Source organism: Scomber scombrus, chromosome 22 (assembly GCF_963691925.1).
Source record: "Scomber scombrus chromosome 22, fScoSco1.1, whole genome shotgun sequence".
In the NCBI taxonomy this organism is placed as follows: domain Eukaryota; kingdom Metazoa; phylum Chordata; class Actinopteri; order Scombriformes; family Scombridae; genus Scomber; species Scomber scombrus.
Window position 1 is genome coordinate 19,160,089 of NC_084991.1, and position 67,160 is coordinate 19,227,248.

General features: G+C 40.4%; 2 protein-coding genes across 3 annotated transcripts in view; one reads left to right on the plus strand and one right to left on the minus strand.

Moving 5' to 3' along the window:
- Nucleotides 1-1,080: 1,080 nt before the first annotated feature.
- LOC134004610 (ninjurin-2-like) lies at nt 1,081-32,005 on the minus strand. Of its 2 annotated transcripts, XM_062443946.1 has the most exons (5): nt 31,904-32,005; nt 16,195-16,210; nt 2,344-2,494; nt 2,127-2,206; nt 1,081-1,250 (listed from the first exon to the last, which is right to left on the minus strand). In XM_062443946.1, the coding sequence occupies exons 1-5, from the start codon at nt 32,003-32,005 to the stop codon at nt 1,081-1,083; spliced, it is 519 nt and encodes a 172-aa protein (XP_062299930.1). The 2 variants fall into 2 exon arrangements, 1 of the variants encoding a protein (XP_062299930.1); XR_009927845.1 differs by lacking the exons at nt 1,081-1,250; nt 2,344-2,494; nt 16,195-16,210; nt 31,904-32,005 and adding an exon at nt 1,725-1,789 and having other exon boundaries at nt 2,127-2,209.
- Nucleotides 32,006-50,847: 18,842 nt separating this feature from the next.
- Nucleotides 50,848-67,160, plus strand: part of wnk1b (WNK lysine deficient protein kinase 1b) — an 82,233-nt gene continuing 65,920 nt past the window's right edge. The window contains exon 1 of the mRNA XM_062444151.1: nt 50,848-52,134. Within this exon, the coding sequence (XP_062300135.1) occupies nt 51,190-52,134 (945 nt within the window). The 5' untranslated portion in view covers nt 50,848-51,189. The remainder of the gene's footprint in view (nt 52,135-67,160) is intronic.

Below are 67,160 nucleotides of genomic sequence, written 5' to 3' on the forward strand. Positions count from 1 at the left end.
CAATCACACAAACACATTTGATGCATTGCATACACACTCACATGCATATGCACATATGTATTTGTAACACTAAACACGTAATGGATCCATACAGTTCAGTCACACTCCCTCAAGCCTCTGTCTTGTTAATGAGACATTTTGACTGTACTTTTACTAACAAATTTGCTCTTACATTTGTATTAAAAATTCCACTTGAACCCCTTCCCTCAAATCAAGTATTTGGTGAAAGGATTCAGCAATAATTTGATAATAATTAAATTAAATTAGCACAGTTTGGATAGTGGACATGTCTCTTTTGTGTTTTTCTGAAGTCACATTTTCAACTTTTTTTTTTTTTTTTCCCAATTCTGTCTGAAAAAAAGCCCCCCAACAACTAGTGGCAACTACCATGGCTTGAGACTAAAGCCAATGCTAAAGTGCTCTGTGACCACTGGCTGCTAGATGGTGGCCTCAGCATAATATATACAATAATAAAATAACAACATTGTCTGTGTTTAGACTGGTTCCCTAAAAGCCTCATTTTAAATATGCAGTTCTGTGTGCCATAGGGTAAGATCCCTAAGAAAGTGCATCAACCATTGCACAACCAAAAAACCGAATTGGATAGTGCTTTTGCTCAACTTGAGCCAAAAATTGTTTGAAAGAGTCCATTTGTTGGAAAAAAGTCAATTTAGCAACTGGGATTGCTCAATACAGCTGAGGTTTTTTTTAATGAAGCTGACATCTAGTGGCCAATAGAAGATCAGCATCTTAAGGAGCTTCATATTGAACATAAAGACTTCATATTGAACACTGGGAGTTTGCCTCTACGTTTTAACTTTGAGGCTGAATGTTGAAGCAAAGTGTTTCATGCTACAGGTGATTGCATGGATGAAATAAGATTAAAGCTGCCTTTGTGTATGATTTCAAATGTCTGTGTTTTGGTGCCATCTGGTGGTAGTATCAAGAATTACATTGTAGCAAAGAGCCACATGTTTTCCCATAAAAGTTTTTAAAAATGTAAACATGCATGTTTATGCTCAGTTTGTGTATATGAATGTACGTACTGTACACTATGTGCGAGTGTCAGCTATGTGTGATTCACAAAATGAAGCGCTGAAACATCCATCGAAGGAAGCAGCTGCGTTGTGTGCCGAATGCGGCTTTGATGATGTTGACGATGAGGGTGAGGAAGAAAATGCCAGTGACCAGATTGTTCAGAAAGTTTAACAACCGCTGCCAAGAGGGGAGGCGGGTCAGCTCTAAACGAGCTGCACACACACATGTGGATAGTGCATATGTACATTACACCATTACACACAGACAACAGAAACACAAGCAGAAACAAACACACACACACACACACACACACACAAACACACACACACACACACACACACACATAGTTGGTCTCTTCCCAGTCCATTCATACCGAATCAAATCAAGATATCAGAGTATGGTAATACTGTCACTGATTAGTACTGTAAGTAGAACAGTAAGTCACACTCTTTTTGTTTGTGTGTGTGTGTGTGTGTGTGTGTGTGTGTTTGTGTGTGTGTGTGTGTGTGTGTGTGTGTGTGTGTGTGTGTGTGTGTGTGTGTGTGTGTGGGTGTGTGTGCGTTTCCTGCGTCAGAATCATTCCCTACGTCAGAAAGTCAGAAATGCATCCTGGCAAAGAGGCCGGTGCGCTCCATCCCGAAGACAGAGATAAAGATGTTGGACACGAACACAAGGAAGATGATGACGGTTATGATGTTGTTCAGGCTGTCCATGCGTTTCTGGTTGGCCTCTTCGTTGATGTCTCGCCGTGCTGCAATAAGCACAAAGGTACACACACACACACCAAAAATAACAAACTACACAACAGATGCAAAAAGGTTTTCCAAGATTTCATTTAAAATGCATGTGTGTTTTTTGTGTTGCGCAGAGAATGTATTTGATGGTGCAGATGTTTTATATCTCCAAACTATTTTCTGCAGAAAACACGCAAGAAAGTGGTTGGAATAAGAACTGCATTGCCCATATTTTTGCAATAAATCAATGTGTCAGTGTATTAGTGTGTTAATATGAGTGGTTAAAACATGGAGGATGGATTTCTGTATGGTGCAGGCTCTGGACAGACTAATGCTGTGATGAGATTGGCTTACCGATAACGATGATCAGGACTCCAGCCACTATCTGAAGTGCCAGGGAGAAGGAGATGAGGGTCAGGACAGCAATGTAGTACCTGAGGAAGTGAGAAAAAAGTTAAAAGCCCAGAGAATAAAGTGGCAGAGAATGTTTGTGCATTCATTTACATTTTGAAGAAGAAATATCCTGTGATCCCTGTTTTCCTCTCAAACACACATCATACTGATACAGTACCTGTATCCAGCTCCCTGTTCGATGACAGTTTTCATGTGCGTGATGTTAGCCAGGAACAGAGCGATGTCCAGCATGCCCTCAGCTGCTGTCTTCTTGGTGGCATACAGGTTCATGTTCAGATTAGAGGTCGAACCCCCCTGAGAAAAAGATACTGATATTAGACTTGAGATCACACTTATCCTTTTCATACCCTCAATAATGCATTATAGATTCAATATGTCCAAGCCATGGCATGTTTATCAAATGTATATAGGAAGTTATTGTGGCAAAATTCAACCAACAAAGTTTGGTCAAAGCTGTTTTCAGTTAAGACAGCCCCTAACCCTAACCCACAGTATCAGAGAGTGCACTATTTTTAAATATTTTAAATCCAGTTTGAAAACATGACTACTCAGACCTGCAGTCGCTTGAGATGGTGATAATCTGCTTTACAGATTTCTATGAGAATCCAACAGAGTGATACACTTTTTCAAATGCTTCATCTTCCCTTGAAAAATAGCTTACCCAGTGCTCAACTGTGTTAAAAAAATGCACAAAATGGTGACTTTCACCAAAATGTTACATCGATGGCATCCAAATTCAGAGAAAGGAGTTACGTAAATGCACAAATCATCAGTGCTGTGGAAAAAATCCAAACTAAGCCAAGATCTGAACTGTTTTACAGACAAAGACAAAATGTTAATCATTCTGTTTTTAGTTGACAAAATGATCCAGATGTGCAAAAACACTTTTTTGAACTTCCTTTAGTTGTTTTTTCTGGTTTCTCTAATCTCAAAGATAAATCAGTTAGCTCTGGTTTGGTTCCACATATTGATTCCTCGGCTCCTCCTCCTCAGTGTCTATTAGTTCCAGTACCATATGGCCATTACAGATGTAATGCATGCACTAAATGCAATAGCATCCTGGATCTCTGGACAAAAAAATAGATTCATTGATCCATCACATGTTCTTAAAATTCAGTGATATACTTTATCTTCCTTTGAAACACTGCAGCGTTATGAGGCCCAAAATTGTAATGTATCCAGTAGCTGCACCTGTCATTGAAGCTATCATCCTACTTTCTCTCTTCAATAATTAAGAATTGAGGTTAATCTGCCTCAATATGGTGGAGGTTTGGGTTACAGGCTTCCTGAATCTACGGATTAAAGACCACGGCCCTTTCAGCCTCAATGTAGAGACTGTTTTTGTGACATTTTTGCTTCTTTGTAGGTCTTCTTTTTTTTGCATAGATATACATTATTCTTGTAAATCTGTAATCTGATTTAAATGTAGGAGTGTTTTAGACTTTCTTTTCTACATGTTGTTTTGTTTTGTACTGTTTGGTCTTTGATTTATGTGCACTTGCTTGGCCTTGGGCCTCCTTAAAGTCTGTTGATTAGATTGATTGCCTTGATTGGTAACACATGTCACAGCTGATATGAAAGCCAGTTGGGTGACTGCTGTATTTTATCCTGAAGAAAGCTGTCTTCTGAGATCTTGAGCTTTATCTGTTAACTAAAGTCATTGTAGTTATGAGTGTGCGGCTACGTCATCTTGTTTGATGTCTAACTGCAAGCAAACCAGCCCCCTGGACATCTGACCACCACTGTAGTTCCTTAATGAGCCCTCATCTACACTTCCTTCATAACAGACTGAAAACAGATGGAAAGAGAGAGTGAGAGCAATGTGAGAAGGACAGTAAGGAAAGATACAGGGGCAAGGTAAAATGTGGGAGGGTGAAAGTGTGAGAGAAGAGAAACAGAGTTGGAGAGGAGGGAGTCAGAAGAAATGTAGCGAGACAAATGAAAATAAAATGACTAAATACAGATACTGAAGAGCTATTGTTTGGATATTTTCCAGAGTCTTATAAACCACTGTGCAATATGTTCATATCATTTATCTATTTTGAAGAAAAAAAAGAAAGTGCACTGTCTATCTTTAAGTTACTTTGCTCAAGTCATATGAAACTAACCAGGAGAGGGCAGCATTGACTGTACATACTAATGTGGGACACTGCCAGAAAAAGCATGATCTAGGTGAAGAGATGACATCTGTTAATTGGTTTATCTATTTTTATTTGCAGATTTTGTTCTTGCAACTAAATCCAAACCAGAAATGTGAGTCACAGTCAACGTCAATGAGATTGCTGTTTTCATATGACATCATTTTTTGTGATCTACCAAAACGATAAATCCAACCTTTATCATTGCCAGAAGAAATGAATACTACATATATCATGGTATCAGGAGTCTCACCACAGTATTCCAGATGACCTGGGATGAGATAAGTGTTTCTCTAATCATGTTGATTCAGAAACAGAAAATTCCTTTTTTTTTTTTTACATGCTTCATTAATCATGAGAGCTCTAACTGCTGCTAATTTTCCAGTGGTTGGAAAGTAGTTGTGTTTAGATCAAGAGTTGCACTTTGTTGCACACTAGGGAATACGAAAATTGACGGTTAGTGTGTGTGTGTGTGTGTGTGTGTGCTTGCATATGTGTATTAGGGTTAGTCATTTAAATTAGACAAGCAGGAAAAAGGAGGTGAGGAGAAGAGTGTGTGTATGAGTTTTGCCAAGGAAAGAAGTGATGTGTGTGTTTGTGCATGGAGAAGACAGAGAGAAAGAAAAACATTAAACATAATTCAGGCCTCAACAATGACTCATAGCACATGCCAGAGATGAACATTTACTAGATCTAATTATTGTCCTGCTATAGCGCATGCACTACTGACACACATATTGGATTACTTAACACAAAGCTATAGATTAAAGTGTTCTGTCCACAAATGGATCCTTTTACTCGAGGCTGTGTCAGTGTAGCTGGAATCAGTGCAGTCTGTTTTTCTTTAGGCTGCACAGAAACAGAGATGTGTTTAAGGAAGACATATATATATAAAGTCAATCATGTGCACACAAGAGACACATTGTACTTCATGACCTCACTGTGCTGTAATGTGTTCTGCTGCTCCAAAATAAACACAGCGTCCACACTGTACATGTGCAGTAATTGTTCAGCGCTGTTGTTTCTTTCCACGTACTGCCTCTGTTTTTATGTGGCGCTGTGTAATGTTTTGTTTTTCTTGCTGCAGTGCGGCTACACAGTTGTTCCATACACAATAAAAGGAAATTAATAACCTGAAACTATAACAAATAGTCGCAACAACAAGTGAGCTTTGCCACTTTTTGGATTTTAAAGGGAAACTTAAGTATTTTTCAACCTGGACCCTGTTTTCACATCTTTTTTTGTGTTAAAGTGATTAATGGGGACAACTATTTCTGAAATTGGCCCAGCATTGAGCCAGAGCCCTTCAGCTGGCAGCTGCGGAGCGAGCTTTAATGTAATCTTTTGGGGCAATGATGCCTGTCAGTCCACTAAAAGTGCTTGTTTTTGCCACTGATAGGCAACATTTGGAAAGAACAACATTATGGAAAGGACCACAAAGATAAATAAAACATTTTTCTTTACCTTTCACTTGATCCAAGTCTCGCTCATGTCAAAGTCTTGTTCTGACATATTTTGAGAGTTAAGTTGTTTTTAAAGTCTGCTAAAAAAATTCAGCCATGACAGAGTTGAAAAGAGGATTGCTAGAAGAGGTGTGTTGTGTTGGTGCACAGAACACGTAACTTAGTTTTATCTGAAAGATTTCTAAAGTCATGGCTGAATATTTTAACTGATTTTCGACAAACAACTCAACTCTCGTGAGATTTCAGAAAATCGGGAAAAAAGGAGAAGTCTCCTTGAATGATATAGGGGTCTGGGTTGAAAAATACCAAAGTTTGCCTTTAATTCAGTTTTTGGATGTCTTGCTGAAAATCAAATAACAGTGTGCATGATCATAAAGATGGATGAGTAACTGTATGGAGTAACAATCCAATTTAGTTATTCACAGTTACTGTCACTATTTACAACAGGTGTAATCGCTGTTTGGTCGACACGTGTTACAACGTGTTACTGAACACTTAACTGTCATCACTGCACCATGTTTTCAATGCACACAAAGAACAGCTCAAGTGCTTGTGACACTGTGGTGGATATAAACACAGCGTTCTTGTGGGCTGAGATCATGTGTCTTGGTGTCTTCCTTATGGCTTGACAATGCTAGCTAGCTCACCAAGTATACATCCACTTCCTTTGTACTCATGAGCAAAGCTGGCACACTTCCTTCTTCATGCAGGCTACAAGTTGGCCGGTGCACTTTGGTAACACATAGTTTTTTCAATGAAAACATTCATGTGATGTCTGTGGATTCTCTTAACTTTGCCATGATATCTAGGAACAAGATGTTGACATTTTCAAATATAGGTTTTGGACTTTTTTAAGTGCCACAAACCAAACCAAAACAAACTGCCTCTCTGAGTAAGAGGAAAAGTATGCTTTATGGGGTATTTTGAATAATCTGCACCTTGCAGTTTATCCAAATGTTTACATATCACAAAATGTAATTTAGTATCTTTCTGTGAGTAACAATTTATATGTCATGATGCAACGAACCTCATGAATCTGATACACATTGTGCTGGAAACCTTGATTCTATCCCCCATACAGCCTGGGTTAGAGTACAGTTTGATCCACACTGGGTTAATCTCCAAGAAAGTATGAAGCAATTCCTAGAACTGTAAGGCTGTCAGAACACCCTGAACACATGTACCGTGTACCATGGGCTTTGGTATGTTTTTGTGGAGAAACAGAGAGAGAGAAAACTGCGTAGGAAAAAGAGAGAAAGTATGAAAAGTGGGAGGAAGACAGAGAGGAAAGTGAGGAAGTGATATAAAAAAGACAGCAGGAGATATAGAGAGACTGGGAGAAAGTGAGAGAAGAAGTATGCACAGTATATATATACTGGCCTGTTTCCATCCTTTCTCCTTTGGGGACTCGTGGTCACACTTTATCAACATCAGCCTTGGGCAGGCAGCCAAAGCACACACACACATACACAAATACACACATATACACACACACACACACACACCACAACCAAAACATTTCAATGGCCTACATACAGTTTTACGGCCCATGTGTGTTCACTTAGTGTAATGTCTTACTAAATGCACTGACTGTGTGTTTATCATGCTTAATCTGCACTTATCTTGATTTATTTTAATATATGTTCATAAATTACTATTTTAACCTTTGTTTTGCCGGACAGGTAGGAGAGAGATAGCTCCTTATTTACAGCAGCAGTCTGGAGAAGTGGTTACTGGGAGGTCACTAGGGGTTACATACATTTAACCTCTCAGAAGCAGTGAATTACAACCAGTTCACTGCCTGATTCAGCAGCACCTCCACATTTGATTTTGAGGTAATGAGAAAAACTCCTCTTTGAAGAAACATCAGTCAAAAAAATTCAATAATTAACCCTCCTGTTGTTCTCCCGGGTCAAATTGACCCCATCTCTTTTGACTGTTCCTTCTTTCCTCCCTCTTTCTTTAATTGTTCCTTCGTTCTCCCCCTCCTTCCCTCTTTCTTTGCTCCCTCCTCCTTCCTTCCTTCATTCCTTCCACCATTCCTTCTCTCCTTACTTCCTTCCTCTTTTCCTCCTTCCTTCCTTACTCCTTTCTTTCCTTTTTTCTTTCCTTTCTTCCTTCCTTCCTCTTTTCCTCATCCCTCCTTACTCCTTTATTTCCATCCTTCCTTCCTTCCTTCCTTTCTTCCTTCCTTCTCTCCTTCCTCCCTCCCTCCTTACTCCTTTCCTTCCTTCCTTCTCTCCTTCCTCCCTTCCTCTTTTCCTCCCTCCCTCCTTACTCCTTTCCTTCCTTCCTTCTCTCCTTCCTCCCTTCCTCTTTTCCTCCCTCCCTCCTTACTCCTTTCCTTCCTTCCTTCTCTCCTTCCTCTTTTCCTCCACCCCTCCTTACTCCTTTCCTTTCTTCCTTCCTTCCTTCCTCCCTTCTCTCCTTCCTCCCTTCCTCTTTTCCTCCCTCCCTCCTTACTCCTTTCCTTCCTTCCTTCTCTCCTTCCTCCCTTCCTCTTTTCCTCCCTCCCTCCTTACTCCTTTACTTCCTTCCTTCTCTCCTTCCTCCCTTCCTCTTTTCCTCCATCCCTCCTTACTCCTTTCCTTTCTTCCTTCCTTCCTTCCTTCCTTCCTTCCTTCCTTCCTCCTTTCCTCCTGTCCTTTCTTAAACAGTATATTAGAGTCTCAATATTCTGGGTTTACTGGATATTGTCATGGTTTCAAGTAGATGTGAAGGTTTCTCTTTGAGGACTCATACTTCACAGCAGTCAATAAAAACTAATTTTCACTTCTCATTCCTCAAAAAGAATTCAGCTGCATTGTTTTATATCTTCACACAAATACATAGTGTAATGTTTCTGAAAGATGAAAAAAATACCATAACTGCACAAAATCGATCATGTCCATACAGATGAATAAAAGCAGTGTGTAAGTATTTTGTTGAGGTTTTTTTTTCTGCCCAGAATCTGAAATCAATTTATGGATTATCATTGCCAATTCCAAGACTGCCCTCATGGATATTATACCCACTGTATTTGAATTGACCTCAGCCTCAAAGTTGGAATCTACGATTGAAGATATTCATCATGAAAATATCAGGCAACATCTTGAAAGACATTTATCATATCACAGACTCCCTGCTGGAAAACATATGAAAAAAGGAATTCACATCAAGAATGGACAGAGTTATCGGTTCACATGGTGATATCTGTAGCTGAGCACAGCCAGCTATTGTATGACTTGAAAACGGAGCAATAATCTGATAGAGTGGCAATCCAAGAAAAGCAATACAAACTATATATATGTATATAAACAACTGTTCTTTATCTTTTTCACACAGTCACACAGGACTAAATTTACACTTGGGTTTCCTGGAGGAATATAAACATAAGGAAACTTTTTTCTCAGTCATCACTCATCCACAGATTTTGCACAAATTTGATATTATGGAAATATATAAAATGCTTAATATTGTATTGCCAATACAATATATTAATATTGTACTGGCCTTCATATTGCACATACAGTATCACACAGTTGGCAATAGTTTATTGACTTGATTGTGGTCATTGTAGCAAGTTTAATTCCTGCCTCAACATGTACAGAAGACACTGGTTTTGTAATTCAGGACTAAACATAAGGTACATTTGAGCAAGTTTTTTCTTTTTTTATGGTTTTTCATATAAAAAAACTTTTCTTAGAAATCCAGAATCCTTGTGAAACTCTCCCCTCTTGAAATGCACTGATCCACAAACATGGGCTCAGGTCCATATCGCATAATGTACACACCCACACCCAAACACCGCAGCCCTATGCACACACACACACATACAAAAAAGAAGAAGAAAGAAAAACAATGTATGCGTGACGTTTACCTTTCTAGTATGAGGCACATATGAGTATGTGTTGTTCCACATGTATGGGTATATATATTATATGTATATTAACAAAACATGCCCACTTTTACCTCTCAAACTGCAAAAGTGCACACAAACACACACAAATATACACTAGGCCACATGGGAGGCCCCCCCTCGACCTCACAGGAAGTGCTCCTCCCCTGGACCCTTATTGGTTTCTACAACAGCCAATAGGAGGGGAAACCCAACTAGGAGTGGAGCTCTGGTTTTCTTTTAGCAACTTATTTTTACTGTCTGTCTGTCTTTCCATCACTCTGTCTGTCTGCCTGCCTGTCTGTCTGTATTCTGGCCTATATGACTGTTTTTTTTCTCCTTTCTTCTTCATTTTTCCGAAAGCTTTCTCTGCTTAAAGGCATCATCTTTCTGTTTGGTTTTTATGCAACTGCCATTTAGGGTGAGCGAGTAAGAAGAAAAGCAAAAAAAGCAGATGAAGAGAAACAGATAGCGACACAAAGAAGAAGAGTCAGCCTGAAAGGCGACGGGAGAGGCAGTGACAAAGAGACGAATTGTGTGTGTTCGTTTGCTGACTTTCTGGCAACAGTACAGTGGCTGTAGTTACTACTCGAATGATTTTGGCTGTAAACATGACATTCTCTGAGTTTTTGCATGTTTTTAATCCCAGATGTAAAACTAGGGGAGATATCATCAATATTTTAGTCTCATGGTGTCTATAGGACTTTTCAAAGGACAAATCAAAGGTCAGTTTGTTAGTCTCTCTGTATAAAGTTAATGTTAATTAACGTCAAAATCTGTGTTTTATACCATTTATGTCCTGCATTTATCAGCAATAGCCATTCAATGTATCATATACTTATGTAGTATACATTGTAAGGGGCATCAATACAGTCCATTTCAAAATGCACATTTTAATTTTTATACAAAACCAAGTTGTCGCCAGTAATTATCCGTTTCTATGGTTACCACCCTTATCTCAGTGACTTAGTGAATGACAATGCATTAAAACAAAAAAATGTTCAGGCTTGGGTAACGTTAGCTTGTTAGCTAGTCAGCACTGTTGATTATTTAACACTGAGTAAAGAAATCTCCTTGACTCTTTGTAGAAAGTTCTTTGTAGGATGCATTTTAGCGCTGCAAATTTGTTTTGATAAAAGAAATAATTTAGCTACTAGTAATGGCAGACAGCAGCAAGCTAATGCTATTGTTAATTATTGTTAAAACGCTGATGCTAAAGTCACTTTAAATAAGGAAATTCGGAAGCTTGAAGTAATTTACAGATGAATTCAAGCCTGTTTTTTGGTATGAGCTGAGATTTGTTATTTATACATCACACCGCGGTTAACTGCAGTCCTTCAATAAAGCACATTTTGTAGGTTATGGTTATTAAGGTACATTAAAATCACTTATTGAAAAAAAAAAAGAATTAATTTAACAATTTCCGAAAGCAATCTAATCTCAGTCTCATGATGTTGAATGGGAACGACGCTTCTGTTCAATGTTAATGGCAGAGTCCAGAGGGCACAACTGATTCACAGAAATGGATGCATGTGCTGGATATAATTCGGGGGGGGGGCAACAGCTGGTGCCATGTTATGGCATTATTATGGAATCAGTGCGTCATAACAACTCCATGGTTTGTTTGGTTGTGGTGTAAACAGATGCATGTATTATATTTCCTATGTAGCTTTTAGCAAACAAAAGAAAATAGTACATTTGTTGGGGGATATTTTCAGTCACAGATTTGGGGCTCTTATGTGTATTTACAGCAACAGGACATTGTATGTCGGATTAACTCACAATAAACTATTTATTATAATGAAGGAACCTCATCTAACTGCAACGGTGTGGCTCATTGATGTATTTTTTTGTGGTTTTGATCTTTTCATGGGATTCAATGACAATAATACAAATATACAATATTATCAGAACTATCCTTTAAAAATCATCTACCATTACCATCAGTGACCACAGGTGGCGCCAAATCAACCAGGTCTGAAATTTGAAGGTTTATCACTTTAAATTAAATTATTAACAAGCAATTTTTTCACACGGCATAACATTTTTTTTTTCCCACGCTTGTCACTTCCATTGAAAAACCACTCTGCTTGGATTCAGTAGACCACTGAGTGCCTCCTAAAATCACCTCTTGACATTTTCTGTGTTTATTTGTTTTGGAGGAACAAGGGTCAGCGAGTGAAATGCTGCATTTCAGGTTATATGTTTGCATGTATATATGAGTTGATGATGTGCTGGGGCTGTTGGCATGTCAGTAAATAGACTTATTATGTTTAGAGACAAACAAACTGTGATTAAACTCAGCATACACACACAAACTAAGTCAAAAACACTCGGTAAACTTTGACATGGAAAAAAACAGGGAGGAGGCTGCTATCTACACACACATTGTTGACCTCTTACTTGCTCACACACATGCATCAGGTTTGTATCTCAAGAGCAAATGACCATTGTTCTTTGCGCCATGGCCAACTACCCCCCTGCTGGCCGGCCTATAATTAGCAAAGCTGGCATGAGAAAACTTAAATTGGTGTGTGTATATTTATGAATTAATGCCCATGATTCATTCATATTCTGAGGACAATGCTGGTCTTCACATCATAGTTGGAAATGTGTTTCCTTGGTTACGTGGCTAGTAATCTGTGAATAAACAGAGTCCAAAATCAGTGGCGTTATTGTGAATCTCCCCCAAAAAACCCTGTCCCCTGCTGTGTCCTTTATGTCACAACTGAGTGAACCCACATGTCAGGTTAATACACCTCCTCGTGCTTTTTGATCCTTCTCTTCTCGCTGTTTTCTCCCTTTTTACTATCCTGTTTACTATCACATAAATCATCTTTCATCTTCAGTCCACTTACTGCCTTTTTGCTTTGATACTGCAAATTCACAGGATATAATCACATTAAAACCGAGGGATTAAAGTGTAATTCAAAATTAATAGTACTTTCAACACTGACCTGATTTTAATGGAACAATATTGAATCAATCAAGATCTTATTTACTCCTCTATTGCCAAAATATCCCCTAAATAAGGACTTTTTAATCATTTCCAGATTGTATCTTTAACCCTCCTGTTGTCCTCGAATCAAGGAAGGAAGGATGGAAGGGATGAGGAAGGGAGGAAAGAAGGAAGGAAGGAAGGAAGGAAAGGAGTAAGGAGGGAGGGGGGGGGAGGAAGGAAGGAAGGAAGGAAGGAAGGAAGGAAGGAAGGAAGGAAGGAAGGAAGGAAGGAAAGGAGTAAGGAGGGAGGAAAGGAGGAAGGAAGGGAGTAAGGAGGGAGGGAGGTAGGGAGGAAGGAAGGAAGGAAGGAAGGAAAGGAGTAAGGAGGGAGGGCAGGAGGAAGGAAGGAAAGGAGTAAGGAGGGAGGAAAGGAGGAAGGAAGGAAGGAAGGAAGGGAGTAAGGAGGGAGGGAGGAAAGGAGGAAGGAAGGAAGGAAGGAAGGAAGGAAGGAAGGAAGGAAGGAAGGAAGGAAGGAAGGAAGGAAGGAAGGAAGGAAGGAAGGAAGGAAGGAAGGAAGGAAGGAAGGAAGGAGCAAAGAAAGAAGGAAAAATCAAAGAAAGAGGGTCAATGGTCAATTTGACCCGGAAGGACGACAGCAGGGTTAATAGACAACTATTTATGTCAAATTCATGCTGGGATTTAGGGGTGCATGATAAAAATAATTCATCCAGCATTCAATTGATTCTGATTCCTATCTTTAACTACTTCTCATTTCCTTTTACTATAGTCTATCCTGTGTTTACTTCTTTCATCTGTTTGCAGCTTCTCTCGCCTTTTCCTGCCTCTCTCTGTGATGATCAAAGTGTCCACCTATTATCCTATGGAGTGCTGGCTGTTACGCAACAGGATGCCTCTGTAATTGCCGGGCACATAGAAATGTGTGTGTGTGTGTGTGTGTGTGTGTGTGTGTGTGTGTGTGTGTGTGTGTGTGTGTGTGTGTGTAGTTAGCGACCAATTTTACTTTTAGGCCTTTTGAGAGTGAGAAACATTTTTAGCAGTGAGGAGATGTCCCCTCCTCACTCCTTTCAAAGGTGTGGTTTTCAAGAATAATTGAAGGAATGTGGTTTGCATGTGGTCATGAAGGTTTGAGTTAGGGCCTCGAGAATGCGTTATATCAATCATGGTCACAAGTATAGAGGTATAAACACATGAGTCTCAGCCAATCCATCACGTTAATATATGAGTCATTTAGGTTTTTGAAGGAAAATCAAGTTGTTGTTTTTGTTCTGTGGAACAGTCATCAGGGTAGATATAAGGACTTACAAAGTGCAGGAGACCATGTGGTTAGAATTACGCAACAAAAGCACTTGATTTAGAGAAAGATTGTGGTTTTCATTAAGTGTTAATATTTTAACGCCTCACGTCTTGTGCTACAAGTCTGAGCTTTTTCATTGCTTAACAAAATTAAAAAATCTTTCTCTAACCTGACTCAAGTACCTCAACACAACTTTTTTTTTTTAACCTTCGTGTCGTCTTCCCGGGTCAAATTGACCCCGTCTGTTTTGACTGTTCCTTCTTTCCTCCCTTCCTTCCTTCCTTCCTTCTGTCTGTCCTTCCTCCCTCTCTCCTTCTCTTTCTTTCCTTCCTCTGTCTTTCCTCCCTTCCTTCTTTCCTTCCTCCATCCCCCTTTCTTTCTTCCCTCCTTCTTTCCTTCCTTCCTTTCCTCTGTCCTTCTTTCCTCCCTTCCTCCCTTCCTCTTTTCCTTTCTCCCTCACTCCTACCTTTCTTCCTTCTTTCCTCTGTCCTTCTTTCCTTCCTTCCTCCCTTCCTCTTTTCCATTCTCCCTCCTTCCTTCCTTTTTTCCTCCATCCCTCCATCCTACCTTCCTTCCTTCTTTCCTCCATCCTTCCCTCCTTCCTTTTTTCCTCCCTCCCTCCCTCCCTCCCTCCCTCCCTCCCTCCTACCTTCCTTCCTTCTTTCCTCAGTCCTTCCTTCTTTCCTTCCTTCCTTCCCTCCTCCCTTCCTCCTTTCCTTCCTTCTTCCTCCCTTCCTCCCTCCCTCCCTTCCTTCCTCCCTCCCTTTCTCCTTTCCTTCCTTCTTCCTCCCTTCCTCCCTCCCTTCCTTCCTTCTCCCTTCCTTCCTTAACTCGAAGACAACAGGATGGTTAAATCATGTTTTAGTTGCTATGGATACTGGAGGGAAAACCACTAGAATACATTGACAGATATGTTTAGTATCAGTAGTTTATAACTTTCCAAATAAGTTACCTGACATATCCTTATTATATTGATTTTAAAAATCTTCTTTCCTTTTAAAATGTTGTTGCAAATTAATTTATAGCAGACATGGTCGGTCCATTTCAGCCTAAAATGTAATTCAATTTAATATCCAAATTCACATTCATGTTTTGTGGCATGTTTGATTGTAACAAGGAATAGAAGCAAAGTTTATATTAGATATTTGGCTGCTCTTTCATGCAAAAAAAAACAACAACAACAAAAAAACCCTCTCACTCACTCACACATATTCACATGCACACAGCATGCTTCAGAGCAGTAGTATGTCTAGAGAACCAACCCAATGTTTAAAATCTTTCATTTTTGGTAACCTATTAACAAAAACATAAAATATAAATTCAATAAAAATATTTTGACAACAGTAATGTTATGTGTGTGAGAGAGATAGCACACACACACATAACCTCAGTGACCTATGACCTTTGATCTTTGAACCTTGGTGATGAGAGATGCTGTTGACATGAACACTGGCCCTCACACGAACTCTTCAATGACACCCACCAGCAAATAAAATGTTAAAGATTTAAAGCACGATTTAAGATGATGTGAGTATGTGCATGTAGCAGGAGACAAACACAGGAAAGCACATGGAAGACTCCCTAGCAACCACAGCACTGTAATCTAAGTGCTCAGCTATGCAGGACGACTTTGTGTGTATTCGTGTACTCGTGTATGTGTGTGTGTGTACCCACATTTGGATCTCAATCTGCCATCTGGGAGTAGGAAGAGTGGCAGTCATCTAATATCAGTTGACTCTCTGCATTCCTCACGATAACCACATGGTGTTGCAGAGTTTCCCATATCAATGACTCAGCCAGCTGCTCCCTCCAGCTCTGCAGAGGCATCCTACGGAAACGTTACAAAGGCTCTGATTTCCAAACTGATGGATCTTTTTAATAAAGATTATTATTATTATATAATGAATCTTTTGCCGATTGAATGGTCAAATAAGAAAAACTTTTACTTTTTCTTTATAGCCGACAGGAATTTTGGAAAAATCATGTTTTTTTCAGTTATTTAGAGAATAATTTACGTTTTATTACTATCCGGTTCATGTATTTGTGATTTTGTCCATCATTACAAACATTAACAATAAGATTGTAATCACTGAGATTATTGCTGAGATTTATAGGACCACAGCCATATCAATTAAAAGTCTGAAGTTGGGCAGTGATGGCCTAAAGGTTAGAGAAGCGAACTTGTGACTAGAGAGTCATTGGTTTAATCCCCAGAACGGCAGGTTAAATCTGGATGTGGAAAGTGAAGAAGTAGCACTTGCTCCTCCCTTATTACTATCAGTGAGGGGCCCCTGAGCAAGGCCCTTAACCCTAACTGCTCCAGTAGAGCTGCTTAGTGGCCGGCAGATCAGACTGTGGTTGTACACACTTCCAAGTGTAAATGAGTAAGTGGAGGCCTTCCTGAAAATGACAGCATTGCTCTCAAAGAAACACTTTGAGAAACAACATGTTTTACCTCCAATACAGTGATTTAAGATCATGTGACTAAACTGATGGCTTGTTTCTTGTCCAATCAGGCATGTTCCCATGTTCCCAAATCTCAGCAATTACACTAACTTGGTGAGTGCAGTACAGTGAGAAAATTATGGTCAAAACTATGAAAATGAAAAAAGTTGTAAAAAAATATATAGTATTAATGCAAGATAGATTTGGCAGAGTCTATAGGTGGATTTTTACAATGGCTACAGGTGGTGTTATGTGTGTGTTTCCAGAAGTAGAAACCCATAAACACCTGGTTCTCATCGGACGTCAGCCATGCTGTGAGGGTCTCTTGCATAAGTAAGTGACGTGTGTTGCTTATTGTTATAGCATTTTCTGGCATGCTAAATACCCTTGAAATGTGTGCCAGATGTGTATGTGTGTGCGTGTGTGCGTGTGTGTCTGTCAGCAATGCGTGTGGATGCTAGGTGTGTGTGTGTGTGTGTGTGTGTGTGATGCCAGTTGTGCATTCACTATCAAAGACACTATGTGCTGCCAAGGCAACATTGCAAACACACGCATGGCCAGAAATGTTCTGACTGCCTCTGAACTGCTCCCTCTGACGTGGTGACTTTAGTTCACTTCAGTGTTGACAAGCAGGAATGACAAGTATGTACAGCCAGAGTCACCTCACTGCTACATAACAAGCTTAAATCTCTTGAATCTTTAGCTCAGTGCGACTAGAGTAAAGGCATTTTAATAACAGAAGATTTGCACTGATTACTTAAATGTAATGCTCTGGTATGCTGCACTGTAGCTTTTTTCTTCATACTTGAATTCCTTGAATGTCACTTGCAGATTTTTATAATGCTACAAGTTTCAGCACTTTAGCAGAATTTACACTCTAGCCCAGGTTAGTAATCATCCAGCAACTGCTGTCAAGGTTCCTTATAATAGAGTATCACATTCCCTCATATTCTGTATTTGCTCAACTTCATAGAATAACATGAACCAGTATTGAGAGTTAAATTATGTATGAAAGAGGTCCATGAAAGACGCACACGTTGACATATTTACAGTATTTTTCAAACACGCCTGGAGCTGATCCGATTTTCACACACATAAACACACAGTTCACACACACAGAGTTATGATCTCGTGTTCAAAAGGTCAAACACCCTTCTCTGACCTATCCAGAGAGTAAGAACAAAACACCCCAGACCACACGTCACATGTACTCCAATTACTAGAGGAAACACACATGTACTTTTACACAATGGCACATAAAAAGACCATGTCCCCTCCGGCAAGATCTGTGTAGTTGTGAAGATATACTACTTATTGTTGAATGTTTGCTTGAAGCTTTTTATTACAGGTAAAGCATGTTTGGAAAGTGAATAGACTGATGTCAAAGAGTCTTTGTGAGGACATAGATGGCGGCAATAGCTGGAATTCCTTTTGTTACTTTGTTTTGCTTAACCTGTCATAAAAGTATCTTCAGACAGAAATCTGTGGATCAGGACTTTACAAATACTGGAAAATGTCGTTTTTAGACATGGATACTGTATGTCAATCTAGAGGAAACTTGTGATTTCTTTAACTATACAAATATGCCTTAAGATACTCAGATTATCTTGTGTTGTGTTGCAGTTGTCAAATTGGCACGGTCCTTTTTTTTTTGCTTCCCACCATCTTTCAGGAGGTCAGAGGTCAACAATTAGTTGCAGAAAGACCCTTCAGGGATGCAGATGTTTGCTCCTGTGGGAGTTGCTTTCAAACCTTCTATTTAAAGGAATGTTGTCTCTACACACGGTGACACCCCGCTGCTGCAGCACACGGGTCATTTCAGAGTTAAATGCTCCATGAAACAATGTTTAGTTTATTTCACTGAAACACATTTTTAGGAATATTCTAAAAACAGATCTCAGACCTCACGAATGCTGTAGCGCTGCATTCTACCACGATGACAAAGAAATGATAGTAGATGCAAATTCATGTTGAAGTTGTTAAAGCTCTGTTGTGCAACTTAACGGTTCATGTTAATGTAACAATGAAGGCATTGTAGATAAGAAATTAGTTCATTTGTTGAAAATCAGCACGGTTGCAGGAACAGTTTATGGTCATATTTTAAGTCTTTGTGGGACCTTAACATCTTTCCATTTTCTATCTTCACCCACTTTCTCACTATTTTCATTTCAAGCTAAAAAAAAAATAAATGTAGCACTTGTCTGAAAACACCAACAAACAGCTTGACCCTCATGGATATAGAGGAAAATAGTTTTATTCGTGAAAAAACACAGACAATAATATATTATACCTCAAATTAAAATTCCTTCTGCGATAAGGATTGCCACAATTTTCCTCCTCCTGTGTGTTTGGCATACCGTCGGTAAGAGAGCGAAAATCATTACAGCATCAAAAGCAGCGAAACACTTGTTAGGTGGAGCGATTTTATGAGTCATTTAAGCCTTCGAGAAGAGTTACAACCACAGTGATTACACAAGTCTTAACAGTGTTTGTGGTTTGGTGTAATCCTAATCCATTGACTTGAGTCAATTTGTCACAGTTTGATCTTGACTTACTATACAGTCACATCAAAGTAGTGCCTGTATCCAAAATAAACGAGACAAGAGTCAAGAGAACAGCAATTAAAGCTACTACTGCAGGATGTGTGTATATGTGTGTGTTGTGAGTGTATATATTCAAATATCTGTACAGTATACGTGGCTGTGTTTTGGACTTGTGCCCATGGGGCTCAGCGGTGGTGTGAACAAGTGTAGTAAAAAGCTCCTGAAATGCAAGAGTGACTATGTAACCATTTTTCTTTGAGGTGTCACTCTTTCTTCTTGAGTTGATGTTTTTTTTTTTTCACAGATGAGCCAAAGCTGTTTGGAGTTAAAAAATCTCCCCCCAGGCCGACAAGGTTTCAGGCATGGCCACGTGTGACATCACAGGACATTCCTCCCTACGCCTTCCTGGCTTTTATGGCTTGGCCTTCATCACCATCCACAACACACACTTCCTTCCTCTGTGTTTTTTGTGTGTATGTGGGCATTCCCACTTCCCGAATTCCACGAATGTTACTGTTTGTGCGGAGAGCAGAGGCTGCATCCCAAATGTGAGACATTTAAAGAGACAGACAGGTATTCAACTGTTACACTGAAGGAGATTTCATTCATTTTCAAAACATCAAAAGGGACCTTGTGTAGAAATTTGGAAATGTCATTTCTTTTATTTATTTATTTTCTTTACCAGGAAAATGCTCATTAATCAACATCAATATCAGTAAAGCAAACAGCACAGCAGATGGTAAACACTGAAATTATGTTAATGTAACTAATAATTTTTCAATTTTGACGGGTTTTGTTAATTGTTTTCTTGAAGAAGTCAATTTTAGTATTGTGAAAACCATCTTTGTCAAATCTAAGAAAATGACTCAAAGTGAGAGTTATATCAATTTGGGCTTCACAAAACCTACTGACATAAAAACTTCATTACCAACAAGGGTTAATGGTGTTTGAAAAAACTTATGAAATCTTCTTATGAAATACACAATTTGATTTTTATTATTTGAAGTGTATAATCCATTTCAACTGTGGAGACTTAAAATTAGTCTATCTGCTTCTGTTAAATAAACATTTTATTGGTTTTATTATATTTTTATCTTTTTTTATGCACGTTATCCCCTATATTGTATTTACTGTTCACATTTTTCTGTCAGGATTTGCTTATAAAGTCAAAATTACACCATTATGGTGCTTTAACCTTTGTGTCGTCCTCCCGGGTCAAATTGACCCCATCTGTTTTGACTGTTCCTTCTTTCCTCTCTTCCTTTCTTCCTTCCTTCCTTCCTCCCTCCCTCCTTCTTTCCTTCATTCTTTCTTTCCTCCGTTTCTTCATTCCTTCTGTCCTTCATCCTTCCTTTCCTTCCTCCTTCCTTTCCTTCCCTGCTTCCTTCCTTCCTTCTTTCCTCCCCTTTCTTCCTTCCTTCTGTCCTTGCTTCCTCCCTCCTTTCCTTCCTTCTTTCTCCCTTCCTTCCTTCTTTCCTCCGTCGTCCCTACCTTCTTTCCTTCTTTCCTTCATTCCTTCCTTTGTTCCCTCCTTCCTTCTTCCCCCCTTCCTTCCTCCCTCCTTTCCTTCCTTCTTCCTTCCTTCCTTCCTTCCTTCCTCTCTCCTTTCCTTCCTTCTTCCTCCCTTCCTTCCTCCTTTCCATCGTTCTTCCTTCCTTCCTTCCTTCCTTGACTCGAGGACAACACAGGAGGGTTAAAGTTGGCATATTCAACTTCCATCCCTGCCAACATTGTATTTACTTGAGTTTTGACATGCAGAATTATACTGAAGCCAAATGTTTTCCAGGTGTAGTGTAGGCTGTACACGCCAGTCACCAGCAACTGGATGCCTGTTCAACCAGTCAGATGTGACCAACCATGAAGCGAGGTCACTGTCACCCTGTGTACACATACATACACACACCCGAACCTGTACCTGAGTTTGTTATCTGTGCCTCACCAGCCTATAAAACTTGATCATGTGGAATGTGATGGAAATGAAGACAATGCATTTTTTTTTTATTTGTCAGTGAGTCTTGGCACAAGTAAGATATGTAGAGTCTGTCAAGTTAAAGGTATGCCAAGAGTTCAACTAGAGACATACTGTAGAAACCTGGATGAGGTGAAGTGTGACTGTGTGTATGTGTGTATATCACTATTCTGACACACTTGACACATAAAAGATGTATTACGCATGAGCGAATATTTGCACATACACACACATTTTTAAAACACACCTATGGAAAAGGTGTCCTGATGACACAACTGTACACATTGCTCTCTGACATACTACTTCATCAAAAACACATACACACAGTCATGGTTATCTTCCACATGTTAGTTCCTGTGACTTTATGACAGGAAAGGGCTGTTCCCCTAGTTCACACACACACACACACACACACACACACACACACACACACACACACACACACACACACACACACACACACACACACACACACACACACACACACACACACACACACAATACATCACTTATGCGTAACTACTGCGGCTCAGTAGCCTATGTACACACACATGCATGACTGGTTGGTGATACAGTATGGCTGGTGTGATGATGATCAAAGTAAAACTGCCTCTGCAGCTTTTATACAACCACTATCAACACGTGTATGCTCAAATAAGCAGGAAGAATCCCCATCATGTTCCCTGGTTACCACCAGAGTTTGTATTACTGCATACAATGTGGGAATGATCAACATGGATCTAAGACCTATCTGATCAAAGCTTCAGCAACCACTCGTATAATTTCAGATAACCACAATGCTGTGATGTCTCACCACTGATGGAAATTAAAGTATTTAATCGTCATGATGGAAGTTTTCCACCGAGACAAAACTCTCAATGTTCAGTGCCACGTCTGCTTGCTGCTTTCATGTACTGTATATACAGCAGCTGCATGTCTTCACCATCAATTTAAATCAGATGACTTCAATCAATTTCCATTCAGCTTCTTTACTTTTCTTTAACAACCTTCATGAAGCAAACAAGGTAAATGAGTCAAAAAATAACACACATGTCACACAACATGTGGCGCAACTGTTGCAAAATTTTAAAAAACAACAGCAGTGATTGGCTAGTTGCATTGCCACAATACTTGCGCTGCTGCTTGCAACGATTTCATAGTTGAAGCAGCAGCGCAAGTCAAAGCAGCTGAGTTTTGGTAGTCAATAGAAGTCAGTAACTGTCAAGAAATTGTCATGAAAGTTTTTACATATATTCTTGGTACCCAGAGGATGATTATAAATGATTTTAGAGACCTCTGATCTTTCATTTAGTGCCACTATTAGGTCCCTAAACATTTCTGTAGATGTTATACACATACTGAAAATGTAAATACTGTTCTTTTTTGTCTACAATACTTTAAAGTATGCTAAATGTATTGGATGACTATGCTTTTTGCTGTGTGTGGGCTGTGTGTGTGTGTGGCTCTGAGAATGAATGACGACTTGTCTGAGAGGAGTTATGACTGTTTATTTTCATTCAAGGGGTCAAAGGGTAGATGGATATTCCTGAATAAGCGACCCACTCTCTCCTACTCACAGACACACACAGACACAGACACACACACACACACACACACACACACACACACACACACACACACACACACACACACACACACACACACACATACATACACAAATGTAGTAGATCAATGAGGTGAGGGTGAGTAAAGCTCAGGTTATCCAAGTAGGTCCTCAGAGGCTCCTACATATGATGTATTGGTTTAAACAGAAGATTTATATAGACAAAAAGACTACAGGGGAAAAAAATGCTGTGAAACCTTTTATGTGTCCAGTCATGGGGAAATTTCAAATTGGAACGAATGAAATTTGAGACTATCTGTATTATATATAGTCGTTTTGATCAGTACATGCTAGAAGTGAAATTTGTGTGTAAATATGCAAAGATGCTGAACCATGATAAAATGACAGTGTGTACCACTTTGAGTTTTGGTCCAAGCCTGAGTGGCTTTACACAGAGGGGCAATTCATCACAGAGTGCCTTTGTTTCACTTTGAGTGTGAGCTCATTGTGTTTAAATCAACAATAGTCCCATGAGCACCACAGGCACCGAGACACATCAGCGATGGAGACTGGATGAGGTAAGACAGAACCTCACCCACCTCCCACATGCTTTCTCTCCTTCCATCGAACCATCCCTGCTCTCATTTTTTCCCTTTAAACAAACTGAAAATCACACATGACCTCATACATGCAGCTATGTCGTTTACTGTGTTGCTATAATGCAATGGTTATGCACTTGAACACAAAGCTTGTTGCTGAGAGTATTTAGAAATTGTTTCAGTATTTATGAGCTGACAGAAACTTTTTTTATTGAATCGCTTTTATGTGAAAGCTAGTGTACCATGAAAGACCAAAACCAACACTGTTAGTCTCTCTCAAACAGTTTGACTTCCTTATCCTGCCTTTGGCTTTCAATCCATAGCCAACTGGTTCCGACTCTGGACTCAAAGGACTAGTGTGTCAGATTCAGTTGCATCTAGTGGTGACGTTGCAGATTGTAACCAACTGAATACCCCTCCACTTCTGAGCATGTAGGAGAACCTATGGTGGCTGTAAAACTTGCAAAAAAAAGTAAAAGGCCCTCTTTAGAGCCAGTGTTTGATTTGTCTGTTCTAGGCTACAGTAGAAACATGGCGGTGCAATATGGCAGAGATATAAAGTGCTAACAATGCTTATAATTTATAATATAAATACTTATAAATATTTTACTCCATTTGGGTCAAGTCCATTCCACTAGGTACCACTAAACTCTACACACTGGTTATTTAAAGCTACTCTTACCTTTCTTGCATTTCACACAGCACTTTGAAAAAACTCGAACAGCAACAACCCCCCTCCTCCCTCCTATGTCCCACTCCCTTCCCCTTCGCGAACACGCACTATATATATATATAGTTTTCTTTTCCCCCGTGGGAGCGGCTGGAGGTGGAAGCCGTGGCCCGCTTTTGTCGGTCATTGTCAGTCGTTACTGGCTGTTTACGGCTATCTCCGTGGATCATGGATGTATTATAATGCCGTGGATCTACAACAGACTCTCTTCCGGGTGGGGGTGCGCGCGATTACGTAATGCGGAAGGGGAAAACAGGCAAGTCGCTCGGCCAATCATATCATTCAGACCGAATGATATGATTGGTGGGAGTTTTCACAGAATATTATGAGAATGGAATAATGATTAGTTTCTATGCCTGGTGGATCTCTGTAACATTGTAGAGTGCCATTACCTTATTAATAGCATTTTAACCTAAACAAAAAAATGTGTAAAAATGTATCAAAGGTAAGGGTAGCTTTAAATATCAAAAAACGTGTCACAGATATACAGTTTTATTTTTAGGGAAAGGGTTCAGTTCCCTTTAGAGGTGGCTACTATTGTTTCTTGGCAAACTTTACTCAAAAAGGAATAAATCGTACATTTTCTTGGGACTATTTTCAACCGTGGATTAAAACATTTTACTAAATATTTACAGCATATAGGACAGCGTACAGTACTGAAAATACCAAAGTGCCAACATTCATAGTAATGAAGGAACCCATTGATGAGCTTTTAATAGTTTTTTGGCATATAGCAACACAGACTGATTTAATTAGCTAGCTCAATCAGGTCTCCTTAGGGTTTGACTACATGCAAGCGTCATTTGTTTGCATTTTATATTGTTTATATTAATACTGAAGCCAATAAACTATAACCACCTTAAGTAATACACTGATACACACACAATACACAACATACAAAGGTTTTCATCTCAGTGGGGTTGCTGTGTTTACCTCTGGGCACACAACATGCATGAAAGCACAAACACACACACACACACACACACACACACACACACACACACACACACACACACACAAACACACACTCGCCATTCAAGCCACATATTTACATGTTAACAAACATATGTCAAATGGACAGTTAATACACACACAGAAACAAACAAACACACACACACACACAAACACACACACACACACACACACACACACAGGAATGACCAGCAACATTTACACCTGGGTTCCCCCCCCCCCCACACACACGCACACACACATACACACACTTTGTCTTATCCGATGACCCAACACACTCGTGCTGGAGGGAAGAGAAACAGAGATAGAGAGAGGTCTATATTTACCTTTAGATGACCCTTCAATTAACATAAACACATGCATATACACAGACTCTATACTGGCCAGCTGCCCGACGCATAGCAATACGTTTTATCAACAAACACAAGAGGTCAGATTGTGTGTGTTTGTGTGTGTGTGTGTGTGTGTGTGTGTGTCCATTCGTATCCCAATTACCTTTCTTCTCTTGATTTCCTCTCTCTCCACCCTTTCCTCTCTTTTTATGATTTCAATCATTTCACACACTTTTCCTCTCTCATTCTTGATGCCCCACATTTTAGGAAATATGTGTGTCGCTTTCTTTGACGAGAGCATACTGTATCAATCCCACATCTATGCGTCAAGCTCTGCACTTAATGTACAGACTTACTGCACCACACACAGCCTCTACAGCATTGTATATGTATATATTTATATTTATAACATTGTACATGTTTATGTTTATTTTTATTTTTTATATGCTTTTCTGCAGATGTGTGGCTACATGTGAGCCATGCCTCTGTATTTGTTTGGCTGGGATCCAAGTGCAGCACATACTAAAAGGGACCTTTTTAAACAGGGTGTGTATGGCACTTTAAACCACTGTAGCCGTATAATATATGCAGTTGATAAGCAACACACAATCATCTGAATATAAATACATGTTTGTGAATTATCAGAAAAAAAACTTTTGACAGTTAACAGCAGTTTTTTTATGAGCTGGGTGTATATACAGGGTTACATGGAAAGTCTGTGAAAAGCTTTAAAAGACTGATATACAGTGAAGTTGGATTTATAACTCTAGTTTGTGATTTATCTGTGTGTGTGTGTGTGTGTGTGTGTGTGTGTGTGTGTGTGTGTGTGTGTGTGTGTGTGTGTGTGTGTGTGCGTGCGTGTGTGTGTGTGTGTGTGTGTGTGTGTGTGTGTGTGTGTGTGTGTGTGTGTTATAGTATTGTGAGTTATATGTCCCTGCAGGGGAGCGTCAGCACCAGAAAGGGGGTTTCCTGTTCTTTCTTGGCAAATATGACTGGAACAAGTGGAGGAGGAACAGAAGTGTGACACAACACTCTTGGCTTGAAGCTGCAGACTGTGATTTATTCTGTATGTAATAATCAATTCAAGGTTTTAAGGATGATCATTTCAGTAATATGACAAACACTGTGTGTGTGTGTGTGTGTGTGTGTGTGTGTGTGTGTGTGTGTGTGTGTGTGTGTGTGTGTGTGTGTGTGTGTGTGTGTAATGAGAATACGTGTGCGTTATATATCTGCTGTGTTTCACTCTGTGACAATATAATTGTGGGTTTGTGAAACGGAGAGAGCAGGCGACAGAGTGACTGGTCTGTGTGTGTGTGATAATCTAATTGTTTATATCTGGTAGGATCTAAAGTTTCGTCTGGTATCACTCATCTTGGCTTTTTCTGCACACACTTCCCAAACCTTCCAAAAAAAATCTTTTCACGTTTCTGCACACACACGCACACACAGGCCAGCGCAATCGGCCCATTTCCCATAAAGCTGTTTCAGATTCAAAATCGGTCCACTGTCATTTCCCCCCCCAAAATGAAAAGAAAACACACACTACCCCTTGGACAGAGGAGAGAGGAAGAAGAGGGATAGAGAGAAAGGAAAATAATTGGGGGATGGGGTGATGAAGAGAAAAAGGAGAAGAAGATGAGGGACAATGTATGATGGAGAAACATTTTTTATGGGATGTTACGTTTAAAGTTTAAAGTTAAAAATAGTTAAATAGTATTGCACTCACTACACATTATGTTTACTGTGCTCTCAATCGTCTTCATCAGGGTCAAATCCCCAGAACAAACTAGTAAATTAAACTTGAGTTGGGATTTTCTGTGGTCAACTTGCATATTTAACTTTCTCCTGGAAAATGGACGAGAAGTCCGACAGGTTTTATGAAATTATAAGAGTTTCTGAGCATGTTAACAGATCGATCTCTATAAAAACTTCAGCTGATGAAGATGAGACAGACTTGAGACAAAATCTGAGGCCAAGTGTGAACTGCAGGCATTGATAACTGGACACAATCTAGTAGTCTGGATCCGAAAAACTATAGTAAAACTGAAGAGCATCCGTCCATTCATATTGTGTAATTTTATGTTACTGATCGACACATACACACATAGCCTGAAACAGGTGTACCATACATTGGATATACATGAAATACCTATTACACAACAAAAGTCATTCAAGGCTGAGGTTTATGTCGGTCTTGGTTGAAAGTTCCTGGAATCACACATATGCTTACACGCACACACACACACACACACACACACACTCTCTCGCTCACTCTTCACACCAACAGTCAGAATGTGACATTTGCCATGCAGGGGCCAAGAAGGGGTTACTGTACACACACACACACACACACACACACACACACACACACACACACACACACACACACACACACACACACACACACACACACACACACACACACACACACACACACACAGTTGTGAATGTGAAAGAGAGGCAGCAATGTATTCTGAGAGGTGAGAGAAGTGGGAAGGAGATGAGAGGGACGGTGGTCATGGAGGGACACAAAGCACTAAGACACTAAAACAGAAGAATAAAAGAAAAATAATTAAAGTAAACAAGTTGTCCAGAGAAAAATACACCTGAGAATACAGGTAAATACAGTTGTTGTAAGTGTTATGACACATATATACTTAGTATTATAATCATAGATATTAGTATGATTATTATTATATTTACTACCAGCATGACCGTGACCCTTAAGTTGGTTCATGGCCAGTTCAGGCTTGTTACATGCAAGCGACTTTGCACTTCTCTGAAATATAATTACTGTTCTTGTTGGACTGCTGTGAATTTATTTTGTGCTTCATGCGCTTCCACCAAGATATGATGCTATGTGTCTGTACAGAGCTACTGCATATTATCATATGTAATATGGAGCTGCTGAAGTCAAGTGTCATTCAGACACCTCTAAATTAGCAAACAGTCCTCAAATAACTTTTTTTCCTTCAAATTTTGCAAATTATCTGAAAACTGTACTCTGTTAAAAAAAATTGATTACACATTCACACATTTCCTCTTATACAATGTGACTGTATTTTTTAAGAAAGCTGAGATAAATTTACCAGCACAGATTACCAGACTATTGTAGCCAGTGCTCTGTTCTTTGGTGCGGTGTGCTGGGGGGGAAAGCGCTTGCACAGCAGACAGAAACAGTGTCAAGAAACTGATAAAAAAAAGGCGAGCTCAATCATTGTGACTGAACTGGACATGATTCAGCAGGCGGTATAGAGAGGGGGAAAATCTGAAATCTATCACGAACAATGCAACTCATCCACTCCATGCCCTGGAGGTGGTTCGGCAGAGCACCTTCAGTCACAGGCTGATCACACCAAGGTGCAGGACTGAACACTGCAAACAACATTTTATCCTCATCCAGAGCAGTCTGTCAGCTGAACCCAATTATGATATCAACCCTCCATTAATCCCAGAAAGACAGTGGGGACACCGAACCCCATGTGTAAACGTAACAGAGCATTACTGGGATTAGTAGCTGTACTGTTATTACTGAATTTCTAATTGTAATCCCTTACACAACTTGTTACTGGAAAAATAAATACATTACCTTACTACCTTACAAAGTGGTTATGATACAGTAGGACAGTACATATATTACCTCTCAAAGCCTGTATGTGCCTACTTGGAGATAAAAAGACAATGAGGCTGAATTCCTTCACATCTTGTGGCTGATGCAGCAGTAATGGTCAATAAGTCAATGTGTCTCTGGCCCTTGTCCTCTCATTGAAATGTACAAGTCTATTAAACCTCTGACAGCTACCGTAGGTGTGGTCATGTGTGGTCTGTGGCTGCACTCCAGACAGCTCAGTGCTGGTTTGAGCTAGTTTAATGTGGTTCTCACTCTATATTACAAGGACCCTCGCAGCATTTGTCTATAATCAAATCTATATTTTAAAGCACTATTTAGTAACTGAGGAACCATCCTCCTCTGAGAGTGTGGATAGTCTACTTTTGAAATACGACTGCCATGCTGGGAGACGCTTTGTGATTCCTAATTCTGCGTCAGAGCTCCACACCCTGTTGCTGCGCTCTATACATAGAGAGTGACTGAGAGGTGTAAAGCCTTCACACCATAGAAATAGATTCATCATGGCAGCTTCACACAAACACTGCGTGAAAGCCTCATAAATACAATTTCAGAAAATGGCATGCTTCCCCTTTGGACTTTGAAGATTTGAAGCTACCCTGACTGCTTTACGTCTGGATGCTGAGAAAATGTCATGAACTATGAGACTATGAGACCCATTCAAAATCAGACAGGTCACAGTTTTGACATACAGGGGTTTCATCTCATGGCAGCTTATGTATATGCAGCTCAAATCCCAATGGGATTTAAAGGGTATAATCCAGAGTGTTCAGGTCAAGCTAATTGTATAACTAAAATATCTTACAGACGAAACATGTGATTTACCAAGCAGCAGAGGACATTCAAAGTTCTCTGGGAAGAATATTACTGACTCATGGCACGAATTAACTTACTATGTCAAGGCTTTAACTTTTTAACCTTTTACTATGAAATGGCAAGATGATGATGAGCTCGAAGAAAGACTGGTTGCAAAATGTGTTATATGAATGAGCCATATGCCTTAACAGCAGTATGCACCAACAGTGTCTATTTACCATAAATTATTGCGCAACACCGGTGTGAGCAAAGCCACATCTAATTATATACAGTAGTTATATCCCACCACACCTGCTGCACCTTAAGCCTTAAAGTACAGAAGCAACCATCCATCGATCTGGCTGCTAAAACAACATGACAAAGACATATGAGATGCATAATGATCATACACATACAAAAATATAGTGTGAGCCGCTATCGACATACAGGATATGTATCATGCTGATAGAGTAATTTCTTAAACACAAATGCATCCCTAAACACCCACACACATGCACATTTACTCATTTCTGTTATGCTGGAGATCCCACAATCTCTCCTCACATCTGTCGACTTATGATTAAGCCAACGGACTTTAAATAAATAGTTGTGGTGAGTTTGTATCATCTGTGAATGTAAACATTTACATTCTGAGCTGTATGATATGATCACTACTGCCATAGTTAGCAGCTGTGTCTGGCCAAAAGGCACTTCAGGTTCTCATGTTATATGCAACAGTGTGCCTCTGGCTCTGCCAGCGGTCATGGTGGTCTTTATCATCACTCAAAATCCAAATTAGTCACTTAAATTCTTGCTAATTGCTGCTAAAATACACAACAGACATCTGCTTCAGCTACTGTATGAGCTAACTGTGCTTACCATAACCACTGTAACCAGTGCACTTAACGTAGTGCATTGCCAACATATTTTATATTATTTCATAGTCTCATTGACATTTAAATGTGACTCATCAACACGTGACAGGGAAATTGTGAAAAGAGTGTGCCTGTGCTTGTGTGTGTGTGTGTGTGTGTGTGTGTGTGTGTGTGTGTGTGTGTGTGTGGGAGTGTGTGTGTGTGTGTGTGGGAGTGATAATCTCAGCGTACACTGAGTTAAATTGGATGAATGAACAGAACTGCTATTCATGTGAGTGGTACATTTGGAGGTGGTAGCAAGGTAAACAACCTTATTTTTGCTATGACTATTCCCACCACTGTGCTTACAGTGAGGAAATGAAATTACAGTTTTACCATGGGGCATTGGTATTGAAGTGAAAGTTTAACTTCAGATTTATTGAACAAGATAAACGAACATCTCTGTTACTGAGTAATATCAGATTTTTTGCAGGTACAGTGTGAGCTTCTGAACCAACAGCAGTATTAGGTAAGACACTGTTTGGTTTTGATTTACTAACAAACACTTCACAGTACTACGATTATATATTTAACATTGAGCATATTAACATTCATCCACTCCGCTACACTGTTTCTCCCACACCTTGTGGTTCTTGCTCAAAGAGACCCCTCGACCCCCCTACACACACACTCTTGAGCAGTAGTAGCACTTTGTTCTTTGGAGACTATGTAGCTAAATATACCAGTAACTGATAGCCCCGCTGGTTGATGGGCAGGAACACTGCTGGTCCTGACATTGATACAGAAGATGAATTGTAACAGACACCGGGGAGGGAGTGTGTGCGTGTGTGCGCGTGTGTGTGTGGGAGGTTGGTGGTATTAGGAAAGTAGTGAATAAGGAGTCAGAAGATTATTATAGGAAAGAAAGAAGTAGAAAACTGCTTTAAGCAATAGCAAACACATCTTGAATTGAGAAAGTTACATTTGATTCTTTAAAAGAAAAAAATAAGTACAAAACAAGAATACGCTCAAGCAATAAAAATAGTTTAAAATGCTGCTTATAAAAGCATCTTTTCAAAAGTGATCTATCAAGACCCCAACCCTACCTTGACCCCTTTTTCTTGGCACTGGTGAGTACCTGTTCTGTTGACCCGTAGCTACATTAGAGGACTTTATTAGCCTTTGCACCCAGGCCCTAATTGAAATTTGATGGATGTTGCGAGCATAGCTTGGTCTCAGAATAGAGAACCTAAATCAGAGAGCCACACAGCAAACCTCAGATCCTTAGGTCTCACATAGGCAGGACATACCACAGCTCTGCGGCAAAGCTAAGACAGGAGCAACGATTCAGAGTCACAGATAGACCAGGACTGACAGAAAAAGAGATGAAAGAGAGAAGGGAAGAGGGATTCAGAATGAGGAGAAACGGGAAAGAAGAGAGAAGAGTTGCATCTTCTGTATAATGCAACTTTCTTTCCTTATTCTTTCCTTTCCTGACTCTGTCTCCCCCTCTTCAGTCTCCCCCTCTTTCACACAGGTCTCCCTTTAAGCACACTAACCTGCAAAGGGCCGCTGGCTGGCATGGTGGATCTCAGCGATGTCAGGTCGATGTCTCGGCCCTGCTCCCCTCTTTCTGTCTTCCCCAGTCCCTGCATAATGAGGCCTGTAGCGAGCTAGCAACCAACGCACACTCTCACACACACTGAGTGTTGCCCCCACAGCCGTGAAAATGCTAATGCAAGGATGGCCGTGGTCGTTGTGAAAGGAAATGACCCTGGACGCCAGGCACCAAGCACCAGGCAAGGCCAGGGAGGACAGCAGAGGGACAAACAAACGGCTTATTCACTCTGCTCCCTCTCTCTCTCACTTGACACTCTTTATGCACGTCTCTCTGTCTCTATCTCTTACCATCGCTCCCTCTATTCTACCACTGTGCAAAATCTTGGATATAAAAATGTTATAATACCAAATTGAACACCCAGCAAATATTGTCCCATATTTAAAGTTAGTCTTGTCCCTTTGAGTGCACACCAAGTTATGTCTATTTGGGCCTATTTGCTCAACAAAAACATTCTGCTGTATTTCTGTTAAGTTAACTGAGGTCAGACATGTTCCTATTAAAACACTGAGAGGCCACTGTTAGGAGTTTACAGCTCTCTAAACCAGGGGACTTCTAAGCTCTACAACATGGAGAACTGCAACAAGAACCAAAGATATCATGCACTGAAGGAGACAGGCAAATACTGTAACACCAGAAATCACAGAGATGGATATCTCAAAATAAATAAAACCAAAACTATCTGCGTACTGCTAGAGGTGAGAGAAACAAATCATTTTTTGTGTCATATGGGTGAACCAAACCAAACATTACTGTGAAAGATTTTACTGGCAGTATTGAGAGTGCAGAATTTAGATGTGGAGAATACAAAAGCTGGCGGTTTGAGACTAGAAGAAAAAAAAAAAGTGTTTTAAAATGAAAATGGAGGATTATTAGATTATAAGGCTGAATGGGTTTTTGTTCAACTGGGGGGCAGAGGAATGTGCTTGATTTTGAAAAGAGAAGGGGGGAGACAGAAAGACAGAAAGAGAGACAGACAGACAGACAGGCAAACCAAAACCCTTTAAACCCAGTGGTAACCTGCCCTACTGGAAAATACAGGAACTGAAAACAGACGGATTCAAAAATAACACAACTAACACCACAAGCAAATATACAAATGAATACCAAAGGACAAATTTATACATCCAACCACACAAACGCTGAGTGTCAAACATGCACGACAAACAGAGCGGATAAATGAAATGTGTTTTCTTCTCCTTTTTTCTGTCTTGTTCAAATACATACGTACAGAGTGTCCCCCGGGGGTGAATGGTAGTTGTCAAAAACACTGCTCCGCATTCATAATCCTCACCACATTGTCACCTCACCTGCAGGAATTTCATTAGGTAAAGTGTGCAACAGCAGAGCGTTACACTCACATACAGCAAACCTTTGTCCAAATAGTGACAGCGGCGGTTTCAGTGTTTGACTTTTCTTTCCATGAAATGTTTTTGTGGTTATAAAATGCACATTCAGTTATGCAGCCACACCTTTCTCTGTAATAATCTCGCATCCTAGCCTGCAGCTTTCTGTGGTCATTAACTATTGATAGAAGGAAAGAGTGCTCTCATTCATCTCCTAAGATAAGTATCATACTATAACTTAATCTCCATCAGCCCTAATACCACGGCAGCGTGACTAACAAAGCAGATAAACCTTGACTGTCAATACCTTTAACAAAACATGTTTGTTTTTTTTCTGAAAACCTGCACAATACATGGATATACTTCTTCTGTAGTCCACATTTAGAACACTATCTCTGTCCCTCTATGAATTACCTCTAAGATAAAGTGTTTGCTTTCGCAACAGCAGAAACAAGCTTGCTTTCTCCAAGCTGAAACATCTGTCCTATCATTTTTTTTGTTTTAGTTTTATTATTAACAAAATTCCGGGAACTTTCCCAATCTCATTTAACACTGTCGGAGAACTTCTTTTGTTTTTGCGGCCTTCCAAAATTATACCTCTGCTGTCTTTCTGGGATATGGAAAGTTGTATAGTGACTATTTTATGGCACATAATGGACCATTTGACTTGTGCTTGTATTGTTTGACTATTTGAGCAACTGACTCCAAGTTAATCCCTAAATGAAAGATTAAGAACAAACCTGTCTTCCCTTCCCTTTCTGTAAGTATTCCTAGAAACAGGGTATTGACTGACACCAGTCATTTAGCCAAACCTCCTCATTGTCCAGTTCCTAGAAACAGAGTCTTTAGAAATGGCCAAAGGCAGTGTGTACTGACTTTTCCAGTGCTTCCTCAAAAGAATATCTGCTATGTAAATAAAATATTAAGAGCTGTGTATTTAAAACATCTTTATAGAGATTTACTGTGTGACAGCTAAATGTGTAATCTTGCTTTAAAAAAGGTTGCTCTAGTTTGTACATGTCTGTAAACACGGTAAAGAATAACTACTTTCAGATAAAGGCCGTGGTGTGAAGAGTTAATGAGGGAAACTCTTGAATGTTTTGAATATTTCTGTGCGTACACACACGAGGAAACCAAAAGTGATGCTGCAAAGCCCGGTATTATAACATGATGTCCGTTAAAGTTAAGCTTTCTGGGGCTTTGTGTCGCTTCTGCTCGTGATGTAGCAGTTTCGCTTGACTATAAACAAAGTTGTGAGTGTTGCAAAACACTAACAAAACCTGCAGCACAGGCTTTTTGTTTACAGTGCCCACTGTCCTGAAGGGGAATATCATTTGTGTAAAGATTTTATTAATACCTGGCACTCCATGCAAGCAGATTTCAGCCGTTACATGCCTGCAGTCATTTGCATCCATTAAGAAAAAGTCTCATGTTGTTTTGTAAGGTGAAAAACACGCACATCACAATTCATATGAAGACTTAAGTGAAATAATAGGGTTTATGTAACATTTTGTGCTGTTTTAAATTTACTCACACTACATTAACAGGCATGGCACTGTCTGGTAATGAGGTGTTAATGAGGTGAAAGTACAGGCTAACTTAAGACCTTTGCTAGGAAAGTAATGGCTTTGTATTACACTGTTAACTTGCTTTTAAAAACAAAAAAAAAACAGCTGCAAACATCTGGTATCTTTTCCTACAAACATGAAGAACTTTTTTAGTATGCTGTTTAAAGGATACGTTCTCATTTTTCTTTTTTCTTTTTTTTTTTTGGCTGTCCTTCTTTCCCATATGTGCAATGAAAGAGTTATTGGTCACTGCAATCATTCCCCCTAGTCCAGACAGGCAGACAAAATATCCCTTTCTTGTGATTCCAATGTAAGAGATGAGGGACAAAATCCACAGGGCTTGTTCTGTGTGACAATCCAAGTTCGGCCAAATCTAATTTGAGTCTTCAGCAGTCTGAATTAGACAAATCAAGTGTGAATCTTTTAAAGTTATTAGTCTTATTCCATTCGATTTTAGTCAACAGTAGCTCTTTAAAAGTACATATGGGCATGTGAATATTGTATTAGGATATACTTTTCTTGAATTTGTATTGTGCATCTTAATATAATAGCTAATTTTGACCATGTCACAGTAAAAATGTGAGTAAAAAAGTGACATGCTGACTGCTCTGAGTCTTAAATTGACTGAAATTTGTTCTAAATTCTTGATTTGGCTCAAGTCCCTGGTCATGACCTGAAAGACTTGAATGACATCTGCTCATCAAGTTATTTGTTGGTGTGAACGTCCAGAGGTAAAGAACCTGGAGCTTGACTTGAGACTTGTTCTGACAGAGTAGTGGTTTGCCTTAGACTCATCTGAAATGACTTAGCTGTGCTGACTCGTGACACTAGTGTGTGATGATACTGACTGGAACATATACAATATTTCTCATTGTTGTGCTATCACTCTTTGTCTTGTTAATTCATACTCTCTGTCACCCACCCCCACCCCCCTCCCTCTCTCTGTCTCTCTGTCTCTCTCTCTGTCTCTCTCTGTCTCTCTCTCTCTCTCTCTCTCTCTCTCTCTCTCTCTCTCTCTCTCTCTCTCTATCTCTCTCTCTCTCTCACATACACACAGACACACAAAGATAGGGCTTCAGCAGTTGAGTACCAGGCAGCGCTGACCTCTTGCTTTCTACCTCTGCCTGTCATACACACATGCACATGCAAACACTAACCAGGCAGTGCCAGTCTCTCATTCTGGCAATGATAAAACAGCCTTTATGCTCCAATAATTTTCATCATGGAGATGCAGACGCACAAACATTGACTAACAGGTAAAACACTTCAAAGTTAACAGTGTGACTCTGAGTTCCTAATACCAGCTGATAACAGTGTACATCTCACGTGCGTGCGTGCGTGCATGCATACACTCACACAAACACACACACCAGCAGGAATGTAAACACACACGATCATGCCCACATGCACATGCAAACATGCATGAGTGAAGGACTATTTGGATGAGGGTACAACAGCAGCACAGACCAACGTGCTTCACTGACAGACGAGCAGGTGCACATGTGCTTTCATGTTGTTCACCTGCTCCATCAGAGTGTGTGTTGGGCTTTTTTTAGGTGTCGAACATATGATGCATTCTACACCTTTTTCTATGACTTCAGCACCAAAATCTCTCTAATGAGGTAGTTACTGAAAATTATTGACACATATCTTCATATTTTCATTTTTCAAATAGGTAAAAACTTAAGCCTTATGAACCTAAGCAGTAAAAAATATTAAGATACCTTCCTTACCATTATTACAGCATTTTTAAACCCTCTTTTTAGGGAAAATGTCAAAAAATTCAAGAGGATGTAGTCTTGACACAAAGCTTGAGAAACCAGGACTATTATGATGTAAGAAAATGGGTCAACAATTGATTATTACTATATAAGTGTATGTTCTTTGCCCTGGCTCCCTGCTGTAACCATTACAATCTTTTATAAGCTGAGGACTGTCGCCGTGCCAACTGATGGAGATGGGACGTTTCTGGAGGTGCTGTAAATGAAATTTGAATGATTGAGACACTGCAGGGGGGCTTTAATAATACAGATGTGACAATGCAAGAGGCAGACTGCAAACAGAACACGTATGACTCTCTACCGCCTACAAATAAAATGTGCCTTTTTCTTTATCTTGTAAAACTGCTTTTGTTGCTAAATTGCCAATTTTTCAGAAACCAATGGAAACGGACCTATTTTCCAACCATTAAGCACACACACACACACACACACACACACACACACACACACACGCACACGCACACACACACACACACACACACACACACACACACACACACACACACACGCCAGCGTAAAATGTTTGCTTGTGCCTTTAAAATGATTACTCCTTATTACTTCTTTCCCGGGAAACAGGAAATTAGATCTTAAAACAGAACAACAGATAATCTTAAAATTGTGTATTATTAAATACTGCACCAGTTTTCTGGTGAGATGAATATTTGTATGTCTGGTTAAGCCTCTTGTGGAACACCTGCATGTGTTTTCTTGCTTTTACAGGTTTTGCAGTCTGCACATATTGTATGTTCTAACCTTATTTAGCCACACCAATGAACCGTAAGATTACAATTAACATGCAAACTAACTGGGAGAAACAGCTGCAGGCTTTTATTGTCTTAATAACTGCATTTCAAGACCATACTTCAGTATTTATGTATGTAGAGCATATACTGCATGGCTTTCTATTAGTTTGCGGTTTACATTCTTCTTTTCTCTCCTCTCCTCTCCTCTCCTCTCCTCTCCTCTCCTCTCCTCTCCTCTCCTCTCCTCTCCTCTCCGGCACCCCCTTCCCACAATTACAGTTCAGAACTAAACCACCATGTCATATTTAACCTACTCCTCACCCCGCAGGGAGAGAGACCTCATTTATGTTAATTGCTTCCAATTTGGACTGTTACTGGGAGGAGTGAGAACATGTGCAGATTTTGTTTGGCTTGAGTAGAGTAATGGGTTTACTGACAGGTCTGTGGGGAGCTCGCAAGGGAGAAAAAGGAGAATGTGGAGAATGAAAGTTTAGAAAAAGGTGAAATCAAAACTGTTAATGACAGACTGGACTCTTTAGTGACACTATCTGGTAGAAGGATGTACTGCTGATCCACACTTATGCCAGGCCTATGCATATGTTGAGTTCCCTCTATTATATAACACATATTTAGTATGATGGCTGCTGAGGACATATACTTGTTTAATATCGCTCATATATCATCAATGTAAAGATCTTTATAGGCACAATAAATACAAAAGATTACAGTAAAACACAGTTCACTAGGAACAGGATTTGCATACAACACTAAGGGTGTCCGGGGCTGCCCCAATCTTTTACAGTTTCGAGACATAAGAATCCCTTGTCCACCCTTCACCTAAGATACACACACACACACACACACACACACACACACACACACACACACACACACACACACACACACACACACACACACACACACACACACACACACACACAGAAAGAAAGAGAGAGAGAGAGAGCTGCATGCAGTGTCACAGAGAAGGGAAGTGACAGGTTCACTGTTGCAATATGAGATCTTTGAAAGCTCATCCTCTGACACGCACAGACAGCCGCGCACATACACACATACTGAATTACTGGCAGTCATAAAATCAAGAAGTGCCCATCAGCAAAAAACTCGATCGGGCACTTCAGCGGTTGAATTTAGTTGTACTAAGAAGCTCTTTGGTGTGAATGTCTTTATATGTCAGCACATGTCTGAATGAATTTGAATGTTGAATGATTCTCCTTCAGGGTCATTCAGGTGCCACTAAAATGTAAAAAAAAAAAAAAACACATTAAAAAGAAACTGTCACACATTAAAAAACTGCATAGAGCGTCAAGTACTAACAGTGGGGGCAACAAGGCACATGACATATTTAAATATATTACAAAGTAGTGCAAATGGTGTGAGACAGATTGTCCATGTGCAAGGAAAAATGAAACTCTAAATAATACAGCTTTGTCCATTTCTTTCTTTCTTTGTATTTAAATGTGTCTTTTATCACTCTAGAGGTAAATTCAGCTCACAAATAAATAAAATGCCATGTGACCTTATCCTGATTTTAAACTTTGTATAACTTGTACATGACAGAGAAACACAGAAATACATGTGCACCATGTGTGAGAGGCGATAGTACAAAGATGAAGCAAAGAAGAGCCAGAGATAGACAAAAAGGGGAAAAGGAAGAGAGAAAGATTGCGGACGATGTAAGCAAGGAGATAGGGTTACCTACCCACACACACACACACACATACACACACACACACACACACACACGCACACACACACACACACACAGAGGGGCCTAATTTTCCTATAAGCTGAGTTTTGAGAAGTTCCCCAACCTGTTGAAACTTGTTAAGAAAGGACAAAGGCTCACTGACATTAATAAACTGGGTCAAAGGTCACACCCTGACTTTTAACAGAATAATCAATCTGTCTGTTCTCAAACCTGCAAAGATACACACATGCACATACCTCCACTTGCAGAAATGGGGGGACAACCAAGAATCTGCCGTATGTTTAATGTGCAGTGAGAGGTTTTGACACGCACACACGCACGCACACACTGAGACACAGATGATACAACTTGTACGAACATGGGGAAATCAGTATTGAGTGATAATGACTGACAGGTCTCTGTATGTACACGCTGTCAACTATAAACATCTTACTTTTTCATCCTGTTCTTCGTCGTCTTCTTCTTCTTCTTCTTCTTCTTAGTAAGACATGGAAATGCATTCATCCAGAACTGATTGATGACAGCTGAAGTGCTGAAGAGTTTGCATGATTGCATGCTTGATATGGGAGGAAGAACAGCAAACACACACGCACACTTACTTAGACGCACACTCACACTGCCATGTCAGCAGCCTTTCTTTGCATATTTCCCTTCTTCATATTCTTGGTTTTACTTCTATACTATCAAGCTTCCTCTTTTGCCTGCTTGTGTTTTGGTGTGCATGTACTGTAAGTCGCAGAACGCCACATGTAAATATGTTACCTAAGCATGCACTTAGCTGCACTTATAACACATCTAAAATACTGCTTGTATAATAATGTGCTGTAGGGCAAAAAGAAGAAAAGGTGATGTAAACTGCACTGCAGCACTTTAAGCGTCCTGCCACTTTAAATGGAATTTGAATAAATGGTATTTTGAGCAGATGCAGCCTTATATCTTGTCACCAGAAAGGTCAACTGAGAGGAACCTTTAATAGAAAACAATTTCAAATGTTTCACTTCTATCAATGAAGCATGAAAATAATGTAATTCTTTTTCCAAATATATCAGTGAGCAGCTGTGCAAGCTACAGAATTTAACATTAATTTTTAGAATTTCCTCACTACTTTCATAGAGAATAGTGCTTTCAGAAAGAAAAGTGCTATAAGCATGGATGCTGTTTTAAAGAATATACTGTAAATCATGTATACATAACTGATAAGAGTTGGCAGGCATTAGTGTTGGCATGACTTCAATCACATGCATGAATCATCCTCTGTCTTAAAAAAAAACTCTACGTCTCTACGTGTTTCTTCAGAAATCACATGATAGAGTTCTGCTGAAGGCGGAAAAAAATGTTGTACGGAGAAAAACTGGTTCAAGTTTAGATTACAGTGTGTTCGAAGGAGAGGAAGGTGAAACTAGGTGACTGGGGCACAAGAGAGAAATGGCAAAAGAGGAAGCAAGAAATGTCACTTTTGGTTTTTTACTGAAAGCGTCCTAAGTCAGACTGAAAGCTTATGTTCAGACTCTCTCAACTAATGAAATCCAGCTGTTTGAGCTGCCAGTCAAACTAACCCAATCTGTTTCTTCCTTTAAGATACAAGTCCTATGATTACAAGCACCATGGACAGCCATGAAGAAATGAAGACTTCGAAGCTACATTTACATTTTGTTCAATAATGACTCCTTAGCTCCTATAACTTGAGTGCAGTGGAATAAGTTTCAGCTTCTAACTTACTAATGCAGTGTGGCAATAATACCATTTCCATAGGAACAGAAAATGGACATTTACATTTTTCTAAAGACAGTTTTAAATATGTAATTTCACAGCTCAAGCCATCCCCAAATTAAGAAGTGATCACCACGCTAAAATTACGTTTAAAAAAGCACCCGTTAAATCAATATATGTGATTGAAACAAGAGAATTTGATATATGAATTCGATACAAGGCAAAGCAGAGTGACAAAAAGTGCCTCCAACATTAGCAGCTCAGCATTCCTGTCACCTCACTGAGGCCTCATGCTTTTGCAGATACCTTGAGTTGCCCGAGGGTGCAACTGCAGTATGTTCCATTTTCAGTGTGATTTTGCTTGAACTTTGGTTGTTCTAGTTTGCAGGCCTTCAAGTCAACCCAGGTACAGGTAAAGGTAAAAATAGAAATAGACAACAAGATAGAGAGAGAGAGTGTAATAAATTACTCAATTTTGACAGAGTCATTTTCAGTCAGGAGGCAGTTTAACAGCTGCCTAGAAGAAGAGGCAAAGGTGTGTTTGTGTGTGTGTGTGTGTGTACTGAAGGAATGATGAGGTCAAACTCTTGTCAGTTTAAAAGAACGACATGCCCATTTGTTAAGATCACACACACACTCAAGCTGCTTTCCAGGATTTTGTTGTAAATAATGTTCTGTCCAATTATTAACCTCTTAATGTCCTAAAACACAAAGCTCTCATATTCATTCATTCTTAAATATGCAATAGTTATGATACATTGATTCAAATATACATTTATGAAAGTAAAAAAAACAAAGACATAAGAGTTCAATCAATATGCTAATTAATCACTTAATTTAGTTGCTTTTTTTGGGGGGTGCGGTTGGGGGGAGGGGGGGAGGGGGGGGTAATGAGATGCTTGTCACAACATTAAAAAAAGAGGCAAAGTTGTTCAAGGAAAAGTTAGGAAATGAGTACAGTGAAATCTCTGTTATGGAGACTACTGATAACAAATACAGCACATACATTATAGGACATGCAATACATTATAAACTATCTTTCATCAGTTGTGTGTACATTGTATGCATTCAGTGATGTCATTGTATACTTTACAGTGTAAAATGTGTTTGGTTTAGGCCTAACTTGCTGTAATGTTGTGCAACCTTGCATAGTGTTTTACAGCCTTAAGCAAAGTGCGGCATGTGTGCACAAAGGCGACCCCTCCACACACACACACACACACACACACACAAATGCACACACACATCACTCATTTTTCACATCAGGAGTTAGGACCCTAATTGAATTATTTGGTCCTTTCTGACACATACAGGCTCATTCATTTTCTGCTGCAATGTTAAACTGCTGGTGGTCATGTGGAGACCCAAACCAACAAGTCCATGACCCAGTTATTGTCTCCACCAACTGCTTAATAACAAACGCTGGAATATCTGAGAGTTGCAAGTGTGAAAATACCTTTTTTGCAACTTTTTATCATTCCACAAGTGTTTGCTGATGGCGTGGAGGCTGTGCCTATCTATCAGTTATAAACACTGGAAGCTTAGATAACACCTATACTTGATAAGATATGACTGTATAAATCTTACAGTATGGGTAAGGTTTACACCCCATTTGCCTGTGGTGACTTTATTTTCTTTTCTTTTATTACTTTTGCAAGATTATTTGGTTGAAAGAAGAGTACTTTTAAAAATGGCAGATAAATTAGCCATTACTATGTATAAAAAAGAACATTGTGAAGCTACATTGTTAAAAATAAAACAAAACTGACATCCTTGAAATTGGTATTCATGTTAATTTCCCTAATTAACTTTTAAAAGTTACAGCTGCAACAGTTGAATGCCTGATTGGACAAATGTTGGTTGGTTGTTCCCTTTGTGAGTCGTTTTATTTGTTTAAAACTATGTCAGTGAAATGATGTTGTCATCACTATTTGGTGTTTTAGACCCCCGCTATCAAACACTAACAGGAAGACTCGAAGAGAAAAATGAACAATAGTATGAGTGTGATTATCTGGATTAGGACAGGGCCTTTATCGCACACTGAGCTCTGCAAAGTATAGGAACTCTTCCTCCTTTTTCATGATGATCAGGTAGAAAAAACATTATCCTGTTTTGATTATTCCTGCCAGAGGCGCTGCAGCTCAATATCAGGGTGTGTAGATCTGATGGACTGGAAAAAATGCCAGATTCATAACATTTCCTGCAGGGCAGTCTATGATAAGAAGCTGACTTTGGAACAAAATCAGATAACATGAATAATTTAACTAAAATCAGCCCTTCACCATCTCTTGACATGTATGTGCCTTTCCCCCTTAAACATCTGTAATAAAGTAAAGTAATGCAAGATCCAGGCATGGCTTTAAAGTACTGTTATATGGTTACTACTCACCATAGATGCATTTTATGCAGTGTAGGGATAAGAAAGAGAGGAGCTTGTATGACACTTCCTCAGCAGGTGTGATAAAAGTGATAACAACCACAGGGCCTCAGACGGTGAGTGAGTGAAGGCCACACACACACACACACACACACACACACACACACACACACACACACACACACACACACACACACACACACACACACACACACACACACACACACACACACACACACACACACACCATGTTTCCATCACTTCAGGGGACATTACATTGACTTACATTCATTTACTGGACACTTATCCTAACCGTAACCCTAACCACTACATGCCTAATCTTAACCCTTATCCTAAACTTAACATAACCCTGAACTTATATTAACTTTAAATCAAGTCTTCACCCTAAGATAAATAATTTACCTTAAGGGGACTTGCTTTTTGTCCCCATAAGACAGGCGAGTCCCCATAACATAACTGTGTGAACAGATTTAAGTCCCCACAACATTAGGAATACCTAGTACACACACACACACACTCACAGACACACACACACACACACACACACACACACACACACACACACACACACACACACACACACACACACACACACACACACACACACACACACACACACACACACACACACACACACATATTGGATATATCAGATCGTGGTCACTTTTGAGGGCATTACATAGACTTACATTCATTTCCTGGAGACTTACCCTAACTTTAACCCAAATCTAAACTTAACCCTTACCATAAGCTTAACCACTGACCTAAAAATCAGTCATTTCCTAACTGGGGAGATGGCCCCATCCCCAATTAACTGGTCCTATGTCTGAAATTGTATCCCCAAAATTAGACTATGACAGACCACAGGCACACGCAAATATACATACCCCAACATAACCGTAAACTAACTTTGACTTTAAACCAAGTCTTCATCCTAAAATTAATGATTTACATTAAGGGGACTTTCTTTTTTGTCCCCACAACATGAGGAATACACACACACACGCACACACACACACACACACACAAACACACACACACACACACACACACACACACACACACACACACACACACACACACACACACATGCACAGGGTGGGTGGGCATCAATCAGAAATGTTTATTGTGGATGTGTCAAACATGAATGAGACGTAAAATAAAGTCATGATGAAGGACACATGTCGGCTCACACTGCAGACGTTGACTCACTCAGTGTGCTGGAGTTTGCCTGCCAGTGTCAAGCACAGCTGAATAAACTATGTTTCCGGTTAGAACTGTCAAAATATAATCATTCATGATAAATGTTTTAGGGCCAAGCTTAACTCCTCTTGGCAGGCAGCCGACAGTGTGCAAATAAAGCTGAGTTTCATACAGTAATGTGGATAATTTAAAAAATACAGCTAGTTGAAATATGACACAACTGGATCGATGATTTACAGTATGTGCACTCAATATAGTACATTATAGGCCATAATTAATAATAATCTCATGATTTAGGAGTCTGAATGGATTAGTAGGCCAATTTAAAATATGATATGGCTTAAAATGTTTGGGAAACCACGGCTTTAGGTTATTTCAAACCTATATTTTAAAGTAATTAGTTACTTAGAATACAGTTAATGATCACAGTTTCTTGGGTCAGCAATGAATATCCAGATTTCTGCATCAAAAAGTAAATTGAAGGTGCGTAGTGCAAGTAAATTGTGTGAGTCTGGTAATCAGTGCATGAGAGATTCAGGATATAAGGACCCACATAGCCAAGAAAATGAGATTACGTATTCAACAATAGTCCTAGTCACTGGATTTAACACTTTCTCATTTTCTATATAACCATGGGTGGATTTAGTGGGGGGGCCTCTGGCAAATGCTGTCTTGCACTACTTTTCAGCTTTTCTCTAACTGGAAATGTTGGTATTGGCAGTGGTAGAAGAAGTACTCAAAACTACATCCTGCATTCATATTTTTACTTCAAAAGAAAAGGTACAGGAGGCCCTCTGGTTTCTGTTTGTAGTCCGTTTGTAATCCAAGTAGTATCGACAAATGACGTGTGAGCGGGCAGGTAAACAGTCCGTGTGGAAACCCAAAGAGGCAGCATGCAATGGCCGAAACACATTCTCGGATTCAATCGTCTATAAATGATTTAGCCTTTTTTTTTAAAACCTGTATCCTCATTTATATGCATGCATCTGTTTATAAAGTGTAGCTGAAATATTGTCTGGATCGTCTCAGGTTGGTAATTGGACTGTAGGCTGTAGGATGAATTCTGAGGTTGACATATACCTCATATATACCTCATATACCTAGCTTTTAACTAGCCTATTTAAAATAATGAAGCATAGTTTCATGTGTAATGCATCGTAATTTAATTGTTAGATTTGGTGATAAAATCGGTAAAATCGGTTGTAGTACAATGTTTTTCTCTAAAGTAAGAGTACACAGTAAGTAAGTAGTGCTTTGGGGTATTTTTTTGTGTAAGTTATTTGGGTGTACAATGAGTTAGAATATTAACATAATTCAATATTTTTCATATTTAAATATCATAATGAATATTTAGCAGTTTGGGTCCCTTTAAGTGTGGGGCCCCTGCGGTTGCATACCTTACCTAATATCCCTTCGCTCCTGTTTATTACTCAATTCAGTTCTTTCTTAACACACACACACACACACACAACTTCATCTGGTTTTTTGGGTGCTAGATGATTTTTGTTATTATTCTGAAAGTACATGTCTGTGTGTCTTCCTGTACTTTGCGGGTTAACTGTGGCGGGCTTGACGCTGCACGTCTGTGTGAAAGCCCAGCCGTCGCCTTGTCGAGTCATCGCTGGAGAGGAGCACAAAGCTGACGGAGCGGCCGTCCGATGGCTTTGAAAACGAGGCAATAACTGTGGATAACAGCGGGTTCATTGCACCACACAAGCCAAAGAGCAGCGTCCTTGGATGTTGACACGGATAAGGAAATAGCATCTTTTTTGCAGTGAGACTGTTGCCGTTTTTGGTTGCGGTTGCACACCAGGACACAGACACAGACAGACAGAAAGAAGTACCGGAGCTTGCTGAGACACCAGCGAGCGAACTTGGCTTCTTTTACCCGGTGGGAGGTGTCTGTCTGTCGGCTGTGGCTCTCTGCACGTACCGCTCACCGCGTCGTTGCCCGGACCTTTCTTTTTTTAGGGGGATATACGGTTGTAGTTAAGTTATGTTTTTGTAAATAGTCTTTTTTTTTTTTTTTTTAAGGGGTTTTCGGCAACCAACTGTGGCTTTAATGTGACGCACTACACTGACATTTGTGCTGTGTGTTGGAGCGGACCCCCACTGCAGAGGAGTTAAAGGCTTTTTAATCAAGTTTTTTTACCCATCATCTATCTACGGTACCACAACCCACACTCATGTAAAAGGTAACTGTTCATTTTTTGTGTTTTATTGCAATGCTTTATCCAAATCGTGAGTGGTTGTTGCTCGTTTTGTTTTTGCCTGCAGGCAAAGTTAGATGCCGTTGAGCTCTTCAACAGGCAGGCTGGTGAGGCTCTCTGCTGCAGAGCTCACTGTTCAGGACATTTTATCACAGGCTTTCACCCCTTCTATTCTAGCCCAGAGACATATTTTATTCCATGCATTGCTTTCCCCCAATAATGTTTTAACACAACTTAAAGATCCCCTCCAGACACTTTTTAAGATGTGTATAAATTACTGTATTTTAAATAATAATACGTGTCTGATGTGGTTTTTCCCACCAAAAAAAGTTAAATTATTATCTAATTAATTACATTTCCTTTTTCTCCCACATGAAGAATACCAGAATCTGTAAATATGCAACTATGTATCATTTCAGAAGTTTAAAGGACCAGTGTGTAGGATTTAATGGCATTTGGCCAGGGGGGGTGGGGGGGTTACACATTTCAAGCAACTGATAACCTCTCATCCTTCCCTTTGTAAGCGTGCAGTAGAATCTGGTGGCTGTGAACCTTATGAAAAACGTGACAGGCCCTTCCTACAGTATAGCCGGTGTTTAGTTTGTCCGTTCTGGGCTACTGTAGAAACATGGTGGGCTCTGTGGGAGAGGACCTGCTCCCTGTGTAGATGTAAAGGGCTCATTCTAAGATAACATAAACCCAATCATTCATATCTTTCAGGTGCTTATACACTGATGAAAACATATGTATAATATTGGTAGTTATATTCCTTTTCTACCAATATTTCTGCCAATAAGTCCCCATAAATCTTCTTCTATATGTCTCCTATCTCACTGTAAAGACCATTCCCAGTGTATACGTGCACTGTAGGCTTCAAGTTACCACATCATGCTCATGTAAGTTACATACTGGACCATGACTGGCTTCCAAACTATTTGTGATGTCACAAATCATGCCTGAAGATGACTGTAAAACAGCTTTTTAGTGTCAGACTCTGCATATTCATCATACTTAACAGTGAAACTCAAATGTTGGAACTGTAGGAAGAAGAACAAAAAGAACATTTCTGAGTATTTTATAGCCTATATAAGTAATAAGCACCTTATTTTTTCCTTGATTATTTTTTAAAATAAAGCTAACGACATTCCTGCATCTCTCCTGGGAGTTTTAATCATCCCTCTGCTCAATATAACAAGATGAGCATCTTCATTTCCCCTCAGGTTTTAATGGGATTCATTTAATTTGTTGGCATAGACTTATGTGTTGATGTTACAGATAAAAACCTTTCCTTGATTCTTAATCTTAGCATTTTGTTCCTGTTGATAAAATCTACTTATATTAAAAAATAAGTTTGACCATCGGACTCTGACCATGTTTGAATGTTTATATAGTGTACTATGTTTGGCAGGGTGCCTTAACAGAGGAACTGACATCTTTATGTAGTATCATTAAAGAGTTACTCTGCTATTAGCCCAACTTTGATTGGTTGATGCAGTTATGATTCTTCAAAACATTGTGTTGCCCAATTAACCTAAACGTCACTATTTGTGATTATTCCAGATATTATAATAAGGTGTTTTTTCTTCTTCTCTGCCCTTATTTAAAAGTAAAACATCAGAGCAGATGCAAGGCTTTATTATGCTATATAATAAAGAAGAGTATAGAAGAGTTAAGTCTCCATGTTTTACTCAACAATACCTCTTAGCCGTTGTGTAATCACTGTAAAAACACATTGTCTCATGGCTCATTTCTTAAATAAGCCATAAGTCATGACCACAATAACAAGAAGGCAGACGTGCGATGTCTCACCTGCGATAGGCTTAATTAATTTCACCACAGTATCCCCATGAGATTATTTAAATTAAATGGTACTCCGTATGCAGTTGCCAGCTTTTTCCATCACATTTCAGGCCACATACACATTCAGTAAGTAGATATACACAGAGGGGTCGGCACTGAGATTTTTTAGATTAGAGAGATTGTTTTAGTGAGTTAGATGAAACACAGCTGTCTCATATTGAAGTCATCAGTCTGCATCTCCTCAGTCGGTGTCATCGTATTATCCAATATTACCTAATTGATCCCTGTAGAGCCTTTCTCTGTAGTCTACACCTGGACTGGAGCCTGAGACATCTGGTTGAATAAATGACTTCTCTTAACCTCCAGGGCAACCAGGTGCCATTGTGGGCAAAACAGTTGTGAGGGCTCATTTCAGGCCAAATTTAAAGCCGTTCAATCATGACAATCATGACATCATCATCATATGTATAATGGAATGGCTTATAAAGCTTCATGTGGCAGATATTTATTTAATGTTAGAGAAAGAACCAGCCAATAGTAGCCCTTTGGGACCAAATGAAAACAGTCTGAATAAAAGCATGTTGGATATTTCATTTGTTCCTTGCAGAGGAAACTTAAAAAAAACATGATCCATTGTGAGTGGAAGTTATCTGTAGGATGTTACGTAAGGAGAATTACATATTCACTAAGCGTATTTCTCAGCACTGTGGCTAAGTTCTCCTGTAATGCAATATGCAGAGTCATATACTGTTCTCTGATATGCCTTCAGCTTGTGTGCAGTGCTGTACTGACAGATATATCTCTGTCACTCTTGAGTGCCCTCTACCATCTCATGTTAAGCTGCTGAATTGCTACAGAGTAGTCTAACCTCGAGGTCAGCCGGGCGGTGGTGACCTTGTGATAAATTTGGAACATGGAGCAATTAGGAACACACTCTGCTGCATCACACCACTGCATTAACTACACAGGGGCAATTGAAGGGGCGGGTGGTGGCGTAGGGGGGGTACAGGAATTAAACATTGGCCCAAGGCTTGACAGAAGGACTCCAAGCTACAAGTGCAGCCATGAGGTGTTTTTGTTTGAAATCAAATTCTTAGTCATACAAATTGTTCCTGAGCTCTGATTGGTTGTTGGAGGAGCTGTAAGATTTGTCAAGTTGTGGCAGCGTTTTGCTGGAGTTCATTTCCCATCTTGCTCCCGTCACTCATACCTCAAAGCTGGCATGAGTGACGCTAGGGGCCCATAATGGCACACACTGATAGTGGGCTGTGGGCAGTCGGGTGATATGATGTCATTATAAAAAAGGACGCAGGTTGCAGTTTTTCACAGAAATCATTAGCAAGTAAAAACAAATCAAACAAATATGTTCGCTATGCCCTGAAGTAACTCAGAATAAGATTAGAATTGATTTAAATTTCAAATATAATTTAATATTGTTTCTAGAGCAACAATGTTCATGTTTACAACAACAAATTCACTGTTTAAGCTTAGTAACATCTCAGTGAAAAACATGTCTAAAATGTCCATATCATAAATAAGATTTCTAAGTGAAGTTTATTAAGAATGAAGAATATAGAAATCAATTAGCACCCAAGTTTACAAGAATTTGCCGGATTTTAAAATATGTGGCAACCTCTGATAAACAGTTACGGACAGGACAAACCAGCTGACAACATAATTTTTATTCATGTTTATGCTTGTTGAAAAGGTGATTTGATAAAGTACTTATTGGCTTTTTATTCAATAAGGTTTTATCAAGTAAAATGTTATGTTTTACCTCACTGTCACTGTCTCCACTGCGGCTTCTCTGCTGTCTGCTGTGTGTGTGTGTGTGTGTGTGTGTTTGTGTGTGTGTGTGTGTGTGAGAGAGCTGGATATCCTTTAGAGCTTCCCTTGAAGTATATCAGGTCATGTAGGCCATTGAAAACAAATGAAAAAACATGACACTCTTCCTTCTCTTTTTTTATTTCTAGTAACACGGACCGAAGCAGACCGAGCTGGGCCAGGCTAGGCCAGGCTAGGCCTACCTAGCCCTCTGTCTGGCCTTACCAGGCAGGCCAGCAACATCTCCAGGGGTCCTACCTTCAAGGAGAAGAGAGGACTTAACCCTGTTCGTACTTCACCAGACCTCCAAGTCGAGCTTTTTAACTAATTGGATTCCAATCACATTTCATCTCATCAGGCTTTTGGAGGCCATACTGGTCTGTTACATGTTTAGCCTTTCCATGTCTTGGTGGTCCCTCTCTGGATGTTGGCAGCAGGATGGATTCGGGTGTTGATTTGACGGGTGTCACCTCATTGCAGTGCTTGCAAACCCTCTCCAGTGGCTGCTGTTTGTCCTTTCCTTCCCCAGTCTTAAAGAGAAAGCCTCTCTCCCGGGGCTTCCTTGAGCCCTGTATGGAAGGGCCTTTTAGGACCTGTAAATTGTCTTGTTAAGACAGTGGATATTTCAAAGAGGAAGTAGAAACCCTTTCTGGCAAACTACAAACCACAACGACAGATTGCCATCTTCAGTTGATTTGAAATTTTTCTGTTACTCATCCCCTTTGCTTTTTTCTGCTGGAGTTTTATTTGAGGTTGACGAGCTTTTCATTTGAAAAAAGAAGCTTGCTGGTCGAGATTTGTCCCAGTGTATTTATAGTTTAAACTTAAGTTTGTAAGATAACTCGCATCAAGAATCCTTATTTATCAGTACAGAATTCCTTTTTTTTGTGGTCTTCGCCTCGGGGAGGAATGTCTGAAAGCAATAGCAGCAGCAAAGCAGTGAAATTCATTGCTCCGGCCCCCCCTCCTCCCTCTGCCTCCCTCCATCCCTCACCTCAGACCCCCCACAAGAATGTGAACGGCTCTGCCAGTTCAGACACGCACGTGGTGGAGAAGCTCGATGGACACCCGGAGGTCCAACGTCGACGCCACACGATGGATAGAGACTCCAAAACAGCCGAGCACCGCTTCTTCCGTCGAAGCGTCATTTGTGACTCCAATGTCACGGCTTTGGACCTGCCCAGCAAAGCAGCTGTGATACTCACCTCGCCTCCTGACTGCGAAGGGTCTTCCACCTTGTTCCCTCCGCAGCCCTCGGGGCCTGGACCTGGGGTACGAGACGCTGACAGTCAGGATGCACTAAGAGATCCCTATTTGCAAAGTACGACCCCGCAGCCTGTTCTTGGGCTTGGTGGGGCAGTGGCAGAGGGGCAAATACAAAATGCTGAGGAAGATTTAAGTGCAGGCAGTGTCACAGTTGGTGTACCCACCATTAGCAGTGTTGAACATAGTGGAGACGGGGCGGTAAAAGAGCCCAGCCCGACAGTATTGGATGTTACCAACAAAACAGTAGAAAAACCGCCTGATGTCACGTTGCGTCCCAGAGGGTCGGAGGTTACGCAAGAGGCGGCAAAAGACAGAAAAGCGACAGAACAGGTGGATGAGGGTAGAATTAGTAGTCCGACCGAGGAGAAGGAGAGGGAGAACGAGTTAGCGAAAGCACGGGCGGAGCAGCGAGAGGCCGAGAAACGAGTGCAAGAGGATATAGAGGAGGTGGAGACGAAAGCTGTTGGGACTTCACCCGACGGACGCTTCCTGAAATTTGACATCGAGATTGGAAGAGGGTCCTTCAAGACCGTGTACAAGGGACTGGATACAGAGACTACTGTGGAAGTGGCGTGGTGTGAGCTACAGGTAAGTGCAGACTCATAAAGCTGTCACCTCCTCAGTGTCTGTGCTCTGTCTCTTTCTGTTCATGCAGCTTTAATGAAATGTCATTTTGTGGTATTAGTTGTCTCTGAGATGTCTAAATTCCATCCAGGTGTTGAATTTAATCTGTGCTACTGTGTCTTATTTGCACACTGAGTTCTTGAGGTAAACTGATATGTGTGTGTGAGCTTCCTGCTCAGCCAGCTGCTTTTCTGTAGAAATGTACACGGAAATCTGATTGAGATTGAGATACTGGTGCTGATTGCATCCTGACTAAGGTTGCGTTTTGATGTTTTGATTTTTGCTGCATGACTGCATTTTTTTTGTCCAGTTTTGAGTGGCCTTAACAAAAGGCAGCAAAGTGAGACACTTGATCAAAAACAAATTCCGATGGTTCCTTCAATCTAATCCAGCAACAGGGACACATTCCATGCTCAAAATTTGGTCTGTCCACTTACCGCTTATGAGATTAATTTGGTTTGGGATTTGTTTGTCTCAGCTTTGAGTTGCTTGAAGCTGAGATGAATTTCACATTACCTCTGAGCTTGCGTGCCTTGATTTGCTGTCATGCTGGCATCACAATGGCCGTCGTTATGTATTTGTTGCCCAAGTAGCAAAGCATACGAACGACAGATTTCAACTTTAGAAAAAAAATATGACTTTTGGAATATGCTTGATGAGCTGAAAAGTTCAAATAACGGTATTTGCTCCTTGGGGTCCGAAATTTGTAATTGGAAAATGCTGAAGCGCAGTTTTACCATCTTTTGTCAAATTCTCTGGAGTTGCCTTAGTATTGCATGACTGAGACATTGTGAAATAATCAACGAACAATTACTTCATGCTTCATTTAGCTTTAGAACTGGAGAGCACTTTTTGCTACTGTATGATGCAACTCCTGCTCGTCACTGCAGCTGAAGCGCTTCTTTTCTCTTACTCATGTTGTTCTTTTTTTTTCTTTCTTTCTCACCGCTGCATGCCCTCAATTTTACCAGCTCTGAGTCGCTGGCATCAACGGTTGATATATGTGTGTGTGAACGGATGCTGTGGTGCACGAGATACCACCGCAAGTTGCGTAAATGATTGTTGAATGAGGAACAGAATGCCTAACTATGGAGACGGAAATGTAGGAGTTAACGTGTGGGTTTTGATTTCGAGATAGTTTTGGTACTTTTATATCTGCCAGTAATCATAAGCTTGTGTGCTCGTTATCTGTATAAGATCGATTGAAGGGCGTCATTATCCTAAAGGTTAGACAAGGTACATTTTGACTAGAGGCTTCCTCGTTGAAATCCCCAGACAGTCTGGCAAATTCAGGGTATTGAAAGCGTATGTGTGCATCTCTCATCACCTCGGCCTGGTTATGATGCCCTTGAGCAGTACGCATTACTTCCTGACTGCTCCAGTATAGGTTCTCTGTGGTTTTACAGGGCAGCCTCCACGTCAAAGCAGAGACATAAACCTGCAGATGCATACAGGTTAACTTGTACACAGTGTGAAACATGAGACAGGATGGCACCCAGCTTACCACAGGATGCTTTTGCTACACTATGATGCACTGATGCAACTTCTGCGAGCGGGCATGTGTGTGTGTGTGTGAGAGAAAGAGAGAGAAAGTGTGAACAAGAAGACGTGTAGATGAGTTGCATGTGTGCGTCTTGGCGGGAAAGGTGAGGCTGATTGAAAGTGAAAAAAAGTTCAAAAGAGTCCTGTTCGCTCATCTTGTTGACAAGAGGCAGAGACGAAGGTGCGTTGAGCAGTTTGAGATGCAGACTAACAGTCTCAGCTGGTCATATGACATTCAGGGCACTGAGATTTTCAGAGGGGAGAAAACACTGAGTCACATGGAACCACTTCCCTGATGCAAAACACTTTCCAGAGAAAAACAAACATGTACAATTAAAAAAAAAATAGTACCTTCTATTTGTTATGGCAGTTTTCCTGCAGAATGACAGGAAATAATATAGAAAGAGTGAATGACAAAATACTGAGGGTTTGTATTCAGTGTTGGGTAATGTTACTTTTAAAAAATAAAGTACTGCAATTAAAAAGTAACTTGTTACATTACAGTGTTGTGTACTGAGAAAAGTAATTCAGTACTTTTGCATCACCAAAAATGAAAACCCTTTTATGATTCCTTGGGTAATAACGCAAATACTTAGTTTAGTTAAATAGCTTAGTTACACATGCACAGACAAAACTGCAGAATTGGACACCTTCCACCAGTACGCAGCTACCCGCCAAGAAGTAGGAAGGGGTGCAAAACAGAAAAGAAACAAAAAAGCAAAAAACAAAACAAAAAAACGGGGAAATATGATAATATTGTAGATTGTTTGGGGTAGGTGGGAACACATTCCCAGCAGGCTCTGAGGCAAATGTGCTTATGAACATAACTCTAAGTTAACTTGTGTTCTGACTTATCACAGATGTTACTTGGTACACGGTCATTAGTGTTACTGTTCTTCATATTGTGAAGCTGTTTCTAGTAGTTTACTGTTGTGAAAGAATGCATTTTGTACCACGAATGAAGTTAGTACCATCACTCCAGTATGGTTGTGAGAAGAAGGCATCGTAGTGTTGATGTCTGTTGCTATCAATAAAATCACGTCGTTATGTTGTGAGATCATCTTTCTGCTTGAACTCCCTGGCCTGCTACGGTATTTTAACAGTAATTGATTGCTTGTTTGAAAAAGTAACTGCATAACTGATAAGTTACTAACAAGAAAAGTAATCTGAGTATTTTTTTAGAACACTCAGGGCTGTTTATAATATGTCAGAAATCAAACTCCTCCTCCTCCTTTGAATGTACAGGTTAGTTGTTGTGATCCCTTCCCTCACTCATTTCTGCGATCCTTAAATCAACCAGAAAAGTCAGACAAGGTGAGACTGTGCAGTGAAATGTTTTTCTCTGCAGATCTGTTTTTCTGTCAATATCCCTCCCTCAGTGTATGATTATTTTTTCCTGTGTGGGAGCGTGTGGTTGTTTTGCTGTCATCTCCATCACAAGATGCTCCTCAGGTCTTCTTGAATCCCAGTTGCTAAAATCAGCCTCGCCTGATGCCCCGCGTCTAGGAAACACCAGTTTGTTTATGAGAAAACAAACGTCATGCCTCTGTTGAGCTCTCTCCCTCTGACACACATGCCTCTTTCTTTATCTTATTCAGTCTCTCGTTCTTTTCAATAACAGGAAACCCTGCAAGTTCTGAGAAAGGTTCTGTATCGTATTCTGTCAGATTCAGACGAAATGTAAACCGGCTGACACATCACTTGCTCAAATTCGATTAGTTATTTAATATAGCCTGGATTACTTGGAATGAAATGTTCCATTAAACATTATATACAGTGTGTGTTACATAAGGGTATTGAAGACATGTGGTGACTCGGCTTAATGCATGCAGAGACAAGTAGTTTTTTTTACAGAGCCAGGCTATAATCCTGTGTCAGTGTCAAAGATGACTGAGCAACTGCTGACATGTGGCAGAATGGTAGGAGTAAAGTTACATACACACACACGTGCGCACATGGACACACACACGCTACAACCAATCACAGTCACTCACTGGGTGGGCATGGCAACTGGAGATCTGTGGGAATCAGGATCGACATGAATTTATCAATTTATCTGTATGCGCGAATGCATAGATTTACATATGCGTGTGTATGTGTGTGTGCGTGGTGTGAGTATTTGTCCGTCCCTTTGAGTCATTATAATATACTAATGTAAGTAAGCTGCAACTGTTTAAATTCTAGTGTCTGTCTTGAGGATGCAACGATTCCCCTTTTTTAGTCCAGATACCGATACCTCGGCCAAAACCGAGTACTGATTTAATTAATAAGACGTAGCCTCACAGACAATGGGATCATTCTTTTATGTGAAAGGCAAAACAGTCTTGAGTTAAACATTGCTTTCTTAACTTAGCAAAGCAAAATATAACATAAATACATAGACGTAAAGGGGTTGTCAGGGGAGGTTGTCTTTACATTCTTGGGGCATTTGATCCAAAGCAGGTTAACTTCTGTTTCAAGAGGAATCTATAGAGGGATAGACAGAGGGAGGAAGGGTGGGAGGGTGGTGGAGAAGGAGGAAGGAGGTAGAGCAGATAGTTTGCTTGAGCTTTAGTGAAGAAATTAGATAGATGAGTAGATACAGAGAGTGCAGAGAGAGAGAGAGGGGAGGAAGGTCGCCCGGTAGCTTATCTCAAAGTTCCTTGTTAGACTGGATGATGGATAGAAAAGAGGAGGCTGATCCACCCTCGCTGGAATGAGATAAAATGGAGAAAGGGTCAGTTTGATCAAGAGTTACTAACTTATTAAAACTTTTGTTTAAATCATACAGTGTCTTGAAAATTGGTGGAAATGACTCAGGGTAGATTTTTGTGAGTCAGTCATTGGCATGCAACGAGTCATGAACTATCTCTGACACTGTGGCTCGTGAAATGGTGAAAGCGGTGAAAGTTTTTTGGGATGAAGCCATCACTGTGGCTTGTAGGGAAAAACAGTTCTCGTCTGTCTGTTCCTGTTAGGCACACAGACACACAACGACTTCCAATAAGTGACAACAGATTTGTATCCACGCTCCATTAAAGCGATGTTAAGTTATGAGACTGAGGTAAGTACAAGCCAGTGAAAAAGACTTCAAGAAATCAGGAGGGAAAAGAACAGGCACGGATGCATGGTAGAGGGAGGAGGGGTGAAGGTTAAAGTTCAGCCCTGTTGTGTCAGTAGGAGCCTGTCCAGCATTAGACCACCTTTGGCAAAGAGGGAGAGGGAGAGGGGGGGGGTTTAAAGTGAGACGTAAGGAACAGAAAGAGAATTATATTGACTATAATGCAACGACAGAAATAACTGGAGGTTGGAGGAGAGGAAGAGGAGGAGAATGAAGGCAAGGAGAAAGATCGGGAGCAGGAGTTTGAGGAAGACGGAGTTCAGCGAGAGAATAGAGAAAGGGGAAACATGGAGAAGGAGGGAGGGAAAAGTGCGAGCGAAAAGACAAAGGAAATGAATAGGGAGTAGGAGGAGGGAGAGGAGAAACTGAGGGACGAAAAGAAGAGGGGACCCTGTGTGTTTGTGTGTGACCCTAGCCTCTTAGCTTCACTGGCTCTCAAAGACCTTCAAATTTCTCTCAACAGCAACACAAGGCGGATTAGTCGCCCCCCCCCCCCCCCCCCCACACACACACACACACACACACACACACACACACAAACTCTTTGGGGGGTTCAGGGCTCGTCATATCGTTGGTGCCATAAGAGGGGAAACTGGCCTCTGAGCTTACACAGCTCTGCCGTCATGTTCAAGTATTGCACCAACACATGTTTCGCTTTCTGAAATTTCATCAACATTTTATTATTGTTTTTTTTATACTTTCACACTTTCTGAGAAGCACTTTAAATCCAGTCATATTGCTAAATCATAAACATTGCTTAATCACATCACCATAGTATCCTGGCATCCACAAAATAAACCTAACGAGGCTAATAATGGCTCACAGTGTCCAATTTTAGCATTGCGGCTATTTGTTGGTAGCGATGACCCAATTTAACCTGGTACTGGCCTGAAATCAGTCCATGTGTCGGTGGAAGGACGGAGGAAGGAGGAGGGGGGGGGAGGGGGGGGAGGGGGGGGGGGGAATATACAAGGAGGTATAAAATAAGGGGTAACAGGAGGAAGGAAGAAGGTATTGATGTTTTGGTCAAGATTGTTTTATAAGGCATTTAAAAGATGTGATGTCCCTAAGGCATTTCCAGCGAACAATGGGTGCTCTGTTTCACTCTATCTTGTCCTACAAAAAAGGATATTTGACATATTATAGGCTTAAAAACACTCTACCGCAGACTTTTTTTTTAGGTCAAACGACGCTGCTCGAGTTGCTGAAATACATCATGTAAATGTTTAGAGGTGGAATTGAGTGTAAAAGCTGCATCATATATTTCTCCAGAAACTCTCCAGGGCAGCACGGCCGAGGTGAAACCGTTAGACTGGAGTTTCAGATTTCCCTGACAAAACAGCAGACTGCAGCTGTGTCGACCCTTCGGCAAAGGCAGGTTCTCTCTGCTGATTGATTTTGAAGTTGCTATAAAGCAGTTTTAACCACTAACACCCCCCCCCCCCCCCAAAAAAAAAACAAAAAAAAAACCCACACAGACTTTGAAGGGGATGGTAACTGTGCCCGCCGCTTAAACATTATCTCGTAAATGTTTTAAATGCTGGCTACAAATAATTTACTCAGTTCCTTTTCAGCAATTAAGCTCACGTGCGCATGCATATGCATGTTCATATAAGACTGTATATGAGTTTGTGTGAGAATGCAGCGGCCGTGTGGCTGCGTACATACTGCAGCTAGCGTCGGAGATTGCTCATTTGCAGTTGATCTCAGCTGTTTAGTTTTAATAAAACTGTGGAGAAGTTGCAGGATATTACTTGTTTCAAACAGACAGATGGTTTTGTGGGTAGTTAAAGAATTTATAGCTGGAATGACTTTCTCAACTGTACTCTGGGTGGAAAATCACCAGCAGGCCACCATGCTTGTTTTTAAAGGCTTGTACGACTGTGTAGCTCCGCCATCCGTCATCATGATAACGTCACTCATAAAGCTGTCAAATTTTATCTAATAACTCTACTTGTAAAACGGGTGAATGTTGCATCTCGACAACGAAATCTAGCAACCGCCATGAAACAAACAAGTTTTTCATCATGTGAAGTGCACTGATGAAGGGTGTCCGAGGGAATTATTAAGACTTGGAGGAGTCAAAGTGTGACTGCGCTAACCCCTAATAGACCCCTAACAACGGCATTCCAACCAATCCAACCTATCTGCCCTACCCTGTTTCAAAACACACAGCTAGATGTGTAGTTCTGATATATAGAGGCCCCAAAGCCCAGCGGGTTGGATATATGAGTGGTAAAACAGGAAAATGCTGTAGGCAAAGGTCACCTGGTGTTCAAGCTCTGAAGTTGAATAATCTGGAGATGAGAGCGGATACAGAGAGGGCACGGAGGAAATCTCTTTTTCATTCATTTTATTGCTCATTCTCTTACTGTATTGCGTAGTCTTCCTCTTGCTTTGTCGTTCCCCCGCCTCAGTTAGTACTCGCTCTGTCTGTCTCATGTCAGCAACCAGCTGTGACCAACAAAAGGAGAGAGACAGAGGAGCTGACACTTCCTCATAATGCAAAACATCCCTGCTCTTCCTTGTGTGTGGTGTGTATATGTGTGTGTGTGTGTGTGTGTGTGTGTGTGTGTGTTTACAGCAGAGTTTCCCCTAATACTGCATAATGAGGTCAAGTCACCCTGCTTCAGAGAAATTCATTAGCATCCATTTCAGTGAAAGGTGAAAGTGTCACATGGTCCAAGTGCTGTTTTAGGTCATGTTATTAGGGAGGATTTAATAAAATGACAATCTTAAAGCGTCATGTGTTTGTGCAAAGTCACTAACACGACTAAAAATACTGCATGTAGTCTAGACCTTCCACCCATGGGAGTGAAGCATTTTATCACACACGCATAAATCTAACTTGATGGCTTTGAGTCCTTGGATGTGTGTGTGTGCTAACAACCAAGTTATGTGTGAGCTTGTGTGTGTTCACAGGGAAAAAATGACTGACCTTTCTCCTTCCCTTTCTCTGTTTATTTAGAAGAAGCGAGAAGCAAGTGTTATCCTGAACTTTGAGTGTGTGTGTGTGTGTGTGTGTGGGTGTGTGTGTGTGTGTTTGCGCGAGTCAGAGAGATGAAGACGCTCAAGTGCTTTGGCACACACTTCTAAATAAAGTCATCGCAGCAAATCAAAAGAGCCGAGAGAGAGACTGAAAGATGCTTCGCAAAGTGCTGAGGGTGCGTGTTTGAGTTATTACATCACATTAGATGTATCTGTGTGTGTGTGTGTTGATAAGCATGTTAGTGTTCTTTATAGTGATTATAGTGTGGTTTAATTGGAAACAGGCTGTGTGTGTGTTGCTGACTCATGGAAAGGCAATGTGTGCTTACAGTTGATGTAGGGGGATTTTGTGTGTGTGTGTGTTACGAGGTGAGTCCGGGACACTGAATGCATCGGGCAGAAGTTAGATGACTTGTACACCTATGCACTCGGTGTTTCTCTGTCCTTGTTCTTTTTTTTTTTTTTTTTTTTTTTTCGCCCCGGCTTTGCGCTTTCCAATCCGATCTGCGCCTCCCTCTCTTTATCTCCTTCATCTATTTCTGCTCATGTCATTATTTCCCTCCCCTCATCTGTTCTTCTCTCCCATCTTAATCCCCTCCCTCTTTCCCGGACTTCAGTCTCTTCCCCTTTTCAAATTTTAAACACCAGAGGGAGGAGCATCTTTTTTTTTCTGATTCCTCCCCCTTTTGTAATTTTCAATTTGTAGATTATTTTCAAGGCACCTCGGATCTGCTAGATACTTTTACTATAGATTGTACATATTGTGAGTGTGTGTAGAAAAATCATGCATTTCCACCAGCACTACCATTACAGCAACCCAGATTCAACCCAACACACACACACACACACACACACACACACACGCACACACACACACACTCTCACACTCACAGTAGCTTGACTAAGTGCGAGTGTGTTCCTGATTAGTGAAAAGAGGGTTATGGTTTTCCCCCTTTTTTAATATATTTTTTTGCCAAAGGAAACTGCTAGACAATACTGACATTGTGAGAATAATCACTTCCTAGAAATCCACTGCTACGATTGGCCGATAGCTGCAGATCTCAGAAGCAGGGGGATTGGGTCACGTTGTTTTGAGCCTGAAATGACAAATCTGGGATCAGATGGACAGCTTCTCTTTTCTCACACTGACTGAAACAGCAATGAATGCGCTAAGCAGAAACCGAAGACACCATAGAGTGTATGACATGCGTTACTTGGTTTAATTGGTGGGCCTGTTATGTATAAAAGAACACAGGTCTACCGTGTCGGCACCAGACAGGTTCACAGTGACTCCGGTTGGTTAAATTACAGGGCAGGAAAAAAGGAAAATTACACATTTACACATAAACTGAATGAAAGCGTAAAGAGATCAGACAGACAAAGCGAGGATATGTTTATTTTTAATGGATAAGCAATGACAAAACTACAGGTCTGAATGAATTTGGGGAAATCGCCACACTAGTGTTAACATCTGGGATGTTGACGACTTGCTTCTCAAGCTGCGGTAACAGTGCCGTAAAGACACAGAGTAGGACATTAAGATTTCATGTCCAAATGATGTATTCAATTTCTATTTTGGGAAACATTGTCATCAATAAATATTCATGGGATATAAAAGATCTGTGTGGCTTTCTTGGTCTATTACCCCATTTCACTTTTTTTGCTCAAATGTCGGCTACTCCTTTCAGATCTAGATTACATCACAGTGTCGGTGTGAACGGATCGATACATCATTTCACCTTCCTCCGGACCTGGTTGAACAGGCGTGTTCAATGGACCAGTGCGCCTCCTGTATGAAAGGGATGTAGGAGTGTGTGTGTGCTTGTGTGTGTGTGTGTGTGTGTGTGTGTGCGTGTGTGTGACCTCAGTCTAAAATAGATCAAGTCTTTAAACTGCCAGTTGTCTGCATCAGCGTAAAGTGACCTGAGCTGCACATCCTGACTGCTTGCTTTACAACACTCTGGGTCTCTTTTCTCCCTGCACAGACTATTTTGCTGTGTGTGTGTTGCTTAGTCTGTCTATAGAGTGTGTGTGTGCACGCACGCACAAGGGAGCTCCTGTTTCCTTTTTTGTGGTCACCTCTTATTCTGTCTGTGTGTCTGTGTTTGGGGAGGGGGCAGCTCCCTGGTTTCTTCATTGTATGCCTCCTAGATTCCCCACATTCCAACGATAAGATGTCATTCCTCGGTGGAAGGTGGTGGTGGTGGTGGGCGTGTCGTAGTGTGAACCCCCCTTTTAATAAATGTGTGTGTGCTGCTGAGACTTCTTAATCTGTGTGTGTGTGTGTGTGTGTGTGTGTGTGTGTGTGTGTGTGTGTGTGTGTGTGTGTGTGTGTGTGTGTGTGTGTGTGTGTGTGTGTGTGTGTGTGTGTGTGTGTGTGTGTGTGTGTGTGTGTGTGTGTGTGGGAATGTCTTCCAGGCCTGAACCTCTACTCCCTATGAGTTCAGTTTCATGCATTTATAGGAGGATGTTCATTTCTTTACATTATTTTTAGTTTCTATGTTAAATACTGTGACATCCTCCCTATAGAATATCTTTAATATGTTTTTCGCATGTTTGCCTGTATTTTGATTGTGGATATCTAAGAGATGACAGGAAATTAAGTGAGAGAGAGAGAGGAGATGACACAGCTGGAATTGAAACCCATTGGTTTTTTAAAAACCATTTTACCTGGATTGCAAGTTGATTTAAAACAAAAAGCTTTGATTAAACCAGCTATAAGTTGAATTTCTGTCATATTTTATCAGATGATGATGGATTTGCTCAAATATTTTGCAATATCACAAATTTCTATCATTACAACCCTCCAAAAAGGAGTCATTTATTGTGCTAAAGTGCTCAAGTGTAGCACCCAACAGCTGCAGATGCAAATGCAAACTGACAGATTCTTCTCATTGGTCTTTGATAAATAATATATCTATTATAAGAGAGTTTAAATTAAACTGATTTGAGGTGTGTTGAACAGAAATGGTTTTTGGGTTTAACAGGTTCACTCACTTCTTGAAATAGAACGAGACAGAATGAACAAAGTGTTGTATTGAGGCGTCTCTTTTTGTGTGCAACTGTGTGTGTAACTGTGTGTGTGTTTGTCACACTTTCAGTCACTCTCCGCTCTCATTGCTTTCTCTCTCTGTCTCTGGCTTCCTCTCTCGCTCTCTGTTTCAGTCTCTCTCTCTCCATCCTCCATGACCTTAACTAATGCCTCTGGAGGAAAGAGGAGAAAGAGAGAGACAGATAGGGAGGGGGGGGGGGGAGAGAGGAAGGGATGGGGGGATGGGGCGCAGAAAGAAGAGATGGGATTTTTCTCTCAAAATGTTTTTTTCTGTTCTAATAATAGCAACAGAGTGTCATCTGCTGAGCCATAACTAGAGCAGAATGAGCGGGGACTATGTGTGGCTGCTTGTGTCAAAGTGTGTGTCAAAGTGTGTTGTGTCAAAGTGTGTTGTGTTTCCTGGTAGAGAAATGCTTCTTAAACGCTGTTGTATTGTTACACCGAACTTTAGTAGACATAGCTGACAAAAAAATGATTCCAGTGTTTAAATCTTCCTACTGAAGCATTTAGTTTACTGCAGACAGTTTTGATAATCAATAAACTGTTTTAAGTCATTTTTTAGGAAGAAATGTTCAAATTCTCTGGTTCCAGCTTCTCAAATGTGAACATTTCTGGTAAACTCAATATCGTTGGGTTGTGGGCCGTAGATATAAACATACATTTTCAGTGGAGTACTGGTTCATAAGTCACCATCAAGATGAAAATGTCTCATAAGTATGTGTTGACTTCAAACAAAACTGTTTTAAACTGATATAAAATTTAAAAAAGAAAAGATTATGGCTTTGACATTAATTTATTAATTTCAGTTCTTTATTTAACCATTATGTAACATCTATTCAATTTTCTAAAATTTCTCAGGAAGCAGTGGCTTTTTTTCTTGGGTAGTATCTATTCATACATCCAATGTTGTAGGCGTTTTTAATCTGGTGACACTTGTTCATTTTTAGACTGCAGCGCATTACAAATCTGTCATAAATGATCAGGGGTAACTTGAGTCCCTTCTGCATACACACTTAACGCCACAAGTTGAAAGTTGACTTTTATGGTCAGTTTTTGGTGAGTCTGCTTGACACAATGCTGAGTCAATAGGAACAGGACAAACACACACAAAATCACACGCACTGTGGTCAGTGAGGTAGGAAGTTCTCCCCACCAGATTAGGAGTCAATCCCTCATAAACCACAGTCCGTATGATGTAATCACCACAGAGGGAGGTCACATGGATGGTATGCAATTCTCAATGCTTTTGGAATTGAACGGGAAATTCCCTTATGGCCTTTGTAATGCCGCGGTTGGGTGCGAGGATGAACAGCTGCATAATGTGCAAGAGTCATCTGCCACAAATCATTTTAATTTGTAGTAAACTGTGATATTCTGAGACAGTGTCGACAGTGCTTCGTTACCTTCGCATTTCTTGTCATTTATGTGCCACTGTCAATCTTGCGCGTCCCAATCCGATTGATATGCAATAGTTGTCTCCTGTCACGAGGTCTGTGTCCATAAGCCGGGTGGTTTCGGGTTGAAGTCACAGAGTTCACTTAGATGATGAGTTTCTGGACGCAAGAAGTGTGTATGCCAGATTCAACTGATAGCAGCTGAATCCCCCCCCCACCCCGACCCCCGTGGTGGTGTTGCATTTATCTGAGAAATTCGCTTGTGTGATGAGATAAGACAGGTTGTGAAAATGTTTCCTAGCGCTCTTATCTCACAATCAAAAAAGGTCAAATGTCTTTGCAGCAGAGAGAGTTCCATTTAAGTGTCCTTTTAAGGTGAATTCCCTTTCTTTTTACAACCTTGCTCTCTTTTTTCTTCTGACCAAAACAGTGTATGGTAGATTGCATGTGGACAGGATGTTTAAAATCAAGGTAGTAATTCCAAGTCTACTCGTTTGCTCTGCCAAATCTAATGAATGTTTATAACTAGCAGAGTTTACATGGTATGGTTAAACTGGGGGACCACGCAACAATGGAACTCCCACACAGGTGTTTTAACTTTGTGCAGTGATGTGACAACGAATGGAAATATCTATGACTGAAAAAAAATATTATAATAATAATGTGGCGATGACAGCTCCACTTAGGCATCACACGACTGCAGTATCTCAGTAATGCAGTTATTTACACTGCCCTACTTTTAAAATGTTTGGGCACAGTTTTCCATTCACTTATAAGAGAAAGTGTCCCATCAGGTACTGTACATATGATAAATGTAGTTAGCTGTTGGCCTGGGTTCAGCTTAGGCTTAAATGAATAAAGCAGGTTTGAGCTAAGCACTGAATTTCACAGTTTCCAACTTCTTAAAATGTGATTATTTTCAGTTTTTCATTCTATTTTAGTAAGATTGAAGCCGAAAATAAGATTTCATATAGATAATTTGCTCCTGCGGCAATGCATCTGAATGGTAATGACTTTTTATGACTGCCATAACTCACATAATAGCTGTGGAAGTTGTAACGCGCACACACACACACACACACACACACACACACACACACACACACACACACAAACACACAAACACACACACACACACAGTGTCCCACCACATCTTTCCTGCTCACACAAACATATGTGCACAAACGCACACATGCACACATGCAAATTATAACAAAGCAGGGTTGACACAAAGGTCATGTGTGTTTGTTTACTGTCGCCCGTGCTTTGTGTGTATGAATGCATTGGGTTAGTGTTGTATTGTCTGTTCATTGTGTTACGGGTGATAAACAGCTCACCTCTGTCACCCCGTTGTTGACTAGGGTTTAGTTACACTGAGGAGAGGGCGGTGCTGAGGAAGCACGAGAGACACGGATGGAAAAAAGTGGAAGGATGGAGAAAAGACAAATAAAGACGGAAAGGGGAAAAAGATGAGAGGGAGGAGAAAAAGACGTGTTTAAGAATGCCAGAAATTTACGCTGTTCTTTTGTTTGACCTGAATGGGCGGGACTGGACCTTTTTTATTAGGTTACATTTATTTGAGGGATGTTTTCTGTGTGTGTGTGTGTGAGAAAGGTGTGTGTCTCCCTTGGCTTATTGGAAAACGTCCATCCGTTGTCACTCCATTAATATTTGATTGAAAATATCTCTGGTTATTCCTCATGTGCTGAGTGTGCACGTGTGTTTCCTGTTTGTAGATCACAGCTAATGCATGTCGTAAATACAGTTCTGTATAGACAGTATGTGTGTTTGCTTGTTTGGGTACCTACTGTAATATATTAGAGGTGTGGCTACTGTAATGTAGCTAAAGCTCTTTTCTTTTTTATCTCACAAGCTCTTGGTATTTTTTTTTTTCTTCAATTTTTCAATTTAAAAACTTTTTTTTTTTTTTTTTTTTTTTACAGATTTAGCTAATTCAGGCACAATTACATGTACATAGTCTGATTTGTATGCAACCTCATGTGCTTTTTATCTAAGGGGCATCACTTGATGGGTTTGCTAGTTTGAGGGTATTGATTAACTGTGTATCCAGTGTTAAAGTGGATACATAAGCATTTGACCCCCATTAGAAATCATAGATTAGTGTTGGTAGAGAGGGATTACGCAGCTCAAGAACCCGTGATCTCGTGCCCCCCAGCTAAAATTCAGTTAAAGATGAGACTTGATAGGCAGTAACAGAGGGAAGGAGACACATTTAAAAACGGGAGAGAAGTATCTGACAGACACTGATGGAAAATCTCAATGGAGAGAAAAACCGAGACAATGAAACCAGCCAAAGAGATGAGCAGAAGATAGTCACAAGAGAGAGAGATAGTCAGAGACAAGGGCAGAAAGAGAGCCAGACAATCCAAAGAGACAGAAAGGGCTGATGACAAGCAACCCGGAAAGAGAGTGTGATATTCACAGAGATAAATGTGGAGAGAGAGAGAGAGAGAGAGAGAGAGATGAGAGAGAGAGATGAGAGAGAGAAGAGAGAGAGAGAGAGGAGAGAAGGAGAGATGAGAGAGAGAGAGAGAGAGAGAGAGAGAGAGAGAGAGAGAGAGAGAGAGATGAGAGAGAGAGAGAGAGAGAGAGAGAGAGAGAGAGAGGAGAGAGAGAGAGAGAGGAGTAAGTGCGGGTGACGCACACAGACTGAGAGAGAGTGAGACAGAAAATTAATGGGGAGCTTTAGAAGGTAATGGACTGTATATCCCCATGTGGTCTGATGGGAGTCCCATTCACCCAGTGTACTTTAGCCATTGTCTGCTCCATTGTGTATTCAATATCCAGATGCTCCCCAGCCCTGGGGGCTTTTGCAAAAGAGTACAAGGCAGTTTTTTTTTCACCTTTATTTATTCTGAGGGGGGGGATTTCTCAGAGAGCAGCGCTCTTTTTC

Coding starts and splice junctions, on each gene's coding strand:
- LOC134004610 (XM_062443946.1), bottom strand. CDS start 32,005: ATGCAGGGACTGGGGAAGACAGAAAGAGGGGAGCAGGGCCGAGACATC. Junction 2,207..2,343: donor GAACAGGGAGCTGGATACAG/GTACTGTATCAG, acceptor TCACTTCCTCAG/GTACTACATTGCTGTCCTGA. Junction 1,251..2,126: donor AGTCCTGATCATCGTTATCG/GTAAGCCAATCT, acceptor GTGTGTGTGCAG/CTCGTTTAGAGCTGACCCGC.